Source organism: Marmota flaviventris, chromosome 9, assembly GCF_047511675.1.
Source record: "Marmota flaviventris isolate mMarFla1 chromosome 9, mMarFla1.hap1, whole genome shotgun sequence".
Taxonomy (NCBI): Eukaryota; Metazoa; Chordata; class Mammalia; order Rodentia; family Sciuridae; genus Marmota; species Marmota flaviventris.
In genome coordinates, this window is record NC_092506.1 from 18,766,667 (window position 1) to 18,838,755 (window position 72,089).

The following is a 72,089-nucleotide window of genomic DNA, read 5'->3' on the forward strand; positions in this document are numbered from 1 at the left end:
TCCAAAAAACTTAACATTAGAAAATACAAATAACCCAATTAATAAAAGGGTAAGAGAACAGACATTTCTCAAAAGAAGAAATAAAAATAGCCAACAAATACAAGAAAAAAATGCTCAACATCTCTCACAATCAAGGAAATGCAAATCAAAACCACACTGAGACTGCATCTCACTCCAGTCAGAATGGCAATTACCAAGAATGCAAATAATAATAAATGCTGGTGATGATGTGGGGGAAAAACTACATTCATACATTGTGGGTGAGACTTCAAATTAGTATAACCACTTTAGAAAACAGTATGAAGATTCCTTATAAAACTAAGAATGGAACTACCATATGACCCAGCTATCCCATTCTTTGGTATATATCCAAAAGAACTGAAATCAACATACTATAGTGATATGGCCACATAAATGTTTATAGCAGCACAATTCACAATAGACAAGTTATGGAACCAGTCTAGATGCCCATCAATAGGTGAATGGATAAAGAAAATGTGGTGTATATGCACAATTGAGTTTTATTCAGCCATAAAGAAGAATGAAATCATGGCATTTCTTGATAAATGGATGAAACTAGAGAAAATCAGGCCAAGTGAAATAAGCCACACTCAGAAAGTCAAGAGTGAAAGGTTTTCTCTCATATATGGAAGCTAGAGAAATATAGGGGAAAGAAGGGGAAATCAAATATTATAAAGATATAGGGAAGATCAGTGGAGTAGAAGAAGATCAAGAAAGAGGTAAGAGGGACAGGAATGAAATGGGAAATGAATTTAGCAAAATCATGTTATGTACATATATAAATATACCACTGGGAATTTTATCTTTATATAGAAAGCAACAATCAAAAATAAATAAATAAATAGAGAATCAATAGAGTAGAGGAAGGACAATAGAGGGAAAGAGGAAGAAGTGATGGAGAGAAGAGAGAATGGGGACTGAAAGATGTACATCAAATATATGTACGATTTTATAAAAATGAATCTACTATGTATAACTCTAATGCTCTAATTTGTATAAAAAAATCTATTCAGACACAGTGGTGCACACCTGTAATCCCAGCAGCTCAGAAGACTAAGGCAGGAGGATCACAAGTTCAAAGCCAGCCTCAGCAACTTAGTAAGGCCCTAAGCAACTCAGTGGAACCCTGTCTCAAAAATAAAAAAGGGCTTGGAATGTGACTTAGTGGTAAAGGGTCCCTGGGTTCAATCGCTGGTACAAAAAAAGGAAGGAAGGAAGGAAGGAAGGAAGGAAGGAATGGATGAATGAATCTAATAACTGATATTTACTGAGAACCTACTGAGTGCCAGGCACTGGGCTAAATACATTATCTCACAACAACCTTACAACAATGCTCCCAGGTGATGTATGTTACTACTGTCTCCATTTTACAACTGAGGGAACTGAGTTTCCAGGTCAAGTAATTTGCCCAGTGTTGTTCAACTAGAGAGAGGAAGATCTATAGTGCACTCGCACCAATACAACGGTTTTCAGATGATGGCCAGTATACTAGCTGCACAACCCAGTGCAGGCATTTGTCTCACACCAGAATAAACTTGATTCTTTCTTGGAGTGTTACAAAAGAGCATATATAAATAATGTTCATGTTTTATACTTAAGATGAGTCTCAATAAAAATAAAATATGGCTAAGACTTTTTTTTTCCATCTAAAAATGATTAGGACACGTACCTGCAGCCAAAGTCTTTTTTGGTGTATATACAAGATTACACTGTTTTTGTTATAGCGTCCTTCAGTGGCAAAAACTGGCTATTTCTAGAGCTATCTTTCCTCTCCATCCTGAGGGTAAATGTAACCATCTGTACAAACCATTTTCAGAATTTCAGAGGAGAGTATGAGAAATAAAAATGCTACAAAACACATATATTTTTGTTGGGAAATTCTGGGAAAGAAAAGATGCTCAATATTCCCCGGCAGAACATCCTAGGAGATGACATTTCCTTGCTCTTTTCTCTGGCATTGTTCTTTCTTGTCGTTCTCTAACATTCAGAAGCTGCTTTGTTTTGGCTCCTCTATGTAAACCCTTCCTGCCAACCTCAGCAAGTCTATGTATTTCTGCTATTCTGAGTCTTCTATGAACACTTTTCCAGGAGATTCAGGAATCAGAGCCAGTCTAAGTCTTTCTAATATAGAGCAGAAGCTCTCTTTACTTTCCTGTTATTAGCAAATGTCACTCTATTTGTTTTTTGCAACCAGAATAACAAAATAATTGTGGTGAAAACAGTGCTGGGACACCATCCTTTGGGATTTCACTTCCTTTGTACTCTCTGTGAACTTGTTCTTGACAGTGACACTATAATAGCCATTCACCACCCTCCAGTTGTTATTAATATACTCACAGTAGAACCTCCTGCCATTTTTCAAGTTTATTGATTGACCTGAAGCCCAGCTTTCTAATGTCAACCTCTCTCTCCCTTTCGGTATCATTCTCTTTCTCTCAAATCTTATTTTATCTTTACAATGTTGGGAAAGGCATTTGACAAGGATGTGAGTCGCTTAAGAACCAGTTGAATTTAATACAATTACTTATGACCATTTATTCACAAAGTTACTTTGAGCCTGAGACATCTATTATATTATTTATTTGTTCATTTATTTGTTTAACATGTTTTTGTTATTTTATCATGTCTATGTCTGATTTGTCTGGTTCTGACACTATGTATCTTCCAAGGCAAACATTTGAATGGACTCTGAGTTTGTAGCTAACAAAAGGATTTCTGCATTGTATTCTGTTTCAGCCATGGTATAAAGTTAAGAGTTAGGAGTATTAATTCTGACTTATCTATGAGTTTTAGAGCCTGCCTTTACAAAACAACTAAATCAATAATTAGTGTTTCCCAGCATCATTGTATTAGTTTGAACTAACATATGCAATGAACTTAGCTTATTTTCTCAGTAAATATTAGTTCAGTGAAATAAGATGATGTACAATTGATTCGGAAGGCAATGGTAGTCATTAAAGATTTTTGAGGAGGACACTGTTAAAATCAGAAGGCAATTAGTCTGGAAATGTCAGAAAAAGTATATCCACTGAAAATGAAGAGCAGGATTTGGGTTGTTGTTGGGGCATACATACAACTATTATGATCTGATGGCTGTCAAAAATAAGACTATTTTGAAAGATGGTTTAAATGCTGTAGGACTGTAATAAGGGACCAACAACAGTTAAATAACCCATACAAGCAGCTCTCAAATGAAGACTGGGTGAAGTGGAGCACTGGCGGATGGAGCCCAACTAGGCAATATGGTGGTATAGGAAGTAAGGCACCCGGGTGTTTTGTTAAAAAGCATGTGAAGCCTAAGAAGTCAAGAGGTGGCCAGACTGAGAAGAAGGGCAGACAAAAGTGAACAAAAGTGAATTTTAGAGATCAAAATGTTAATGATATACATCAGAAATGAAACATGTACCTAGAAAACAGGCACCCTTGTCTAGTGCTTTCAAATCACGTAAAAATCTCTTGTATTCCCTTTGATTCTTTAGAAACCCTAATCTAACTCTGGCTCCAGCTCATGTGAATCTCCTAACAAATCCATGTCTTCTGAGGACTCCTCTAAGTCAGCTTGGCCTGCACCGGAACCCTGTCAGCAAATCCTCAGGGTGTCAGGCCAGCAGTTTCCAGGCACAGGAGGGACCCCTCACTACTGTCACTTCAACACCACAGGCTCAGGCTCTAACCCCAAGGCCACCCCATCAGGCGAGGTAGGGGCAGAGTGGGATCTTAGGAGCCCCAGTTTCCTACCTACTCCCCCAGTTTGGCCTCAGTCATCTGCTTCCCTCCCCGATTGCTCTCCTCCTCATGAGCCTGCACACAGCACTTTTCACCTCTGCATTCCTGAAGGAGTAAATGACCGGGTTTAGAAGGGGCGTGAGCACCGTGTAAAACACGGCCACAATCTTGTCCGCAGGGAGGGTGACGCAGGGCCGCATGTAGACAAAGGAGCAGGGTATAAAAAAGAGGGCCACCACCGCCAGGTGAGAGGCGCAGGTGGAGAGGGCCTTGCGCCGCCCTTCGGCGGTGCGGCTGCTCAGCGAGCGCAGGATAACGGCGTAGGAGGCCAGCAGCACCGCGAAGCTCAGCACCGAGATGGAGCCGCCGTTGAGGATGATGAGCAGGCTGATGAGGACCGTGTCCGAGCAAGCCAGCTTCAGCACCGGGTGGACATCGCAGAAATAGTGGTCAATGACGTTGGGGCCGCAGAAGGGCAGCTGGAAAATGAGGAAGGTTTGCCCGAGAGAATGCAGCAAGCCCCCACCCCACGCCGCCGCCACCAGGAGGCCACAGGCTCGCGGGTGCATGATGGCCCTGTAGTGCAAGGGCTTGCAGATGGCCACGTAGCGGTCGTAGGCCATCACCGTCAGAAGAAAGATCTCAGTGCCGCCGAAGAAATGGAGGAAAAAGATCTGCGTGATGCAGCCCTTGAGGGAAATGACTTTCCTCCTGGTCAAGGTGTCAAAGATGAGCTTGGGAGCTGTGACAGAACAGTAGCAGATCTCCACCAAGGACAAATAGCTGAGGAAGAAATACATGGGCGAGGTGAGCCCTTTGCTGGCCACGATGGTCACCACGATGAGGCCATTGCCCAGCACGATGGCCGTGTACATGAGAAGGAACAAGGCAGAAATGACCTTCTGCACGTTCTGGTTCTGAGAAAATCCCAGGAAAAGGATTTCAGTCACGTTGCTTGTATCTGCCATGTTTTAAAGCGTAGGAGCTGACCGCCTGGAATCAGCAAAACTGTCCTCAGGCATTAGAAACATCCTTATCGGACCTGGACATCTGTGTCTTTCTGCTCCCTTTTGAGTTCCCTTTCTGCCCTGAGTTTCCCAGAGCATGGACTCCAGAAGACCAAATGGATAAAACAGCAATAATCTGCAGTTTGACACTATTCTCAGAATCCGATTTGACTTCGTTGTGAAGCTACACTGAAGTGTTTCCTCTGATCCAAGCACAGGCTTTAGCTGATTTCATCCTCAAACAAAAATCAGAGGACATTTTATAGATAAAGAAACAGAATCAGAGAGGTGCAGTCACTTGCCCAAGGTCACGTAGATCATATTCAAACTAAGATCCATATTCTTCAAAATGTAGATGCTTGCACTAGGTCTCCTGCTATGAAGAATGACTCATAGGGCTGGGGATGTGGCTTAGAGGTAGAGCCCTTGCCTAGCAGTATGAGGCACTCAGCACTGCATAAAAATAAATAAATAAAGGTATAAAAATATTTTTTAAAAGAATGACTTATACTAGCAGTTTCAGATCAGTCTTATCTTATTCCAGAACATGGTACCAATATTTTACCACAAGTGATAGAATTTCTCAGCAGCAATTACTCTCCAGCCTGTGAAACCAAAAAGGCTCCAGAGCTCATAAATGTTCAAACTAAATTATAAACTCTAAGTATAATTGATTATGAATTTATTCTGCCTTATGACCCTGTTCAGACCCCATGTGAGCACTAAGGTGCTCTTGCTGCAGGAGGCAGGTCTGACAACCCCCATTGCTGGTGCAAACTGATAGTGTCCCAGGATTCTGATTCGGGCATCTTACCAGCCCTTAGAACAGTTGACTGTGCTAAAACATGGGACTGAACATGCTAAGTGACTTTATGAGTTCCTTTATGCAACGTATCCAGAGTAATCAAGTGCATGGAGACAGAAAGTAGAGCAATGGAACCTTGCTTTCCAGGAGCTGGGGAGGGCAGAATGGGGAGTTGATGTCGAACATTTAACTTTCACTTTGGGGCAGCTCGGGGCTTGTGGATGGATGGTGGCATGTGTATGAAATTTTATATGTATAATACTATATATACATACAATATATAATACTATATATACATACAATATATAATACTATATATACATACAATATATAATACTATATATATATATATATATATATATATATATATGCAGTGCAAACAATATTATGTATACAATACTGTATGGTTTAAATTTCTTTTTGTTTTGTTTTGTTTCAGTGCTAGTAATGAAACTCAGGGCCTCAAGCACACTAGGTAAGACTCTACCACTGAGCTACACACCCGGCCCATGAATGTACTTTAATAACAATGAACTTTACACTTATAAATGGTTAAATGGTCAATTTTGTTATTTGTATTTGTCCACAACTTAAGTACTTAATTAATTAACAATTGAAACACCTTTGACATGTTACCACCTCACATCCTTCCCCCTCTCTATACCCACCTCCAAGGAGAGTAGCTGATGCTTGGAGACTTTGTCATATCCCCATACTTTTGGTTTCTTTCTTATGCCTGTTAGGGAGTCCAGCTAGTCTCCTAGGTTGCAGAATAATTGGGATTGAGAAATTCTGGGATTCAATGTACAAAATTCATTTCACACCATGTTATAAGGCAAGACTGATATGATGCTCTTTTTACATAACTACTTTAAGATACTCTGCAGAACTTACGAAAGGTGGCAGAAGCATTTACATTTTTTAAATACAGACCTTGATTCAAAAGAGCTATCTGACCTTGAACAAGTAATCAAACCTACTCAGCCTCCATTTCCTAATCTGTAAAAAGGGATAGTATGGTCCTCTCATTATTGTCCCCTTTCCCTATACCCCACTGCCATGCTCCTCTATGCACCCAGCTGAAGTGCTGGTGTTTCACACACAAGATGTTTATGCAGAAAGGCAGGAACCTTACATGAGAAGAACAGGTTTCATTCTCATGGGAAAAATGATTCTGAGTGAATATTTTCTGTGAACTTTAGCTTCAAAACAAATCATCTCTGTTTCTATAATTGCCTCTGATCTGGGGTAGCAATGAGACTTGTCCTCTGAGAGACTGTGAAAGAATCTCTTTAGTCTTCAGATTTTAAAAAATTTATTGTTTGTTTTTATTCAAGACTGTTAAAGGCTAACAGAGCAAGATTTATGTACAAGGTAATTATCAAATTGTCTTAAAAAGTTAAAAATTAAATGGATTTGGAATGGAAGGAAACTAACAAATGCTGATTCTGTAGATAGAAATTTAGAACAGTTGAGAGATTGTTTCATAAAGGGATCATCAGACCAGTCATGATTTTTTGCCTGTGGAGTCTAAAATAACTTTTAATTCTGACTTTTTAATTGATAGACCAAAACAAGAAATTCAGGGGAAAAAACAATGTGATTTTATGAGACAGCAAATTAATTCATAAGATTTCCATGTTTTTCCAAGGATGGCATTTAAGAAAACTTAAAATAGGGATGAACATAGAAGCTTAAGATCTGCTGACCTCATTAAACAACTTCCATGGAAATTTTCCAAAACTTTCAAATGAATCTAGTCCCTACCTTGTGGTTTCCCATTTGACTTTTCCTATCATAGGTACGGTGTACTATGAGGTTCTGAAAGATAAAACCGTCCCACTGGCTTTTTACAGCATTCCCTTTCCCCTGCTTTTTCTCTAGATATCATGTCATAGAGAAACAGAGGGCCCTCTCTTTTCCAGTTTCATCTACTGAGAAAACATAGACCATTAATTTTGGAAAGAAGCTCATGGACTCCTAAATTACAGAAGAGGAATCTGGGGCCTGAAATTCAGCAGCTGATTGGTAGAGACCTGGGAAGAAAATCAGTTTTCATTGCTCCTGTTCAACACTTGTTTCATTTCCCGTCTCATTTATTGACTCCTCTTCCTGGTGCTCATGCAAAACTGTGCCCAGAAGGGAGGGATGCCATGACGAGACAAGAGAACCACATATATAAAAAGGTAAAGCCAGGAGGAAGCATAAGATGATGATGATGATGATGCTGATAATAATAATAATAATAATAGTAACAAAATAACAATGCAGTCCAGCTTCCATTGCTCACTTGCCCCAGGTATAATTTCTATCCAGGCAACCTGTGCAGAGCTTAGAAATGCTGAAGAAGAGAGCATGTTTCTGGAGTCAACCAAACTGGGATGCCAAGGAAAAAACATCTTTGCAAGATTTTCCTTCAGAACTAGGGTGCTTACCTCTAGCACCTTGTCACCAAGTGTTAACTATTGTCTATATGTTTTACATGTATCAGTCAGGTCTCTCCAGTGAAAATGTAAGCTCTTGAAGGCTGTTGAAGTATCTCTTATATTCTTCAAAGCACTCGGCACAGATCTGGGAACACAGAGTAGATGTTAATGCATGTTTTATTGTGATGTCTCATTGTTCCATCTGCTACTCCAGCTATTTCAAAGCCAAAATGACTCTGAGGGTGTCCTATAAACAGTACAGACATGAAAGTTCACAGAGGAAGGGTATGTAGTCTCAAAAATAAGATATTTTTTTAAAAAATAATTCTCAGCATGTTCCAGGAGGATTGGTGAAATAATCTTACCTCGAATATGGTTTGTTACCTTGATTCTTAATCTGATTTTCCAGATCTTTTGTAGTCAGAAAATTGATTCACTTGCACCAACTCACCCTAAGAAAACAGGATTTTATTTAACTTATAATGTCCAAAGAAAAAGTTATCAAAGAAATAGAGTATGCTAGTGTTTACTGGTCTAAAATTTGGAAATCTTGGTTCAAGATTGTTCCTCAGCAAATTTTGGGCTTCTGCAAGGGCTAATCTCCATTCAGGCTCAACTAGAGCTAATACTTTTATTTCTCCCAAAGAAGGTGATGTAAGGATGTCTTAGGCAGGTCCCTTGAGTTTCTGAAAAGAATATTCCTGAAAATTTTGTTATTCAGATTTTGACTTAGAAAACTAGCTTTGCAAATTATTCTGTGCTGACCATGTTACCAGTAGCTGTGAGGAGAAGGACTGTAAAATCCATTCTAAGCCAAGGTAACTTTCTTGTCCTGACATTTAATCAGACGGGTTTCAACAATATGATACCAAAGTTCTGCCCATCAGAGGACAGTAAGTCTAAGAAAGTCTGCCCATGAAGGGAAGTATGTGAAGCAAGATTAACACCAACAGAAAGTGCCAATGTGCATAAAATACCTCACCTGAGGGTCTGCTCATCCTTGAAGAGGCCCAAGGATGGACTCAGAATCTGCTTCATCCATAAAAGGCACTGATAAGTGCTGACCTCCCCCATCCCCCACCTCCATGTGCCAACTCCAGCACTTAATGACTTTTTCACTAGGAGAATTATAAGGAAACAGGGTCAGTCTACCCTAAAACCCCCATGAAGAAGAGCTGGAAATGTTTGTTGGGCTAAGAAGCCTAAAACATTTAAGGTGTATGGAAAGGAACGCTGAGATCAGAGAATTGAATTCCCTGAAGTTTTCTAGCATCCTCCATCTGGGGAGTTTCTGGGAAAAGCAAAAATTTCCCAGTTGCTTCATTCAGAGGTAAAGGAACCTGTCTCTCTAATTAACCCAATTATAAAGATGAGACTTCTGCTTGCTCTCATGATTGGCCCCCTCCTGTTCTCAAGTAACTGGCAGAGGAGAATCCAACATCAAATCACCCACAGGTCCCTACCATAGACATCCTCAAGGGGCTCTTGGTCTTCTGCCCTTACACCTTATTGGACAGTAATGTCAGTGATTTCCGGTAAGACTGTAACCAAGTGGATCAGGACCACTTTCCACAGTTTCTTTGGACAGTCTGAAAAAAAGAATTCCAGACAAGCAATGACCTTCTAGTCTAAAAGGAACACTGACATATATGTTGGTAGCTGGATAAACCAGCTGTCATCTAATTCCTACTCTAAGGGTCTTCCAATTGGTCACTGTAAAATTATAAGCATTTTGCCACAGATTCTCAGCTCATGGTTTTCTTGTGCAGGGGCTTCAAGAAGTCTAGAGTCTAGAAGTCTAGAAGGCTAGAACTCCTAGCCATCATTTCCCAAGCAAAGAAAGATTATTACATCTTTTGACTATTCTAATCTGCTCTGCATAGCTATGCTGCTTCTCCAAAGTTGTATATCTTTGGTGAAATGAAGAAGGAAATATAGATGTACAGAAATATGAAGTATAGACATGGCATTTTGCTCCTATTCATACCCTACCAGAAACACTATGGAACTCAAATTCTGTCTTTAAAGCCCCGTCTGCACTATTCAATGAAATCTATTAAATCCTTCTGTACATCACCTTCACAAGCCCCTAATTTATTAGTTTCAAAATAAATAGCATTGTCTTCTGTCACAGTCACATCCTTTCCCAACTTCTCAGTAACACACCTCTGAAAGAGAAGAAAAAAAGTTGCAAAACTCACACCAATGAAAACAAATGAGAAGAATTTTTTTAAGACTGGCTAAATGGGATGAAGAATCAGAACAGATGGTCCATGCAGGCATTTCTACCAGCTTAAAGGAAAAGAGGAAAAGAGCTGTTTCATTTCACCTCTCGTCTCACCACACACACATTACACACACACACACACACACACATACACACACACAGTGGAATACTTAATAGAGACCAATTACTCTGCTAAACATGTTGCATGAAATTTTATGTACTCATCAAAGGAATCCATGAAATGATTACTAGTGCTGCCCTATTATGTAGATGAAGAAACTGAAGTATAAATTTATAATAAACTATTGAAGGTCACATACAGCAAGTGACAAAGATATAATTTAGAAGTCAGGAGTCTGATTCCAGAGCCTATGTTCTAAACCACAAATGACAGCTGACCAGTCCTTACTGATTTTTAAATAGACAGTGATTTTGCATACAGGATAGAATAAGTTTAAATTTTTCTTCTTTTGCATTCTCCTTTTTCTTCTTTTACTGATGGATGTACAGTTTTCTCAACAGCATTTATTATTCTTTTCCATTCTTTACTCTTAGCACCTGGTTAAAGTAAGTTCACCAAATATGCACAGATTTGTTTGTGGGACCTCAATTCTGTTCCATAAGTCTAATGTTGGTCTTTATTCCAATACCATGTTTTGGTTACTACAGCTTTGTGATTTTGAATTGAGAAAAAGTGAAACATCCAGCTTTGAAATATACACATGAATTCAGTTTCATTTCTGGAAATGTATCTCACAGATTAGCTGCAAGTGTTTAAATCAAGTTTATTTGCTTATAAGACTATTTGAAAATAATCCAAATATCTATTAGTAGACAACGTCTTAGGTAAATAATGATACACCCACTCAAAGAGTATCAGGAAATTATAAGAAAGAAATGGGGAAGTTTTTCTTGTGTTAAAATACAAAAATCTCCAATATGAACAAAACAATAAAGCAAATTTCACATCCATTCATAGTGTGTTATTATAAAAGGTGAAGATAAATGAGAAACTACATATTACATGTGCATTTTCTCTTAAAAAAAACTCTGAAAAAATATAGGAAACTGAGTAAAGAAAGGTAGGAAAAGGGAAGGAAGAATGGGGGAATGAAAGAAAGCAACTTTTTTCTTGTGTACCTTTTCATTTTGTTTATTTTTAAACCTTCTGAGTATGTTACTTTTCCACTAGTGAAATTAAAACTTTTAAGTAATTTTAAATAAAAATATGAACTTAACTGATGGCATAAGAATATAAATGCAAAAATAATGGAATAAATCAATACAAAAAAACTAATCGATTTTATTTCATAAAAATGTAAAGTTTAGAAACACTGAAAACTTGATAAGATTCAAAACCAATCAATCAAACATGAGAATATCCATCTTCACAAAAGTATCAAGGAAATGCAAATCACACAACAATAAGATTTCTCTCTAGTTTGCAAAACATTTTAATCTTTTACTGTTAAATGATTTGCCTTACCAAAAAAGAAAACTAGGGAAAAAACTGTTTTCCCTTAATCTAAATTTCCCAAATATTACTTTTTTTCCAGATTTGCATTATCACTCATTCTTTAAAATTAAAAGATATACAAAGAGATGAATAGAATTTCGCTCATAAAGTGGAGAAAAGAAGTAGGTCAGAGAATACAAAATTTTAGTTCTATAAGATAAATCAGTGTATTAATCGAAAGTACAGCATGGGAACTATATCTAACAATGTTATGTATATATTAAAATTTTGCTTAAAGAGTAGATTTTAGATACACTTACCACAAGAAAAAGCTAACTTTGTAAGGTGATGGATATGTTAATAGAGTTCACTATACATGATATATTTCACTATATATGTCCAAACAGCATGTATTCATCTTAAATATATGCAATAAAAATAACAAATAAAAAATATATTTTTCTAAAATTTTTGAAAGTTGCCAACATAATGCCCTTTTATTTCTAGATAAGGGATGAACAATTCCAAAAGCCAAGGACATTCTCTAATATAATCAAGAAATTATTTTCAAAATCAGCAAACTAATGTGTGTCCAATTATTTTATCTCATCTATAGTTTTTCCCACTAATGCCCTTCATTTCCCACTAACGCATTCAATTGGCATCAGTGTTAATCTGCAACAATTCTTTTATCTTTCTTTGTCTCCACACATTTGAAGAGTGAAAGGCAGTAATTTTTTCAGAATATTTTTTAATTCAGGTTTCCTTAATGATTTTTTCATGACTGAACTCAGGTTATGTGTTTTGGTAGGAATACCATAGTAATGATGCTGTGTGCCTCACGAGTACATTTTATCAGGAGGCACATGGCATCAATTTGGTTATTCCTGCTAACATTAACTCTGGGAAATGATGAGAAGGGACTATGACATTATATCTTTCCATTTTTAATTAATTACTATGTTGTTCAGAGATACTTTGAGCTTAATTAACCATGATTTCTTAATAAGCAAATAATTAATGGCAGAGTTGCCTTCTGTTAAAACTTTCATAAGATACGTGACTCAATTGAAGACTGTACGCCAAAAGTCTTTAGGATCTATAATACAGTAAATTTACCATAGGAAGCAAGTCTACAAGAAAGTCAGAAGTATAGGCAAATATCTCTATTCAAGAATATTTACCACAGTGCCATGAAAAATAGTTTAAAAAAATAGAAAAATTCTAAAATGGCTGGTTATATTTTTGGTACATCCATAAGGAAATATTTTATACACAATTAATATGAAAGTTTTAAAGATGAGCAAAAGATAATATACCACTAACACATCCAGATAACTTTCCCTGTACCTATTAAACCCCATCAGTTTGGACTCAGCATCATTCCAAACCCAAGGACCAGTACCAAGGCTCAGCCTCTATTTATCATCTATTTTCATTGTCCTGGTCCACAGCCTCTTCATGGCTTTCTTCACCTCAGCATTTCTCAGGGAGTAGATGACAGGGTTAAGGAGTGGGGTTATCACAGTGTAGAACACGGCTACCATCTTGTCTACAGGCAGAGTGGTAGATGGTCTCAGATAGATGAAGACACAAGGTGCAAAAAATAAGACAACCACAGTGATGTGGGACCCACAGGTGGAGAGGGCTTTGCGCCGCCCCTCAGAGCTCCGAGTTCTCAGATGAAGCAAGATAACCACATAGGACACCAAGAGGACCACAAAGCTGATCACAGACAGGGTTCCCCCATTAGCAACAATCAGAAGACCAATGAAGAAGGTGTCTGAGCAGGCCAGTTGGATCACGGGAAGCACATCACAGAAATAATGGTCAATCACGTTGGGACCACAGAAAGGCAGTTGGAAGATGAGAAGGATCTGGGAAAAAGAATGCACAAAGCCTCCCACCCAGGCCATAACCACCAGGACCATACACACCTGCTGGTTCATGATGGTGGTGTAGTTGAGGGGTTTGCAGATGGCCACATAGCGGTCATAGGCCATCACTGTGAGCACGAACATTTCGATGCCACCAAAGAAGTGCATGAAAAAGAGCTGTGTCATGCAGCCCCACCAAGATATGATTTTCCTTTCAGCCAGCAGATCTGAGATGAGTTTGGGGGCTATAGTGGAGGAGTAGCAGATCTCCACGAAGGATAGGTAGCTGAGGAAGAAGTACATGGGGGATCCCAGACTTCTGCTGGTCAGGACAGTGAGCACAATGAGGGAATTCCCCAGGATAATCGCCACATACAAGAGCAGAAAAATCACAAAGCAAACTCTCTGCACCTCCTGATTTGGAGACAGTCCCAGGAAAATGAATTCAGTCACGTTGTATGTATTAGCCATGAGATCACCACCAACAGGCAGCCATTTGGGTCTTGTGACCTAAAATTTATCCTGCAAAAAAAAAAAAAAAGGATGTAGAGTAATTGAGGGGTTTACAGATGGCCATGCCACCAAAAATGTTTATCAACTGGAAAGTAAAATCATTTTGTATACAGAGATTGGAGTGGTGGAAACAGAGCAGAGGAGGGGTGACCTTTTAAGAAGTCAGTAAATAACTTCATTAGACAATTTGGTGCAGAGGACAATGTGACTGTCCATGTAACATAACTTTCTATTGTCTTCAAATGTTTTAAATCATTGGGCACCTGTAACTTTACCAAATTGCTCTTCTCTGCTTGTTTCCCAAAATTGGTTTCCAAAACATTAACCTGTCCACATGCCCTTCAGAGGCTTCAGAAGAGATGTCCTTTGGGACTCAGCACCCGCAAAAGGACCACAAAACTTTGCCTGGGTTCTTATTTTGTCCTCCCCTCCTATTTCTTATCATCCATACTTGGTCACTGTGTCCGGTTTGCTTTCTAAGGACCCATTTAATCCATGAGCAATTCTCCTCTTTGAATACATTTTCATTTCTGCCAATCATATGGGTCCCGTGTCAACAAGTTTGCCACAGCCCTCCACCAATGCCCACTCATTCTGTGACTCATCCTTCTCTACATCATAGTCTTTCCACACCTTGTCATCCCCAAGATTACCCACTGATTGGCTTGAAGACTGTCCTGGTCCATATTGGACTTTGGCTGAGCCAGCTGTGGTCATCATGGTCTCATACATTAACAATCCAGAGTCCCTGAGCCTGGGAGCCAGACAACTTGCACTCATGCCACAGAAGGAGATTAAGGTGGTTAAAGACCACCAGGAGGCAGAGAGACTCACTGAAAGAACTTACAGAAACAAAAGGCAAGGTCCATACCTGAAGTCTTAGATCACTGGGCAAATCCAGGAAGACATTCATGGAAGAAAGCAATGCTGACAGTCTGGACTACTGGGTTCACATTCCAAGTTGTGCAGATAGTAACTATGTGATATACAGAAAGTTCTCTTATTTTTGTTGTTGTTTGTTTGTTTCTTTATGGTACATGCTAAGGAAGCACTATACCACTGATCTATATCCTCAGTCTTTTTATTTTTTTATTTTGAGACAGGGTCTCCCTAAGTTGCTCAGGTTAACCTCAAACTTGTGATACTTCTGACACAATACTCCTGAATAACAGATTACAGGCTTGAGCCACTAAGCCCAGCTATAGCTGTTTAAGTTCTCTGACACAGGAAGTTCAAAAGAGCATGCAGTTCATACCTACCCCACACATAGAAGTCCTGGATTCCACCCCAGCAGCATATTAAGTTGTCATCCTCTGTACTGCCTAGATCTGTCTAATACACAAGAAATCCATGTCCAAAGACTTCAGGCCCTCAGAACCATGTCCCTTTTCTAAGGATATTTCAGAATCACAGGACTTCACAATAGCTTATATTGTTTCACGTGGCCAACTGCCCCACTGTTGTCTAAGCCTCCTGAGGAGAGATTGTATCTTCTCACCACTGCATCTCCAATGCTTACTCCAGTGACGTCCATCTAATAGCACTCAGTGTCAGTGGGGTGACAGTGGGTATGTATCTTCCCTGGCCTTCTTAGCACAGTTTTTGTTATATTATAGGTTTTCAACCAGAATTGTAAGAACAAAGGTCCCCAAGGATCAAGACTATACCTTCTCTATTTCTGAATCCCAGAGCACTAACACCAGACCCACAAAAAAGAACTTTGCAAAACATTATGAGCCTCAGAGCCCCATTTCCTTTGCCTTAAAAGTGAAATCAATCATCACATACCTAAGAAGTTCATGTTCACAAAACAAAACTGACACCAGTGTTTCTGTTCTGAAGCCAGAGATTCAATTCCCTCCCTGAGAACAGCCTTGGGCTCATGCAAGTTGCCAGTTAGCCAAGGGAGAAGTATTAGGCCAATCGAGGACCAGGACTCCTGCTTGCCAGTGTCCCAAGAGAGGGGATCTACTACCCTTGCAGCCTTAGACTTTGGAATGTGGGAAACTGAGGCCCCAGAGTCTCAGATCCACCTGACTTAAAAACAAGAGCAAAAGATTTGCCCCTCAGGTGCTCCACAGAGAACTAAGAACCCTGGCAGCTCAGCCTTAAGTCCATGCTGCTTAAGGGACACCTAGGGGGAAGGCAGGATCAGGTGAGAGGAGGTCTCCAGGGATCTGTACCCTTCCCCCTTCCTAATCAGGCAGAAGGTCTCAGGGGAAGCAGGACCTACACAAGCTTAGTAGGAAAAAAAAAATAATTGGGAAATGTGAAAAAATTAAATTGTCCCAGAATTCACAGAGCACTCCCCTGCATGGAGTTGTTCACAAGGCAATGATCCCTCTCCTGCTCATCAGGAACTTGATCCTGGGGCTTGACATAAAATGAACAGTACTTAAGAGGGCGGATCCAAGGCTTAGGGAAACTGAAATAGCACATCTCAAAGCCTGTGGTGTAGAAGAGGAATAGATGGGTGGTTCCCAGCCAGGGGTGATTTACCCCAGAGGACACTGGGTAATGTGTGGAGCCATTGGCTGAGGTCCAAGCTGGCTGATGAGGGAGGGGCTGCTAACAGGAAGCAGGGAGAGCCCAGGGAGGCTGTGACATCCTACAAAGCACAGAACTATCCACATAACAGAGTATTACCCAGCCCAGTGTCCATAGGACTGCCCTGGAGATGCCCTACTTTAGCTGAAGCAGATTTACTCTGAATTCATAAGCATCGAAATGAGGTGTGGAGAACATGGGAATTCCTTACAGTGCTTTGACCACAACTGTGTGTGTTTTAAATTTAGTGTGATGGAATGTTTTAGAGATGCTATAAAATAACTTTATAAAATGAATGTTCTCCATGCAAGCTCTACTCACAAATGTCAACTCAGCCTTGACTAAAATGAAAGTTGAACAAAGTGCCCTATGTGTCAACTAATGATTAAGGAGAAATCCATGATGAGACATTTTAAGGTTTATGGAGATGTTTGACACGATTGTCCCTTACAAAGAAAAAAAAACACACACCGGGGAAAAATTTAGCAAGCTATTACATAAAAGCCTTACATGTTTATGCAAAACTTCTATGTATTCTGCAATAAGTCTCATGAAGTTGGGCTTTGATGAATTCTGTCAAAGTATTGTCTATATGCACAGTTTTGGCTTAATAAATCTTAATAAGATTGATTTTTAGTATGTAATTATGAGTGGTGTTTTTTTTTAAGGAAACTACTGTTTTAAAAATACTTGTGGTATAAAGCTGTGCTTGTTTACCTAAAACTGTAAATTGAGTTTGGAGGTTGATTTTATTTCCTATTCTGGTAAAGATTAACCCATTGACTACAAACTTTGCTATGATTTGATAGGTGATGTCCCCAAAAAAGCTTATGTCTGAGACTATGCAAGAATTGTTTAGAGGTGGAACAGTAGATTGCAAGAGTTGTAACCTAATCAATGGAATAATCCACTCACATGGATTAACTGGGCAATAACTGTAATCAGGTAGAGTGTGGCTGGAGAAGATTAGGTCATAGGGAACATCCCTTTGGGGTATGTATTTTGTCCATGATGAGAAGAACTCTCTCTGCTTCCTGGTGCCATGTCCTAAGCTTCTTTTCCTCCACTACATCTTTGGGCCAAGGCACTTGAGTCTGCCATCTGTGCACAGAGACCTCTCAAAGTGTGAGCACTAAACTTTATATCCACTAATAGTTGTTGTCAGGTCTTTTGGTCAAAGTGACAAAAACGCTGACTGAAACAACCTTGTTTTTCCAGTTCCAATTAGAGCCCACCAACCCTTTGTGCTTTAGAACTAAGAATATATTCATATACATCCTACCTGGGAAAAGTTATTTTGCATGAATAATAAATGAATGTCTATCAATTTATGCTTTTCTTTAAACAAAGTTGAATATAAGAAATGGTTGTAGCACCTTTATTTACCACACACAAATAATGAAATAAATATCTACCAACAAGAGAATTTTTTGGTGAGGAGGTGTGCTCATTCAGTGATTTATTATTTACTAAATCAAAAGAACTGGCTATTGGAACACACAACAGAGATGACTCTCAAAAACATTACACTGAGTGAATAAAGCCATAGAACAGGTAGTGAGCTGATTTGACTGAAGCCACTGTTTATCCAGTTGAATCACATTACAACCAAATGGACTCCAAGCTATATCACTGCCTGCATATCACCATATCACTGGCCATACCTCAGTGGCAGATAACCACTGTCTAGAAAAAGGCTTTTAAAATTATTTGGATGCAGATAGCAATGGTTAATAATGGTTGTCTTGCATTTTTGCTCCCCAGAGATATTTGCTCTAATAATACCTCCCTTGCTCATGAAATAAAGCTCCTACCATGGGCTTTCAGACATAAGAACCAGGCCAATGGGAGAAATCCATTCAATGAAGTAGAAAAGCTGCCCTGAAATTGCCCCAAGATCACACTGGTGAGGAGAATCAGCCAAAACATGGATTTTTGTTTCCAAGTGCCACAGTTCTTCCCCTACCACTACATGCTAACCCCAGAGGTGAAGTACATAAAGCCAAGATCACACTACTGATAGGTGACCAAGTGGAATTCCATTCCAGGTGATCGATCCCTAAATTCTAAACACTTTGTACTGCTGACTACTGGAGAAGGGTTGGAAAGAATACCAATCTAAACATACTATACTATACTGACCACCATGATAGGGCTTGTAATGATAGCATGGAGATAAAGTGAATCATTTAACATACAGGAAAAATACAAACAGGTGAACTTTTGCTCTGCTACATCACAGTTGACTAAAGTCAGATGGTGGTGGTGGTGGTGGTGGTGGTGTTTTGAAAAACACTAAACAGGAAAATGAAAACACAAAACAGGAAATACCGTGAACAGGGTGTTTTTAAAGTTATTTATATATTATACATATTAATCTTCTATCAGAAAAGTAGCTAGCAAAGATTTTCTCCCATTCTGTAAGTTCTTTCTTCTCATTCTTGTTTCCTTTGCTGTGCAGAAGATTCTTAATTTGATTTCATCCCATTTATTAACTCTTGGCATTATTTCCTGAACTTTAGGAGTCCTGTTGAGAAAGTCTTTGCCTGTGCCTATATGCTAGAGTTTTTACCCTACTCTTTCTTCTAGGAGTTACATATTTGTGGTCTAATTCCTACATCTTTAATCTATGTTAGTTCAGGGTGAGAAATAAGGGCTCAGTGCCATTCTTCTACATATATATAACCAGTTTTCCCAGCACCATTTGTTAAAAAGGCTGCCTTTCTCCAATACATGTTGTTGACACCTTTGTTAAGGATCAGATGACTGTAACTAACTCATCTGTGTATTTTCTATTCTGTACCATTAGTCTACGTATCTTTTTTATGCCATTACATACAATTGTTATAACAATAAGCCGTGTAGTATAATTTGAACTCTGACTGAGATGTCTTCAAACTTGCTATGGGGACTCAAAACTGCTTTGACTATTCTGTGTTTTTAATTCTTCCAAGTGAATCTTGAAGTTGTTTTTTCTAGTTCTGTGAAGAATATCATTGGAGTTTTCTTTCTTTTTTTATTTGTTGTTTTAGATACACGACATTAGAGTGTACATTGTCATATTGTACATACATGTAGCACAACCTGTTCCAGTTAGGATCTCATTCTTGTGGTTGTACATAATGTGTAATCATTGTTTCTAATGGGTATTGCATCAAAACTGCATGCCGGAGATACGGCTGCAGCAGAATAATCGGGGGGTGACAAATAACTTGTGTACGTTGATACAGCAGGAGTGGAAGCCTTTTATTGCAGGACAGGAGCAGTATTTATACATTCCACACAGCTTATCTAATTAGCATAAACTAGATACAGCAGTCAACCAATAAGGAATCTCCACACTTAATGGCTTACTTTTGTTACTTCTCAAACCACTCCCTCTGGCATTTTGCCAGGCACCATCCAGACTTGTTTACAAACTCTAACATTCCCCTGGCAAAATGCCAGGTGTTATTTTGACTTGTTTACAGACTCTAACAATTCCCCCTTTTGTTTAATTTAAATAACGACCACAGTGTTTTTTACATAAACACCACAAATAATCTGCTACGAGCAGAAGGGGAGTATACAAAATGTCACAATACCAAGCTAATTGATGGCTCCATGCAAGAAGCCCTTGGAAAAATTATACCAGCAATGACACCATTTGCAAAGATACCGAGTTACAATTTGTTGTAGATTACAGTTTGTTGTCTCAGTCCAGGTAAAGCAGTGTCTCAATAGATTAACTCACAGTCTAGGTAAATCACAGTCCAGGTAAGTTCTGCAGGCAGCTAGCTTAAATCACAGTCCAGGTAAGTTCTTCAGGCAGCTAGCCTAAGCTGTAGCAGCAGAAACAGCAACAGCTCCGAAGTCTTGTCCGTTTTTCAGCCGAAGTTTCATCCGGTTTTCAGCAACACTGGAAATTTTTCCATCCTCGTCCTCACCGGCACTGGGACGAAGGCAGGAACTCTTGCAAAGATGCTAAAGAAAATCCTGTAGCATTCCACTAAGAAAACAACCTTCTGAACAATTTAGTACATTATCTCAAGGATTTTACATTTGAAATAAGCCTTAAAGGTGCTCATTACTCATTAGCTTCCAGGTGTGGGAGAACCATTGTAGCTTAGTTATTGGCATTGAAAATGACCAAACATCAGGGACACCAGTAGCATCTTTTGCTGGCTGTAGCGTCCTGGGCAGCCCCAGATGGCCCTGGGGAGTGTCCCGGACTCAAACTGCTACTGGGCACAGGGAGCAAGAGCCTGTGAGACTGTGCCTCCAGGTCAGGTCTAGATTTGGGCTCGCGGCAGTGGAAGAGCCAGCTCCCCGGCCAGGAGGCGGGGAAGGGCCAGTTGTTGCCGCCTCTTGGAAAATCCTTGCTGCGCTGTGACCGGCTTGCACACTCGGCAGCCGCCTCTCCGCTTCACGCACCCTCCAGTAACGAAAAGTATTTAGTAATAGCCTTTTGCTGCAACTTTTTTCCTGATAATCCTTCTTCTTATGAACTTTCTTTTTCTTTCTGACTAGAGTTCCTGGGCTTCCATCAACACATGCCCTAACTATTCTTGGTTCCACTGGTGTGCCTTCTTCCCTTAGTAATTTACTTAACATCCCTTCCATATTTTCATCACAAAGACAATACAACATTTTAAGACAAAACAAGACACAAACATACTGTATCAATCTTCTCCATTTTCTCGAAATGGCCATTTTTCCTCTCACCCTATCTGCCTAGGGACGAGCAGATTTGCTCCCGTTCCTATCTATGGACGGGCAGCTTTTTTTTTTCGTTACTTACCCCCGAGTGTCCCGGGGCTCCCCGTACGGGCCACCATCTGCCGGAGATACGGCTGCAGCAGAATAATCGGGGGATGACAAATAACTTGTGTACGTTGATACAGCAGGAGTGGAAGCCGTTTATTGCAGGACAGGAGCAGTATTTATACATTCCACACAGCTTATCTAATTAGCATAAACTAGATACAGCAGTCAACCAATAAGGAATCTCCACACTTAATGGCTTGCTTTTGTTACTTCTCAAACCACTCCCTCTGGCATTTTGCCAGGCACCATCCAGACTTGTTTACGAACTCTAACATTCCCCTGGCAAAATGCCAGGTGTTATTTTGACTTGTTTACAGACTCTAACAACTGAATATTGTTTTTGGTAGTATGGCCATCTTAATAATATTAATTCTGCCTATCCATGAGCACAGGAGGTTTTTCCAATTCAATGGGAGGTTTTTTCATCTTCAGTGTTCTTCATTGTTCTATAGTTTTCTTTGTAGAGGTCATTCATCTCCTTGATAGATTTATTCGTGTGTGTGTGTGTGTGTGTGTGTGGAGAGAGAGAGAGAGAGAGAGAGAGAGAGAGAGAGAGAGAGAGAGAAGCTATTGTTAATAGTATTGTTTTCCTGATAATTTTCTGAGCAGATTCAATATTCATATATTGAAAAGCTACTGATTTTTGTTTCTTGATTTTGTTAGAAGGTTGTATATCATAGCCAAATTGGTTTTATCACATGAATGCAAGGATAGTTTAACATACACAAAACAATAAGCAATGCATCACATAAGTAGAATTAAAGACAAAATCACTTAGTCATCACAATAGATACAGAGAAAGCCTTTGACCAAATTCAGAACCCATTCGTGATAAAATATACTGAAGAAACCAGGGGTAGAAGGAACCTACCTACACATCATAAAAACTATATATAAAAGTCTCAAAGCCAACATCATAATAAATGGGGAAAAACTGAAAGCACTTTCTTTAAAATCTGGAAAAAGACAAGAATGTCCACTCTCACCACTCCTATTCAATATAGTACTAGAAATTCTGGTTGGAATAATTAAGCAGGAAAAAGAAATAAAAAGAATAAAAATAGGAAAGATAAAAGTCAAATTGTATTTCATTGCAGATGATATAACCCAATATAAAAAGATCCAAAAAGCTCTACCAAAAGACTGAACTAATAAACAAAATTTCCTTCATATTTCTAAGTGTATACATGACAAGATTCAGCTCAAGAGTGATGATTTAAAATACAGTTAGGTATTTGTCCTAAGCAAATGTACAGGAGGTCTGTAATCAGAGGAATACGCCAGGTTCCAAAATCTGCTGGGCATGTAGCTCAGAGGTAGAGTGTTGTCAAGCATGAGTGAGGTCCCAGTCGCAGAGTGGGTTCCATTGAGTGGCCTTAACTGACTGAATCACAAACAAAACAAAACAAGAGGACTGTATTAGTTACCTTTCCTTTGCTGTGACAAAATACCTAACATGAACAGGTTCTAGGGAGCTTATTTTGGTTCATGGTTTCATAGGTTTCGATTCATGGTCACTTAGTCACGTTGCTTTGGACCTGAGGCAGGAGTGCATGATTGAGGAAGCCTGTTCACCTCATGGCAACTGATAAATGTGAAAATTGCCATTAGGAAGTTTCAGGGAAAAAAGGAGAACTGTGGGATAGGAATATGATATATTTCTGACTGTTGTCTTTCTTAGAGCGGATTTTAATTAGTGTATGGTTTTCAAGAATGATAGTAACAAATATAAGAACTTAATGTTAGTGCTGAGTTAATTCTTCTTAGTAACCAAGACTCCCTGGTATCTTGGTGTAATGGTCCAAGAATAGAGGTCCGATAGTCTTGCTGAACCTTATGGAACTTGGTGGATCCTTGATATGCCGTAATAAATGGGTTTGGGTAACTGGAAACCAAAACCAAATGTAAATAAAAAGGAGATATTGTGACAATTTTTTTTGTAAGCTAAAATCATATTCTTGCTTTCTTCCTTTCATTCCTCCCTCCATTCATAGTTATTTTATACATTTATGGGGTACAGTGTGGTTGGTATTTGAATTCCTGTATACAATGTGTGATTTTGGGTAGTATGGCCATTTAATAATATTAATTCTGCCTATCCATGTGCCTATCCATTTAGCCTATCTACTGTGCCATAGAACAGAGTTATTTATTCTATCCACCTGCACTCCTAAACAGAGACAATTGCAACAAATGTTCTGTAGGTTCAAATCACCTTTTCTTCCCTCCTTTCCTCCTTCCTTCTCCCCTTCTTTCTTTCCTTCTACCTGTGCTCAACATCCCTTATGATAACAGCTTGTATTTCATATAAAAGTAAACCATACATAGGAATTATTAGGGCATATTGGGGCATAAGATTACAAATCTGATTATCTCTTACAATGTAGACAAGAGTATCATTATATTTTTCAATTTTTATGACTCTTGGCGCCTAGTACCATCGCCATGTGATTATGGTCACCAGAAAAGTTCCTGGAGCCTTTTTAGTTATTTTGACATGTTGGCACACAAGGTAGAATCGGGACCTCTCACAATGTCCAACATTGATAAACAAAAACAATATAAAAATGGCATAGATTGTATCTATCAATCAGGAAAGATGAAGTCAAATTTATTCATAAAAAGGAATTTTTTTAGCTTTTTTCAGAAGTAAAAATTACAAAACGTTAGACAATAATTACTGCCTTAATTAGTGCATGAAAGGGAGGGCTATGCTGTCCATGTGTTTGCATTCCAGAACCATGTCCCTTATTTTAACTGGCCATGGCACATTTATTTCTTTTAATGCTTCTTAATATTTCTTGTTGAAGGGATATGAGACTCTGGGTCTATGCTGTTGTTTCACCTATTGGGATCTCCAGGTCACCCTCTCACATCATTGTGAACAATTTAGAAAGTATCACAGAATTGGCCAATTTTGGAATTCCACAGAGTTGCACTGAGTTTGCATTGCATCCACCAACCTTTTCTGAGGATTGGGTGAAATGCATGCATCTTCCTTGGAAGAGTGATGCAGCATCCTGGGTGTGCTCGAGGCCTTGAAGATCTTTCCCTTTCTCCTGTAGACACTAGTTCTTGTAGGTGAGTAGTGGTTGTAAGGCCCCATGAAATCTTCATTTTCCTTGGAGTCTCTGCTAATCATACCCATGGATGGCCATTATTAATCCCTGAAAAAAATGCTGCTTGTTCTACCTAAAATGACTTCACCTTCCTTTTCCATATGCAAAATTCTATACATTTTTCAGTCTGTATTAGTCAACTTTCCACTGCTATGATCAAAGTGCCTGATAATGACTTAGAGGAGGAAATTTTATTTTGAGCTCATGGTTTCAGGGGTCTCAGTCTATGGTGAACTAACTCATTCCATTGTCCTGGGCCCAAGATGAGGCAGATCATCACGGCAGAAGGGCCTGGCAGAGAAAAATTGTTCCCCACATGGCAAACAGGAAGAGGAGAGAGAGACACATAGAAAAGAAGGAATCAGGGGCAAATATTATTCAGCCCACAGTGACTTATTTCTTCCAGCTACAACATATGTGCTTACAGTTGCCACCCATTAGTCCATTGAAATTATTAATCCATAAAATGTATTAATCCACTAATGAGGTTACCTCTTTCATAATCTAGTCATTTCACCTCTGAACATTGCTATATCATCTGTTACATCAATAGATTACTTAAGTAAATGAGAACATTTTCCTAGTGTCAATATAGAAAAAATCTCCAATATACACTGTTATGTCTATAAAGCAAATTTCATATCTCTTTATATAGCATGTTATTATTCATTCACATAAAAGGTAGAGATATAGAAACCACCTATTATACATGCATTTGCTCAAAGAAACTGTGAAAAAATATAGGAAACTAAGAAAAGTAGGACAAGGAAAGGAGGAATGGGAAAAAGAATGAAAAGAAACTTTTCACTTGTGTACCTGTTCATTTTGTTTATTCTTCAAACCTTATGAGTATATTACCTGGGCACTAATTAAATTAAAGAATTAAGTAATTTTAAGGTAAAATATGAATTTAATTAGTGGCATAGGATATTGTAAATGCAAAACTAATGGAATAAATAAATAAAATATAGAATTATACCTTATAAAACTGTAAGCTTATAAACATTGAAAATAAGACTCAAAACCAAAGATGAGAACACTTATCCCCACCAAAAAAAATCAAAGAATGCAAATTATACAATAATTTTTCCCCTAATTTGCAAAACATTTTACACTGTATCGTAAAATAATTTGACTTACAGAAATGTTGAAAGGTAGAAAGAATTCCTACTTCCCTTATTCCAAATTCCCCAAATATTAGTATTTTTCCATATTTTCATTATCCTTCATTCTCAACAAATAAAAATATACAGACAAAGGCATAGATAGAATATTTCTCATACAATAGAAATAGGGAGAAGTAGGTTAGAGAATACAAATTTGTAGCTCTAAAAGATAGGTCTCCAAAGCTAATGTAGAGCCTGGGAACTATATCCAACAATGTTATATTTTCTAATGAGAAATTGCTTAGAGTGAAAATTTTAGGTAAACTTATCACCAAAAAATGCTAACTATGGAAAGTGATGGATATGTTAATTCACTTCACAGTATACAAATCATTTCATTATGTATCTATATCAAACAGCATGTAGAAATCCTTAAATATATGCAATAAAAATAACAATATTTTTCTAAACTTTCTGAAAGCTACCAACAACATGCCCATTTATCTCTAGTTAATAAATGAATCATCCAACAGTCAAGGACATTTTCTGACATAGCAAAACATAAGTTTCAAAATCAGCAAATTAATATTTCTACAATTATAATGGCTCATTTACAGAGTTTTGCCCCAATATCATCCTTTAATACAGAATTCCACATTGCATTCAGTTGTCATCAGTGTTTAAACTGCAATAATTAAGCCTTTTCCTTCACATGTTAGAAGAGTGAAGAGCAGTAATGTTACAGAATTTTCCTTAATTCAGGTTTCCCTTATTCTCTTTTTTCTTGATTATACTCAGTTTTGTGGTCTTGGTAGAAATACTACAGTCATGATGCTTGTCTCACCAGTGAATCACATCAGGAGACATATGGCACTGACTTACGCCACTCCTAGTGATGTTAACCTTGGGAAATGGTGAAAAGGGGGCAGCGAAGTTTTATTTTTATCCACTTGAAATTAATAACTGTCTTGGTGGGAGATTCTTTTTTATTAATTAAAATGTTATTTCTGGATGAACAAATATTTAATGACAGAGTTGAATGTTGTAAAAAGCACTTTCAAAAGATAGCTGATTCAATTTAATGCTGTGCATCAAGTGTCTTTACGATCAATTACACAGTAAATTCACTACAATAAATGAGTCTAAAATAAAAGCAGCAATAGAAGTACGTATTCCTACTCAAGAATATTTACCACAATATCATGGAAGTAGTAAAAAAAATGAAAGACAATTTAAAATGGCTAGGTAGGTTATGGAATGTCCATAAGGAATTACAAACAATTAAAATGAAATTTTTGAAGATGGAGAAAAGATAGAATACCACTAATATATCCTGTGACCTTTCCTCCTACATAGTATGCCCATGCAGTTTGGATCCTAGTATCATTATAAACCCAAGGACCAGTACCAAGGCTCAGCCTCTATGTCCGACCTAGTTTCATTGTCCTGGTCCACAGCCTCTTCATGGCCTTCTTCACCTCAGCATTTCTCAGGGAGTAGATAACAGGGTTGAGGAGTGGGGTCACCACTGTGTAGAACACGGCTACCATCTTGTCTGCAGGCAGAGTGGTAGAAGGCCTCAGATAGATGAAGACACCGGGTACAAAGAACAACATGAGCATGGTGATGTGGGACCCACAGGTAGAGAGGGCTTTGCGCCGCCCCTCAGAGCTCCGAGTCCTCAGATGAAGCAATATGACCATATAGGATGTCAAAAGGACTGAAAGACTGATTACATTCAAGGTTCCCCCATTAGCAACAATCATCAAACCAATGAGGAAAGTGTCTGAGCAGGAAAGTTCAAGTAGGGGAAGAACATCACAGAAATAGTGGTCAATCACATTGGGACCACAGAAGGGCAGTTGGAAGATGAGAAGGACCTGGGCAAAGGAATGCACAAAGCCCCCCACCCATGCCATTCCCACCAGGACCATGCACACCTGCTGGTTCATGATGGTGGTGTAGTTGAGGGGCTTGCAGATGGCCACATAGCGGTCATAGGCCATCACTGTGAGCAGGAAAATCTCAGCGCCCCCAAAGAAGTGCAGGAAGAAAAGCTGTGTCATGCAGCCCCACCAAGGTATGGTTTTCCTCTCAGCCAGCAGATCTGAGATGAGTTTGGGGGCTATAGTGGAGGAGTAGCAGATCTCCACCAAGGACAGGTAGCTGAGGAAGAAGTACATGGGGGATCCCAGGCTTCTGCTGGTCAGGACAGTGAGCACAATGAGGGAATTCCCCAGGACAGTCGCCACATACAAGAGCAGAAAAATCACAAAGCAAACTCTCTGCATCTCCTGATTGGGAGACAGTCCTAAGAAAATAAACTCAGTCACATTGTATGTATTAGCCATGAGGTCACCATTAAGAGGAAGAAATTTGTGTGGTGTTACCTGAAATGATACAAAACAACAGACTTCTTCATGAAGTGGGTGAGTTACACAGAGACACTTGCCTGTGTCAGAGGCTTATGACCATGGTATTAAAAAGTGTGGAGGAGTTAGTAAAGTGTAGAAGGGAAGAGCATCCCAGGAATGGAGACAGCAACTGTAAATGCATCATACGTGGCTGGAATAAAGGAAAGAATAGCAACAAATAAAAGTGTAGAGAGAGACTATTACAGGTTAATAAAGAACTATTAAGATCATCATCATCATCACATCATGATCACCAAGGCTATCCTGCTCCATGCTGACTTTGTCCAAGCTATAGCTGAGGTCAACATGGTCTCATTCAGGAAGACCCCAGAGCTCCTGAGCCTGGGAGCCTGAGGACTTGCACTCACACCACAAAGATTCCTTTCTTTCTGGCTGGGGTTGTGGATCAGTGGTAGAGCGCTTATCTAGCATGCAAGAGGCAATGGGTTCAATCCCCAGCACCACCTAAAAATAAATAAATAAATAAATAAACAAAAACTAAAGGTATTGTGTCCATCTACAACTAAAAAAATATTTTAAAATAACATTATGGGGTTTATTCTACAAAATATAGGGATTCATCAAGTATATTTGTCACTTGGAAAGTAAAATCATTTTGTATTCAGAAGTTGAACTAGTGGAAACAGCAAAGGAGTGGTTAACCTATTAAAAGTCAGTAAGTCCCCTCATTGGACAATGTGGGGCAGACAGGGTGTTCCTGTGTCTATGTAATAGAGCTTTGCATATTTTTAATTATCCTTTAACTGGAACTTTCTTACATCATTCTTCTTTTTCTTGTTTCCTAAAATTGGTTTCCAAAACAGTGTTCTCAACCTGTCCACATGCCCTTCAGAGGCTTCAGAAGAGATGTCCTTTGGTGCACCTCCCTGGAATCAGTACCCCCAAGACAACCACAAGGCTTTCTCTGAATCCTTATTTCTGTCTCACCGCCTATTTCTTATCCTCTAAACTTGGTCTCTGTGTGACCTTATTGCTTTCTTAGGATCCATTCAGTACATACCCAATTTTCCTCTTTACCAGCATTTTCCATTTCTTCTAATCATTATGCATCCAGTGCCAACAAAGCTCCCCCATCTCCCAATTGTCCTGCTCCATGCTGGACTTTGTCCAAGCTAGCTGAAGTCAATGTGGTCTCATTCAGGGATACCCCAGATCTCCTGAGCCTGGGACTTGTACTCACGCCACAAGGCTACCTTTCTTTCTGCAGTGATTGAAGACAAACTAAGGTTGTTAAAGACCACCAGGAGGCAGAGGGGACTTACAGAGAGGACTTACAACTACAGAAACAAAGAGAAGGCAAGTTCCATCCCCAAGTTCATAGATCACTGGGGAATTCTGCCAAGTCATTCATGAAAAAAAACACTGCTAACATTCTGGACTCCTGGGTTCAAGCTAAGGTGTTTTTCAAATACTACCTGTGTGATATCTAGCAAGTTCCTTAGCCTCTCTGGACTCATGATCCAAACTGTAACATGCAAAATTATTCCTAGCTCAGAGGGAGACACCATGAATGCCAATCCCAGTGCGATTCCATGTTATAAAGTTGCCATCCTGTGTGCTGCTGTGAATTCCTCTCAGATAAAAATCCGTGCTATGAGATCAGAGGGTCTCATAGCCAGTGGTCCCCTTCCCCTCAGGACATTTGGCAATCACAGGACTTCACAATGGATTATATTGTTTTATATGCCCTCCTGCCCCGCTGCCATCTGAGCCTCCTGAAGAGAGACTGCATCTTCTCACCACTCCATCTCCACTGCTTGCTCCCGTGACCATCACCTAATAGCACTCAGTGAGTATCACTGGGGTGAGTGACAGTGGGCGGGTGTCTTTCCAGGCCTTCTTAGCGTGGTATTTGCTATATCATGTTTTCAGTAAGTATTGTAAGAACAAAGGTCCCGAAGGACCAAGACTACAGCTTCTCCATTCCTAAATCCTGGAGCCAGACACAAAGCTGCCACCAGCACCGGACCCACAGAAGAGAATGTTGAAAACCATCCTGAGCCTCAGGGCCCATTCTCTTTGCTTTAAAAGTGAAATCAATCTTCACACACTAAATAATCTCATGTTCACAAAACAAAACTGACACCAGTGACTTTTCTGTTCTCATCTCAGAACAGAGGTGCAAATTTCTGTTCTGAAGACAGAGATGCAGGTTCCTCCCTGAGAGCAACCTTGGGCTCATGCAAGCTGCCAGTCAGCCAACGGAGAAGCATTCGACCAATCTAGGAACCAGAACCCCTGTTTGCCAGGAGCTCCAAGACAGGGATCTGCCACCCCTACAGCCTTAGACTTGAGAATGTGGGAGACTGAAGCACCTGGGTCTCAAATTCCTCTGACTTAAAAACAAGAGCAAAGTAGACTCGCCTCCCCTGTGTTCCACGGAGAACTAAGAACCCTGGCAGCTCGGCCTTAGGTCCATACTGCATAAGGGACACCTCGGGGGAAGGCATGATCAGGTGAGAAGAGGGACCCAGGGGATCAGTACCCTTTCCCCTTCCTAATTAGGCAGAATATCTCAGGGGATGCAGGACCTCACAGGCTTTTAAGAAGGAAAAAAAAGGAACAGATGAGAAATGTAAACAAATTAACTTCACCCAGTGCTCAGAGGGCACTCACCTGCATGGCGCTGTTCACAGGGCAATGATCCCTCTCCTGCTCATCAGGAGCTTGATCCTGGGGCTTGATATAAAATAACAATACTCAATAGTGTGGGTCCAAGGCCTAGGGAAACTGAAATAGCACATCTCAAAGCCTGTGGTGTGGAAGAGGTATAGATGGGTGGTTCCCAGCCAGGGGTGTTATTACCCCAGAGGACACTGGGTAATGTGTGGAGCCATTGGCTGAGGTCCAAGCTGGCTGGTGAGGGAGGGGCTGCTCACATGAAGCTGGGAGAGCCCAGGGAAGCTGTGACATCCTGCAAGGCACAGAACTGTCCACATAGCAGAGAATTACCCAGCCCAGTGTCTATAGGACTGCCCAGGAGATGCCCCGCTATAGCTGAAGCAGATTTGCTCAGAATTCATAAGCATTGAAATTAAGTGTGGAGAACATAGGAATTCCTTACAGTGCTTTGACCACGCTTTTGTATGTTTTAAATTTAGTGTGATAGAATGTTTTAGAGATGGATTATATTGTTTTATATATAAAACAAGATAATATTTTATAAAATGAATATATGTTTGTAAAAAGAATGGGCTCTAGGCAAGCACTACTAACAAATATTTTCAATTCAGGCTTGACTATATTCAGAGTTGAATGGAGATGACATACATACGTTTCAACTACTAACTAAAGAGAAGACTATAATGAGACATTTTAAGATTTAAGTTCAACACAATATGTTTTGCACATATAAAGACTGAGTTAAACATTATTCTTTATAGAGAAAGAAACACAAGGAAGATAATTGGCACACAATTACATAAAAGTCTAAAATTATTGAAGAAAAATAATTACATAAAATGCTAAAATATTTAAGTAAAAATTTTAAGTGTGTATAATAAATCCTCATGAAGTTGAGTTTCTGTGAAAATCTTTCAACCAAAATATTTTCTATGCTGAAAGTTTGCTTCAATAACTCTACAGAAGTCAATTTTCAAATTTGTGTCTATGAATGTTTATTGGAGGAAACTACATTTTTAAAAGTATTTTGTGGTATAAAAGTGGACTTGTTCATATAAAACTTTAAATTACATTTGTCATAAGAAATTGACTTCATTTCCTAACTTAGTCAAGAGTAACCATTGATTTTGACAACACTAATCCTTTTCTTTTAGAATTAAGAATATATCCAGGCTAGAAGTGTAGTTCAGTGATCAAGCACTTGCCTAGCATGCACTATCTCTAGCATCATGATCAATAAATATATTCTTAAAAAAGAATTAGGAATGAATCCATATACATTCCTCCTTGTGAAAAGTTATTTAGAAAAAATAAGTAACTTTATATTTTTAAAGAAGAATAATTTTTTAAAAGTCTCCAGGAGGTTTTACTTCATCAACAAACAAACACTGAAATCAATCCAATATCCAACAGTGAATTTTATTTATTGTGGTGTCTTCATGCAATGAAATTCTACTTAATACAAAGAGCATTCATTGTAAGGCAGAAAGATAGGGAAGGATGCAGGAACTTCGGTTTGTGTAGAAGGGAGTGAGGGAAAGGGGTGGGGTTGTGGTGATGGGAAGGACAGTAGAATGAGACAGACATTAGTACCCTGTATACATGTATGATTACACTACTGGAGTGACTCTGCACCATGTACAGCCAGAAAAAAAAGGAGAACTTGTGCTCCATTTGTGTATAATATGTCAAAATGCATTCTACTGTCATATATAACTTATTAGAACAATTTTTTTAAAAAGAACAAATTATTGGAATCCAAAACACAGACAATTTCCAAAGACATTGTGTTGAATGAAGAAAAAAAAAGCCAAATACCAAAGCTTCCATTCATAAGTACATGGGAAGAGGCCAAATTAATTCATGATGATAGAACTTAAAGCTGGGGTTGGGGAAGGAAATACCTGCAAGAGCCAAAAGAAGTTTCTGGAATGATAAAATATCTACATCTCAGTTGGGATGCTCATTAGTTATCCAAAGATAAAAAAAAAAAAAAAAAAAAAAAAAAACATTGAATTGTACATTTAAGGTCTTTACTTTTCACTGGATATAGTTTTAAGTTAATTACAAAGTAAAAACTATCTGAGATAGAGAACTACAACAGAAGGAAATATCTGAATCAGAATAGTTGGATCTGGTCCCAGGCATGTGCCTGATTTATCTTGGAGCAGATCACAGGTGTTACCCAAGACTTGATGTTTTCTTTCCTGTATAATATTAGAACCCCTAAAGATTTATTGGAGCATGTGCCCACATGGAACGAAATAAAAATTATATTACCCAGGCTTCGTTATAACTTTGAAGGGATATAACTTATTTTGTCACTTCTTTTATAAGGATGGCAGGAACTTGGCTTTGAGAAACAAGCTCCAATAGCCGTCTGGGGCCATGAGGTGAACACTGGAAGGGAAGCTATTAAGGATGGAGAAACATGGTGAAGAGAATGTTTCTACCTTGAATTGTTTATTTTTTTTACTTCTCTCTTGTTTCAGATCCTGATCCTTGCAAGTAAAACGTATGTTTTATTTCTTGTTTCATTGACTTCACAGGATTTCTTCGAGACTCCAGTGAGGTAGTAGATGTGAAATGGATTTGGAATAATAATAACAAGGTATTATGCAAACATAAGGCATATCAATTACAATATTAACAAATCCAAATATGTCTTCCAGGTATATCCACACAGTTTGGAAAGTTGGTATTGTTTTACTGCAAGATAATGTGTGAAAACCTCTTTTTGTTGATATCTTAATTGTATCTCAATAAGAGAGTCCCCTCACTCCAAGGGACCGCACATCTGACTTAAACCCTTCCAAATGATGAAGACAAATGTTGACACAATCTTGACATTACTCATTCAGCAGCAATTGAGTATCTGTCATCTGTCAGTCATCGTGCCAACTGCAAAGTCACATGGAAAAGGGCACAGACACAAGAAGGGGTGAAGAAGTGAGGCTGAAACTCAATCTGACCCAGGTAAGTTTGGTTAACACTTGAGACATCATGCCCAGGTGGGATGTTCCTCTTCTATACTTGGAACTATACTATTCTTTGCTTGAGAAAATAAAACCAAGAGTGAAGAGAAATAGCACGGCAGTTGACTGATAATAAAACTCATCAAAAGAGACATAATACCATATATTTAATCCTTTTACAGTCACTGTTTCCAAGAAATTCAAAGATACACAAAAAGTTTCAAACTACATAAAATCTGCCCCCCAAATACATTGTTCATTATTGACCTCAACAAGACATAAGAACTACAAGTTTTATAAAGGGTTGATGGAAACATGTTTTGATAGATCAAAAGTTCAGGACATTACTCATGTGGTAATTCACCTACATTAGCAAATTGCAATGTGAGGAATGAAATTGCAGTGAATTGGCCCCAGACCTTAGGTACAGGAATACATATGCAAATAGGATCCATTCTCTGTCCTCAAGGACTCCAAGGGTAGTTTGTCCCTCATTTGAAATTCCCAGGCATTCACACCCCAGCTCTGCCTTCTATCCATCAGAGGGAGATGAAAACTGGGTCTGCTCTTAGGAAAACTGTGACATTAGGACAACCATCCTGCTCTTTGCCCTGAATTTCCAAGACAAGGTTACAGAATCATGGAAAATTTCGTTGCCTATCTCACGTTATCCAGTCATTCAGTGGTAGATTTGGATTTTATTCAGTCAATCTGGTGACACAGTCAAATCTTTAACTACCTTGCTATGCCCAGGTGCACCAATCTCCAAGAAACCATTTTACCAAACCTCCTATGGACAGCACTCCCTCCTTAAAGGCAGACCCTGAGATTGTTCTAATAGCAATGTACCCAGTCAGGGCAGAAACTCTGCCTCATCTAAGCCCATCACGTAATCCCAACATCATTTCCCAATGCTCTCTTTCCCAGCCTCCTTTGCATGTAGGGTGACCTCATGACCTCTTTCTGCTAAAAAAACAAAAACAAAAACAAAAAAAACTCAAATTTTGCTGAAACATTTCTCAGAATTATTTCTCAAAATAAGGAATGGGCCTTTCCCACTCTTCATATGAAGAAGATATGAAGCTTGAAGCAGCTGCCATTCTGCATCTTGCATCCTAGGATGACAATATAGAGAGCCGAGGAGGCACCAATCCATGTGCTGCAGTTATAGAATTAGGAAAACACCATCAAACCATTGATCTGCAAAGTTTTCCTTTAGAAAGCAAGACATGATTCTGTGGCTTAAACCAAGACTGGGTAAACTTTTTATATAACATAAGAAAATAAATATTTAGGGCTTTGCAGACTCTGCAATCTCTGTCACAGTTTCTGCTCAATTTTTCATATGAAGCATAGAAAAAGGTACAGCTTACCTATAAAATATGGGCATGGCTCTCATCCAATATCTGTACTATGGACATTAAAATGTGAATTTCACATAACTTTTATGAGTCAAAAAATCTTCTTATTCTTCTGATTATTTTTATCCATCATTAAAAATATAGAAGCACTTCTTAGGTCACAGTCCACACAAGAACAGGCAGTGAGATTGGTTTGATTGGAGACGCTCTTCACCAGATTGAACCAAATGCAGTCCTAGCTACAACACTGGCCTTCCCTCAGAGCCCAGATAACCACTGTCTAGAAAAGAAGAGTCTTTTAAAATTGTCTAGATTTGGATAATAATGGTTAGTAGCACTTTTCTTGACTTTCACTCACTCAGAGACATTTTCATTATAACAATACTACTCTTACTCATGAAATAAATTTCCTACCATAGAATTTCAGGCATGAGAACCAGGCTAATAGGAGGAAGTCACCAAATATGGTACAGAAGGCTTCCTGGAACCACCCCAAGATGACACTGGTAAGAAAAACCAGCTAAAACGTGGTCTTTGGTCTCCAAGTACCATAAACCTTCCCCCTACCACTACATGTTAACCTCAGAGGTGAAATGAATACAGCCAAGGTCACACTGCTGAGAGGTGACTTGGTGAAATTCCATTTCACGTGATCCATCTGTCAATTTTAAAGGCTTTGCACCGCTGACTATTGGAGAAAACACGGAAAGCATCCCAATGTGAACATAGTACCATATACTGATAGCTATGACAGGGTTTGAAATGGTACCATGGAGTTAAATTAAGTCATTAGAAATACAACAAAATGAAGAACAGGTGAACTTTTGCTCTACTCCTTCACGGTTGACTGAAATCAGATTGCACTTTTAGTCACCCTGTTTCATGTTTTCATTTTTATTCTATCCTCGAGTTCACTTTTTTGCCCCACAACTTCCTAATGGCATTTTTCACCTCTGCGTTTCTGAGTGTATAGATGATGGGGTTCAGCATGGGGGTGATGACCGTGTAGAACACGGCCACCAGTTTGTCCTCAGTGTAGGTGGAGGCGGGCCTCAAGTAGAGGAAGATGGCAGGTCCAAAAAACAAAATGACCACTGTGATGTGAGAGGCGCAGGTGGACAGGGCTTTGCGCCTCCCCTCTGCAGAGTGGTTCCTCAGGGTGAACAGGATGACGATGTAGGAGGACACCAAGAAAAGGAAGGAGAATACAGAGAACAATCCACTGTTGATGAACATAATAATGCCAACCACAAATGTGTCTGTACAGGCAATCTTAAATAAAGGATGAAGGTCACAGAAATAATGGTCAATCACATTGGGACCACAGAAGGGCAATGGGATGGTGATAAAAATCTGAATAATGGAGTGAAAAAAGCCCCCCAGCCAGGAACCAACCACCAGACGGTGGCACACAGGACGGCTCATGATTGCTGTGTAGTAAAGGGGTTTGCAGATGGCCACGTAGCGGTCATAGGCCATCACGGCAAGCAGGAGGATCTCAGTGACCCCAAAGAAGTGGAAGAAGAAGATCTGGGCCAGACAGCCCTTCAGAGAGATGGTTTTGACCTTGGCAAGTAAGTCAGTGATGAATTTAGGGACCACAGTAGAGGAGTAACAGATCTCCACCAGGGACAGGTAGCTAAGGAAGAAGTACATGGGGGAGTGTAGACTCTTACTGATATTGACTGTCACAACAATGAGGCCATTGCCCACCACAGTGGCCAGGTACACGGGGAGAAACAACACAAAGCACACTCTCTGCACCTCTGGGTCCCGGAAAAGGCCAGTGATGATTAACTCAGTCACATTGTTTGAACCGGCCATGGGTTCAGTTCAGGTGTGCTGGATACCAGATACTGAGGGACCTGCAATAAAGCATACAGTGGTTGTATCACTTTAGAGGGTGAAAACCAGTTTACAGTATGCTTATTACTCAATAATTCATTTAGCCAACGTGTAATCATTTAACATTAAATTTTAGCAATCTAACACTAACTCATTTTAATTATTTTACTTTTATTATTAGAAAATGAAGGCTCAGAAAATCATTATTTAGCCATGACCACATAGAAAATGGTGAATTCTGGGACTTAGAACCACTCTTTCTTTTATTTGAATTTTCTAATTCACCACAAGATAATTCAGAATTTTATGAGCCACTCAGGTGAATAGCCTGTATTTTTACTACCTGCATTGCATTTTGATAGCTCTCTCCTAATGGGAAATCCCCTTTGCACATACCATTACTCCTGTGTTCCTTATTTATTTTATCTGTGCCTCAGGAACTTACTTCTCACTGACAGCCCTCGCTTTCCCAAAATCCTCTCTGCAGTCTCCTTTCCTCCATCATACCAGTCTTCAATTCATGCAGATTGATGTTCTTCACCAATCTCACAGCTTCAGAGAGCATGTCTCCATGACAAATGCTCACACACTCTGGGGAGAGTTGAATTCACTAGTCTTCCTCCATCATTCCACCATTTCACACCTTCCACCACACAAACTACCAAAAGATCCTACACTCTAATAGCATGTCCTCTGAGAACTTGCTATGGCTAGCAGTTGCAGGTGTGGTTCTAGGTTGGTTAGTCACTAGAAAGGAATACAATAACAGGAGTGAGGATGTCTCTCTAAGTTTCTTCTCTGGTGCAAATACTGTGAAGTTCTTACAAAACTAAACACCTACCAGATTACACAGAAGAAATGTATACCACAATACATACCTCAGGATAAAAATATCATGTAACCCAAAACAATATACTCCACATGAAGGTGCCCCAGTTGAAGTTTTAATCATATCTGATCTATATTAATAGGAAAAACATGAAAAATTTGATTCCCTACTATAAAACTTATCCCTCTATTTCCCCTCTATTTTCTTTTTTTCAGACAAACTATGCTTTTATTCAATAAGATAAAATACTTTATGCTATTTTATACTTTATCAAAACACAGCTTAATTTTCTTTTGTATATAGGATTTTTTTTCATGAATTACTATTGTTTATTTCATAGATTTTTTATTAATTTTAAAAAATTTATGTATGACATCAGAATGCATTACAATCCTTATTACACATATAGAGCACAATTTTTCATATCTCTGGCTGTATACAAAGTATGTTCACACCAATTCATGTCTTCATACATGTACTTTGGATAATGATGACCATCACATTCCACCATCCTTGCTAACCCCATGCCCCCTCCCTTCCCCTCCCACCCCTCTGCCCTATCTAGAGTTAGTCTATTCCTACCATGCTCCCCCTCCCTACTCCACTATATGCTACAAAGACACAGCCACACCAATGTTTATAGCAGCACAATTCACAGTAGTTAAATTGTAGAACCAACCTAGATGCCCTTCACTAGATGAATGAATTAAAAAATGTACTGTCGATTACATAAGAGAATTATTCATGAAAAAGTAAAAATAAGATATACTGTTTAAAAGAGGATGCTAGAACAACTGTTAAACTATTTGGGGGAAAATTAAATTTGATTACCAGACTTTCACTCCCATTAAAATTAATTCTCAATTAAAGAATTAGAAATAAAAATACAAATATTTAAAGAACACAAAGCAGAATTGGTGATCATGATGGAAGTCTGATATAAATGATAGTAGATAGTATTTGAATATACACAAAAAAATAAAAACTTTTGAATGAAAAGCAAAAAAACATAAACAAAAACATTACTCAAATGATAAAATCAGAAAAAATGCAAAAATACGTATGATAAATCTCAAGAGCCTTCTATTTTTAAATCTTTCATATCTCTAAGATGTTCATGCATTCCAAAGGAAAATGAGCAAAGATAATAATTTTTGAGAAACCCACAAAGACTAAAAGATCAATATACATATGAAAGAATGTTCAGCTTCACGAATAATCAAATAAATGCCCAAAAAACATAACAAATGATAAGTAAACGGTGATCTGTGGAAAATTAGAATAAGATAACAAGCATGGGTTAGGGTTGGTGTTAGCCTCATATTCTATGGCAGAAGTAAAGATCAGTAAAAGCATTCTGAACAGCAAACCTGATAGTGTGTATCAAATATTAATGCTCTTTCTACCTCCAATAACATATCCCAGGAGGAACTGGTTGAGTATACAAGTGTTGGAGGCATAGGTGTGTGGGACATCTCAGACCGACTTAGGGTGCATATTTTTTCCAAATCACATTCAGAAGTGTTGCCAAGGTAGCCTGAAATCAGCTGAGCTGGGAATATATATGCACATTGAAAATATATGCACATTGAAAATCAGCAAACACTACAAAAGAGGAACTAATTCTTAAGAAAAGCCCATGGTTAAACTGTTTTAGTCAACATTTTCATTGCTATTACCAAATGCCAGACAAGAACAACTTAGAGGAGAGGAAGTTTATTTTGGCTCACAGTTTCAGAGGTTTTGTCCATGGTTGGTCAACTCCATAGCTCTGGCCCAGGACTGAGGCAAAACATCATGATAGAAGAATGCAACAGAGGAAAGCAGCTCAGGACATGGTAATCAAGAAGAAGAGTGAGGATCAACTCATGAGGGACAAAATATAAATCCCCAAATCATTCCGCCCCACCCCATGACCTACTTCCTCCAGCCACACCTGCCTACAGCTACTACTACCCAGTTAATCCCTGAATCATTTGGAATCTCATCTAATTGTTTACCTTTGAACATTCTTGCATCATCTCAAACATGAGTTTTTGGGAGACATCTCATATCTAAACCATAACATTCCACCCTGGCCCTAAAAAACTCATGCCCATGTCACACGACAGAATATATAGTAGGTTAACCGTTCCATTATTACCCAAAATTCCAAGTCCAAAGTCTCCGGAAGGACTCAAGACAAACTCATGGATATTTTCCCCTGTAAAGATCAAAAGCAAGTCACATATATCCAACATTTAATGGAACAGAGGAAACATTGCCATGGACAAGGGAGAAATAAGGGCATAGAAAGAAGGGATGGGACCAAAGCAAGACCAAAATTCAGCTGAGTCCTGTAGCCCTAAGACCAGCATCTAGGGCACATAGCATTGTGTTGTTCTCTCCAAAGGGCTTGTGTAGCTCCTCCCCTATGACCTTGTTGGTTGCAGCCCACATGGTCTCTTGCTTGTCTCATTCCTGTTTGAATCCTGCAGCTTTGTTCCACACTACTGGTACCCCTTAATCTCAGGGTTCTCTACATGGTAGCCTTGGATTCCTTCTCACATCCTCACAATCACATTCTTGGGGCCTACCTGCAGAGATTTCAACTCTGCTACACTTTTCCCGTCCTCCCAGGCCTTCCTTAGAAATATCAGTGGAAGCCTTCATGACCCCCTTACTCCAGCACCCTGAATTGCTGCAGATCCAGGACCACATGGTTGGTGTCAAGGTCTGCCACCATCTCAAACAGTAGCCAGTTCTCCTGGGATCATCGTTGCAGCAGCCTCTAAGTGTCTGGGTGACTGAGCACAGTGAGGCAACTTCATAGCCACCCTGGGCAAGCAGTGTGCCCCTGTGGTCTTTTCTCAGAGGAATTACTACTTTTATACCCTTGAACCTGGTATGGGTGTCCTCTTGCCAATTCCTGAGATGTCCCCAAGTCACCATTCCTACTGTTTGTGTGGAAAGTACTTAGCACTTATTAAGTAATTCTATTGTCTTTAACAACCACAACTACCTCAGCTCAAGCGTTATTTACACTATTCTGGCAAAACTGCAAGTTTTTAAAATATTTCTGCTTTGCTTTCTTCTCCTGATTATCACAGGAACCTCAGCTAAAAGCCACCAGCAATATCCATAGCACTACCTGAATGCTGTGCTTCCTTGAAATTTCCTCCACCAATTGTTACCTTTAAATTTAGCCTCATAGAAAGTCTCAAGATATGGGACAATATAGACAATTTCTTTGTCAGAATGTAACATGAACGGCTCTAGTCCACTTTCCAATAGAGTCCTCCTTCTCCCAAATCTCATAAACCAGTCTTTAGTGTTCATAGTCCTTTTGGCATTCTGGTCTTTTGAGCTTCCACCAGAATCACCCATTCAACTCTGCCTACAACATTCTAAAACTTTCCTGACTTGTATCTTTAACTTTTCGAAATTCATCCCTCAAACCAAAAACAAAGGTTTCTGATCCATGTGGCCAGGTTAGTGACAGCATTGACTGAAATCTTGGTAACAATTTATCTTTTCAGCTTTTGAATTGCTATGACCAATTGCTATCTGAAAAGAACAACTTAGAGGAGCTAAAGTTTTCTTTGGCTCAGAGTTTCCAAGGTTTGGTCCATGGTTGGTCAACTCCATAGCTCTGGGTCCAGGGTAAGGCAGAACATCACAGGGGAAGGATACAGCAAAAGAAAGAAGCTCAGTACATGGCAACCAGGAAGAGAAGAGAGGGCTCTGCTCACTGGAGACAAAACAAAAGCCTCAAAGTCACACCCCCACTCTATGTCTTATTTCCTCCAGACACACCTATCTGCCTACACCTACCATTAAATTACTCCATGGATTAATGCCACTGACATTTACCAGTATATCACTTGGTAAAAGGTCATGGAAGAACTTTTTTTTTCCACTCCTGATGTCTCCTTGCATGTGAAGGGAGTTACAAAACCAACATTCCCAGTCCCACCCTGCCACAGGTGAGGTAGAGTCAGTTTGGAAAGAGACCTTAGGCACAGGTGGGCCCTTCCACTTTCCTCCTTCTCTTACATGAAATGCAGCAGGAACACACTTTCTACTCCGCCTCAAGGGAAATCGCTCTCTGTTTGGGGTACAGTTTGGATCCTCTGTTGGGTGGGTCCAGTGATGCCATGATGGGGTGTGCATGTTTACCTGATTCTAGGATGAGTTTTAAGAAGGTCCCTTGTAACAGATGTAATCTACCATTTCAATAATTATCTTATCAGTAACAAAGGCAATATTTCTCTCAAATGACGCATTTGCAAATTAGCTCAACATTCATACATGGAAGAGATGCATTAAATTTCTCAAACGCATCAAAACGAGGTCTCTCTTAATTGGTTTAAAGCAGAGAAACAAATTTAAGCAATATGAATATATATTAAAGGTGTAATAGGATTTTCTGTCTACCCATAAAGGAGTTATAGCTATTTCATTTTTTAGACAGAATGTCTGCTACAGGGGAAATAAGAGGAGTGGCACCTGGTAGAAGAAAAGGAAATCAGACATTCATGGAAACAGAAAGAAATTTTTTAACCAAGAGCTAATGGTTTGTGAAAAGATCATTTCAGCAGAATAATTACATTGAAACCCATGGCCAATACAAGCAGCACTGTTCATCATTATTGTGTGCTCTGACCACTAAGGGCAGTGATGGGATACCAGGCACCCAAAATCACTATGAATAGCTCATCTACTTGGAAAATCAAGTCAGTGAATGAGTATAATTCGTGAGATCCTTAGAAATCACCTTTCAACTCATCCTCACGCACAAGCCCAGGGAAAGGGCAGACAGAAATTAGGGTTACAGCTGATGGGACTAAGTGGTGAGGTCACAAAGATCAACAGGCAAGTGTGACTTGGAAGATACTTGGATGACTCTGTTGTGCTCCAGCTGCCCAGCCTTGTAGCTTCTACATCAGTTATGATTTGTGCCTTCCATTCATTTCCACCATCCAACTGGCCATTTCATCCCATTAATTTAACCACTGCACCACCATCCCTGGGTGCCCTTTGTCCCCATTCCTACTGCCATCCCCTTTCTCACAGTCAGCTATGCCTAAATTGCCAAAGCCTTAGTCTCCAGATGGGCCCTCTCCATCCATCCCACACACTCCACCTGGAAAATTGTCACCCACACTGTTCTTTCTCCTAATCACTCTGCAACTTAAGAATCACCAGGGAAGCCCTGAATTACTCACTTTTAATGACTTTCACATTCTGAGCCATCTCAAAAATTCACCCTTTTACCCACTCAACCTCAACTCCCTTCCATTCAAGTCAGGGTCCTCTCCCCAGCCCACAAGACCACCCTGCCCATTCCCACCACAGAGCCTCCCTTCACCAGAAATGCCCTCTCCTTATCCCTTCAAATCCTGCCAGTCTTGCAAGCCCAGAATACTCCAGTGTGCTTAGTGAGGCTCACCATAACCACTCCAATGCATATGAATCTTCTCTAAGCAAACTGGGAAAAACACTTTAGTCATTTTCCTTAACTATGAATCTGATCATGTGACTTTTTTGCATAAAACCTAACAACACTTCCTTGTTGCCCACAGCAGGGTGTTCAAGCTCTTCATTTGAACTGACCATGATCTTCCTTTGCAAGCTATTATCCCTCCTCAGAAGAACACTATGCAGCTATTTCCTACCCCAGGATGCCCTCTCTTCCTTCTTTCTGGATTGCATAAAGAACCTCACCACATAAAGTTCCCTCTTTGTGTTCATGTCATACTTTATCATATTCTTTTTAAACAAGTAATAGATTGTTTTGTGATTGCAGTTTCTGTGTCTTCATTTTGTACTAAGAAACATATTATTCTACTATTCAAAATTTTTAATATTATTCTTAAATCTTTCATTTTTATTTGCAGTTTTGATTGGTAGCAACAACTATCATTTCCATAGTATTTACTGTACACTACATATTTATACATGCTCTGTATGCATTAATTCACTCAAGTTTCATAGAAAACCTATAAGATGCATATAATTATTTTCCCTCCTATATTTTTCTCATGAGAAAACAGAGATAGATAGAGAGTAAACTTAAAAGCCAAGATTCCGTGCTTTTTAAAGATAATGCTATATCATTTGCAGGAATAGGGCACATAACTACCACAGCAGTGAGGAGTTTAAATGAAATATAACCGAATGTTAGAAGCCAGAAGTACCTTTATTTGCCTACATAAACACACCTTAACTGAGCATAAGCTCAATCTTTTTTGGCCCATTAGAGCAATTAAGTAAATGTGCCTTAAACCAATCTGAAAATTACTCAGAGATAAAAGGAAAATCATAAACAGTTCAGGTTTCTCTAGGCTTCATTCCCTAGAAGAGAAATAACTGCTAGCCTTCCTCTTTGAAAGCTACCTTTTCCTTTTCCATCACATCTTTCCTATGTTCATTCCTCTGTCTGCTACCCCTCATTCCCATTTACCTGCTCCCACCATGTCTCCAACTTAGTGGTGAGAAATGTTTCCTTTCCCCCCAACAATGCTGCCTCACTCAGAAACCAGGGAGTGGAAAGGTGATCAGCACATATAGAAGCCACAACCAACACACCAGTGAGTAGAATATATGTCAGGTGACCTTCTGTGCATCACAGCAGAGCATAATAACAGGATGCAGACAACACCTAGAGAAAGACAGGAGAGCCTTGATGCACCCTTATGACTGACCCAAGTGAAATAGTGGAACCTCTACCTCAATCACAGCTCTCCCTTGTAAGTGCTAAATAATGCCTCACAGAACCTAACAATGTAATGGGCTTTCGAAAGCATCAAGATTTATGCTATGCATATTTTACTAAAATAAAAATTACCAACTTAATTTATTTTCCCCTGTCCCACCCAAGATCATCACACCTGACCCCCTCATTTCACACATGAACTACCACAGGTCGAAGAACAAATTTAAGCTACCCAATATTCTACAGCTGTTTAGAAATCTTGCACGTTCAATACTAAATACATAAATACATACTAAATACACTTCTGTTCACATAACCTACCTTCAGGTCAACAGAGCTGGTGTGGCTTTGTTCTGCCTTGGAAAAAGGAATTAGACCAGATGGATCTTAAAATATAGTCAAGTGTCTCCAATTCATCATGAAGTTAGCACTCCTCTGGAATAGACCATTTCTTAAGGACCTGTTCTGGTTTGGGAAAACTTAAATAGGAAGGAGCATTGGATCTCTCCCTGAAAATTCTAACACTTCAGCCAATAAGTTCTCTGGGCTAACCTTACCAACCAGTAGATTTCTCATTGAGGAACCCAGTAGACAAAGTCTCAGTTAAACCACTCTAAGAGCAGTGCTGAAATGAGTTTACAGAGGTATTCCCTTCTCTTCATAGATGAAGTGAGAGAGGCTAAGAGGTTTTGTCTTCCCAAAACCACACTCCAGTCATTTTCCAACTAAGGCTGTCTTCTAATGGTACTGGGTGGCAGTTGCTACTGCAATTGAAGGGTAGGATTCGTCCCCAAGGACAAGCCACCCATGGTCCTGAGAGCTTTTGAAAAATAAAGAAATGATGTAAGATGATAACAAAGAAAGAAATAATCAAAACTAATCTATGTCAGGGTTAATATTAGGGTTTATAATTTTTAAGAAACAAACAAAAGCTATAGGAATGGCAAAACCAGAGGTCTTGAGATCCTGTTTTGAGGTAGAAATCCTACCCACCCACATAAAGTCCAAAGGTTGTGATTAAATGGTGAGAGCTTTGAACTATTATAATAAATTAAGTCACATGCTATAACCAAGGGACCAACTCCCCTGCTGAATTTCTTTTCTCTACAGTGAAACTTTGCCAAATTACCTATGACTTCAGGAAAGGCTCAACTGTTTCAATTACTTGGTAAAATTAACATAATTTTTATGCTCAATGACAAAGAATTAAAAGAAAAATATTGAAATTAGGACAGAAACAGGCTTTTGGCCCAGACTTGCCTACTGAAAATAAATGCAATAATAATAACAATGAGAAAGACGGTCCCTGGACACTGGTTCTGGTTCAGTAGTTGACTATCTGACTTTAGCCATGATGTTTCACTGCCACCACCCCCCCATTTCTCACTCCCTGCTGTTTCTACTTCTATATAAAATGACTGCATTTGCCTAGATTACCTTCCTATTCTCACATTCCTGTCCTAACATTCATATATTTATGCATAATATTCATGTATAAAATTACCCAGCTCTCTGTGTCTCCATCTCTCTATAGATGATAGCAGTCATAAGCGTGCAATATTTTTATTATAATAATTATTGGGACACATTAATTGTACAAAATAATGAGAATCATTGTGACAATTTCATATACATATATAACATACTGTGATTGTATCCATCCTCCCAATTTTCCTCTCCTCCTTCCTCCCAGTTCCCCTTCTCTTCCTCAATAGCTCACCTTCTAGGAGAACCGTAGAGTAGAGCAGGGGATTGGGGGAGGGAGGTAGGAAGGGAAAAGGAAGGTACGGGGGAATGAAATTCTTCAAATTATCTGCATGGATAAACATGTCACAATGAATCCCACTGGTATAAACAAGTGTAATGCACCAAAAAAAAAATTTTTAATACTTCCCCTTCTCTTTCATGTCATCCCTCTTTAAATTTCTTTTCTAAATTCCACATTTGAGAGAAAACATATGATACTTGTCTTCCCAAGTCAGCTTCATTTCACTTAAAGTGAAGATCTCCAGTTCCATACGTTTTTCTATAAATAACATCATTCTTTTTATGACTGAATAATACTCGTGTGTGTGTGTGTGTGTGTGTGTGTGTTGTGTGTCATATCCATTCATCTGCTGGTGAGCATATAAGATGATTCCATAATGTGGCTATCGTGACTTGTGCCATGACAAATGTGGGAATGCAGATTTGATTATTGCATGTTGACTATGATTCCTTTAGATATATATTCATGAAAGTTATGTCTAAATTATAAGGTGGATCAATTTTTAGTTGTTTGAGGAACTTCCATTCTGTCTTTCATAGCAACTGCATTCCCACCAACAGTGGGAACAGGATTCCTTTTCCCCAAAATACTTGCCAGGATTTGTGCATAGTTTTCTTAATTTGATGTAATCCCATCTCTCAATTCTTACTATTATTTCCTGAGGCATTGCAGTCATGCTCAGGAACTTGTTGCCTATATCTTAAGGTGTTTCACCCTTACTTTCTTGCTAGTTGTTTTAAATTTTAGGTCTTATTTTAAGGTTTTTGGTCTATTCTGAGTTGATTTTTGCACAGGGTAAGATGGAAGTCTAACCGTAATCTTCTATCAGAGAATATTTGGAAACTTCCTCTGGAAGAGATGTCACTCACTCATTCAAAAATACCATTTAGTCTTACCACATACAAAGCACTGTCCTAGGTGCTGAAGATTTGGCAATGAAAAAACAAAGTCCCTATACTTATGGGATTTATCACCTTCATATTCCCTCTAGGACATAAGGGAGGTAGAAGGGAAGCAAGCAAAACATAAATAAAGCGTTAAGGCAACTCAGCAATAAGGCCTCTGAAGGAAATAAAACAAATTAAAGATGACAGGAAATGCTGGGGAATGTTATTTTATAGAGAGGTAGTAAGGAAAAGCCATCTGGTTTGAGAAGCTCTGGTTGCTGTCCTGACCTGAATTAAAGGAAGTAGGAAGCATAAAGAAACCAGTGAGGAGACATCAAAATACTCCAGTAAAGAGATGATTGTAACGAGGACCTGGATGGTAATGATGAAGCTTTTAGAAAGGAGTCAAATTTTGGACACATTCAAGGTAGAACTAACAAGATTTATTGGTGTTTTGGCTGAAAGATGAAAATAGAAAATCAAGGATCCTGCCAACATTTTAAATCATCCAATCAGATCAGAGCTGCCACTTCCTGATGTGAGAATAACTTTTTTTTTAAGTGGAGAGAAGGGAAGACCAGAAGTTTGATTCAGGATAAGTTCGATGAACTTGCATTTTAAATTTCTAGCTAAGTTGTTGACTGGAGAGTCAAGTATCTGAATCAAAGTTCAAGGATGAGGTCCAAGCTATAGCCACAAGTTTGAGAGTCATCAACTCCATAATGTCATTGAAAATCACAACACTCAGTGGGTTGTGTTTAAAAACTCAGAGATGGAGCAGTGATGAGAACAAAGCTCTGAGCTCATTGATGCTACGAAGGTGGAAAATGGAAAGGAACCCGCCAAGGACCAAGGAATGGCCAGTAGGAAAACAACCAAGAGACACAGGTTTCATGGGAAATAAGGGAAGCTATTGTTTCAAGGAGGGAATAGTTAGATGCATCTAATGCTGCAAAAGGTCATTCCAGGAAGTCGTTAAACATGAGGCAGGAATTCACAAGGACCTCAAGTCCATTCCTGAAGCAAGGGTGGAGACAGAAAGGGGGAGAGCTGACTGGTGAAGGCCCATGGCTGCTGCTGGTGTCCCTTCTCTCCAACCACCCTGGCACCTGGTGTGGAGAATGGGTGACCATATGAGGGTGGATTAGAAGAGCTGGTTAGTGAAAGGCAGTCAGCTTCAGCACCACCAGGACACTAGGACAACTCTGAGTGACAGCTACAAGTTTGAAGCAGAGGTAAACACTTGAAAGCCTGTAGACTTCTGCTGTCCAGATTGGTAACCACTAATCATATGTGGCTATTTAAATCTAAGTTAATTAAAATTCAGTAAAGAAAAATTAATATTTTTCAATGACAGTCCACATATTTCAAGTGTTCAGTTGCCACATGGCCCAGGCTACTGTGATGCATCAGAAAGCAGAATTTTTCTCTAGAATGTAAGCTCATGAAGGGACTTTCTCTGTCTTGTGTGCCATTGTGTCCCTAGCACTTAGAACACAGCCTGGCACATAGTACACATTCAATTAGTCATGTTGAATGCATTATTAAATTTATCTAATACCCCTGGAATGAGAGACTGATTAAATTGTGTTATGAGACACTGTGACGGCACCAAGCCATTACAAATCATGTCTATGACAAAGTTTTCTTCACATAGTAAATTGCTGTAAAGTGCCTGAGATCACATGCAATCCTTACATCCATTCTCCCCTTTCTCCTTAGGAACAAAGAAACCTGATATTTAGCCGAACAGAATTCCACACAGAATCAAAGATTATCCTTTCCAGTCTGCCTTGTAATTAAGGATGGCCATCTGACTCATTTTTGTCAAGTAGGATGAAAGCAAAGGTGCTATGTGGCACATTGAGAGAATCTCCTAAAGTGAAAGTGATCAGTTCTTTCCTTCTGCAATATAAATAAAATTCCAGAGCCAGGTTGTTCCACGTGGTGTTCAATGACCACATGTGGCTATTTAAACTTATTAGGTTAAATGAAATGAAAAAGTAATTTCTCTGTTCACATTGCAAGTGCTCACTAGCCACTCCCTCACTGGCCAGCAGAGATATGAAACATCTCCCTCAGGGCTGCACTTTCTACCTATGGACTTTGTAATTCTATCCATTAACTTGCTTTGCTTTTCTGGGAAGTCCAACCTAAACCTACACAGATGAAAATAACTAATGGAAAAAGAATACACTATTGCATATGAAGAGTAGATAACTACCTTCTACAAATTTCGTTAAAAAGATTACACTATTTTTAAAGGTAAATTTTTAATTAGAGATTTACAGTAAAACTTTATTTCTTAAGACTAATATTTATCAACATATTTTTAGGTTTCAATAGATTATTTGTTAATAATAAAAGTAATGATGACTAAAGCCAAAAGAAATATTTTAAAGGTATGCATTGTGTGCAATATAATAACATTATTGGTTTAACCTAGCATTATAGTCACAGGAAAATTTTAAAGCTAAATTTACATATATATTATTTCAGAGTATCATGATAGGGTGGTCAATAAGAGATTTTTCAAGCATAACATTATATTACTTTGGGACAGCATTCTGTGGGAGAAATGAAATGAAAATACTTGTTCAAGGACAAAAAGCCATAAAAAATTCCTGTTATTTTTAATGAGTAATTATGGAACTTAAATTGTTATAGTATTTTTATTTCATTAGGACTTTTAAAGGAGTGATGCAACATTTTATTTTTAAATCATCAATATTTATAACATGCCAGAAGTGGCATCTTTTTAAAAAGTGTAAGTTTTTAATGATGTTACAAAATCAGCATTTGTGTGCTCTTGAATGCAGAGTGGGATAGACTACTGTGACTTGAGAAGAGAAGTTTAAATATTTCACATTCACACTGTTCTCTAAAATACTGGAAAATGCTTTCTTCAATTTCTGCACTTTTTCAAGTGAGACAGCAACAACGTGAATAATTAGCTCTCAATAGACCCACCTCATCTCAACCCTCAGTAGGCGAGGTAATCCCTGAGCATTTTCATAGTTCAGTTACAGTAAGATTTATCAGCCTGTGCAATTTCAAATGACTCAAGAGTTCATTGACAACATTCTGTCTCTCTCACTGGGGAAACCAAACCACTCAGGAGTAAGCAACCCCTATCATGGCCTGTATTCTCAAATCCTAGCCTGATTTAAACAAGCAAGGTGTCCAGAGAGGAGCATAGTACCTTTACAAAAGTTTTAAAACACACATAAAAGGGTATAAAATGTATTTAACATAAAAGATAAGGAGGAGGCTAAACTACAATCAATATCCACCTACAAATATTAATTGAATGCCCTTATGTGCCAAGTACTGGGTTAGGCACTAAGAAAGCAACTAAGCAACAGAGAATGTTTACCCCAAAATCCTCAAAATACAATGATTTAACTGCCAACAAGTCCTCGAAAGCCTTGGTGATGGGAATCAACACCTATTCTGGTCTTTCTGCAGGACAGAAAGACCTGTGTGTGGATAAGAATAGAGTGAGCACACAAAATAAAATTAATGGTAATGATCCTAGAGATTTATATTAACTTCGAGCCATGTTCTCGTGTACCATTTTGTTTCCCAAAATCTTTATGTGTGCGTTATCTGATTTAAAATTTAGAATAATCTTGTGAAGTTCATGCTAGTGTAAGGCTCATTAAATTTAGTCAAAAAGGGTGTTCACAGAAATTCACAAGCTTGGATTTTGGATTGTGGCTGACAGGCAATTGGAACAGCCTAAGAAATTTCAAAAACTGAGCTCTCAAAATTTAACTTAGATTAAGATCTTTGACACATTCTCAAAAGCTTACATACAAATGGCTAATAAATATATCAAAAATGCTAAATATTGCTAGTCATCAGGAAATGCAGGTCAAAACTACACTGAGACACTATCTCACCCCAGTTAGAATGACTGGGTTAATGAAAAAGAAATGCCGACGAGGATGTGAAGAAAAAGAAAAAGTAATTCTTACAAATAATTGCTGGGAATGGAAATTAGTACAGCCACTATCGAAAACAATAGGGAGACTCTTCAAAAACCTAAAAATAGAACTACCATACAATCTGCTATCCCATTCCTGGGCATAAAGCCAAAGGAAATTAAATCAATATGCAAAAGAGATTCCTGCATACCCATGTTTCTTGTGGCACTACTCACAATAGCTAAGATATAGGATCAGCCTGTGAGACCATCAATGGATGAGTGATAAAGAAAATGTGATATTTATATAACATATATATATATAAACCAGTTATATATTTTATATATCACATTTATATATTTATAGATTATATTTATATATCACATTTATATATATTGTGTAATATATATATGATACATGTATATACATAATGTATTTGTTATCTGTGTGTGTTATTTTCCCTTTTTTTTTTGTATGTCCATTTTTTTATACATGACAGTAGAATGTATTTTGACATATTATACATATATGGGAAAAAACTTCCCTTTCTTCTGGTTGTACATGATGTGGAATTACACTGGTTGGTTGTGTATTCAAATATGAACATATATGAACAGAGGAAAGTAATCTCCAATTCATTCTACTAATTTTCCTACTCCCACTTCCCCTCCCTTCCTTTCCTTCCCCCTTGTCTAGTCCAAAGTATTTTTATTTTTCCCTATCCCCCATATTGAGAGTTAGTATCCACATGTCAGAAAGAACATTCATCCAGCCTTTGTTTTTTTTTTTTTGGATTGGTTTATTTCATTTAGCATGATAGTCCCCATTGATCCATTTACCAGCAAATGTCATAATTTCATTTTTCTTTGAGGCTGAGTAATATTCCATTGTGTATACAAAACACATTTTCTTTATCCATTCATCTATTAAAGGGCACATAGGCTGGTTCCATAGTTAAGCTATTGTGAATTGAGCTGCTATAAACATTGATGTGGCAGTGTCACTATAGTATGCTGATTTTAAGTCCTTTGGGTACATACCTAGAAGTGGGATAACTGGTTCAATGGTGGTTTCATTCCAACTTTTCTGAGGAATCTCCATTTTGCCTTCCAGAGTGGTTGCACCAACTTGTAGTCCCACCAGCAATGTATGAGTGTACCCTTTTCCCCACATCCTCACCAACATATATTGTTGCTTTTATTATTGAAAAATTGCCATTCTGACTAGAATGAGATGAAATATCAGTATAGTTTTAATTTGCATTTCTCTAACCATTTTGAACATTTTTATATATTTATTGACTGATCGTATTTCTTTTTCTGTGAGTGCCTGTTCAATTCCTTTGCTCATTTATTAATTGGGTTAAAAAAATAAAATATTTTGGAATCAACCTAATAAAAGAGGTGAAAGAACTCTACAATGAACACTACAGAACACTAAAGAAATAAATTGAAAAAGACCTTAGAAGATGGAAAGATCTCCCATGGTCTTAGATAGGCAGAATTAATGTTGTCAAAATGGCCATACTATCAAAAGCACTATACAGATTTAATGCAATTCCCACTAAAACTCTAATGATTTTCTTCCCAGAAATAGAAAAAGCACTCATGAAATTTATTTGGAAAAATAAGAGACCCAGAATAGCCAAAGCAATCCTTGGTAAGAAAAGTGAAGCAGAATGCATCACAATACCAGAGCTTACACTGTATTACAGAACTGTAGTTACAAAAACTGCATGGTATTGGCACCAAAATAGACATGTGGACCAATGTTACAGAATAAAATACACAGAGACAAATCCACATAAATACAGTTATCTCATACTAGAAAGAGGTACCAAAAACATACGATGGAAAACAAGACAGCCTCTTTAACAAATGGTGCTGGGAAAACTGGAAATCCATATGTAGCAAAATAAAATTAAACCTGTATCTCTCACCATTCACAAAACTCAATTCAAATTGGATCAAGGACCTAGGAATTAGACCAGAGATATCATGTTGGCTTAGGAATCAGCTTCCTTAATGAGATTCTTAAAGTGCAAGAAGTAAAATCAAGAATCAACAAATGGGATAGAATTAAACTAAAAAGCTTCTTCATGACAAAGGAAACAATCAAGAATGTGAAGTGGGAGAAAAACTTTGCCATATGCATCTCAAATAGAGCATTTATCTCCAGGATATATAAAGAACTCAAAAAACTTAACACCAGGAAAACAAATAACCCAATGAATAAATGGGTAAAGTTAGTCAGCTTTTAATGGCCATGACTAAAATACCTGGCCAGAACAATTTAAAGAAGGAAAAGTTTATTCGGGCTCAAAGTTTCAGAGGTTCAGTTCATAGTGACTTGACTCCATCCCTCTGGGCCAAAGGTGAAGCAGAACATCGTGGCACAGTGGAGGACAGCTGCTCACCTCATGGTAATTAGGAAGTGGGGCAGTGTCCAAGGACAAAATATAAACCCCAAAGGCACCTAGTGACCTACTTCCTCCAACTATGCCCATCTGCCAATTATCACCACACAGTTCAGTAGTCCTTTCAAAATGTTAACCCATCTACTGGATTAATCCACTTATTAAGTTATAGCTCTCATAATCTAACCATTTCACCTCTAAACATTCCTGCATTGTCTCACGCATAAGCTTTTGGAGAACATCTCTTATCCAAATGGTAACAATAGAATAGCAATCAGATTTAAAGAAGAATGAAATTCTATTACGTGCAGAAAAAAAAAAAAAAAAAAAAAACATGGAACTGGAGACCATGTGTTAAAGCACTATAAGACAGGCAAAGAAAGACAAATATCATGAATTCTTCTCAAATGTGGAAACAAAATATATAATGAAAAAAAGTCACCTTGAAAGTAGAATAGTGATCACTAGGGACAGGAAAGCAAGTTGGGAAAAGGGGGAAGGAGAATGGATACTATATGATCAGTGTGTTTTATATGCACATATGGAAATTTCACAGTGAATCCCATTAATATATACACATCAAACTGTGTTAAAAATCATTTTTAAAAAATTAACATGAAGAGATGTGCTGCTCATCTTGAAAGTGTTCAAGAAGAATCTATGAGATTAAATTAACAAGGATCACATATGGGCCTCAAAGACTGTGCTCAACAAGTTCTTATGAAGCACCAACAATGGGAACAATACTTAGAGCTGTGAAAAGGAGAGGCCTGCCCCCAAGCTTACAGTCTAATGAGAGAGATACAGTATATTTAATCAATAGGGCAAGGTGTCATATAAATATAAAATGACAGTAGAAGGGAGACATAATTCCACCCAAGGACAAGGGAGGTGGCACAGGTCTTAGAAAGCTGGTGACTTTAACCTGGTCTTAAAGATGCATAGGGGATTCCCCATGGAAAAGGGAGGCCCAGTCATTCCATGCATATCCTCAGGGATTAACAATGGACATCCATGGACAAGGATGAATGGAGACAAGGGAAATGAAGGTTTCCTGCTGCCTTTAAAACCTCTACTCACCTCCAAGTTCAACCTGCACTGACAGGAGGAAGGGAAACCCCTAAGGCACACCACGATGCTCTCTCCCTCTGTAAGAGCTCCTGCCTGCCTTGTTGCAACTCATCTTCAAGGAAAGGTGCAAGGATCCAGGGAAAATTCAGTGCAACTTGTGTGACTCCAAAACCAAGAGGGACCAGTTTTGTGATAATCTCTAAATTGTCCATAATGTTAAGAGACAGTGTGGTGACATGGAGATTCTGAGAAGTTAAATAACAACATAGACTGTCTCAGCTCCCTTCACCAAGAAGCAGCAATGGTCACCAAAAGAATGGTATTGACAAGGTCACTTACAATAAGGGACAGAGGTCTGGAGTACAAACATGTGTGGACATAATTGCCACCCACCTGTCATTCTTCAAGTTAGGGAAAAAAGCATTTTCTCACATTCTATATTTTTACATCCGGATGAGACTAAATATGATGTTCTTTTGTGAAAACATTTGACTTCATATTTTCCTAATGACAGGTATAATCTATGTCACTTTAATATTACATTTGTTTATCAATGTTGGACACTGTGAGAGGACCAATGACTATCTTTTGTGCCGACAAGACCCTGAACTGATTGCTCTGGGGACTTTTCTGGTAACCTTGTTCAGACAGTCTATGGTACCAGATTCCAAAAGTCAATCAGACAAATAGAAAAATTCAAAGTTTTAGGTTTTTTTAAATATTTATTTGTAGGTGTAAATGGACATAACACAATGCCTTTATTTTTATGTGGTGCTGAGAATCAAACCCAGGTCCCGCCCGTGCTAGGCGAGCACTCTACCACTGAGCCACAATCCCAGCCTTAGTTTTCAAAAGCACATTTTTCCACATGAAAAATAAAATTAGTAACCTCATACCCAAATAAACCCAATAATTTCTCACGTAGTTTCAGTTTTCTAATGATGTATAGGTGACTGTCACATAGGAGATTAAAGAAACAGGGAAGAAAAGAAGAACAAGTAATTTTAACCTATAAATCATTTTCACAAAGGTGCTTTTGGACAGGAGGGATAACTCTTAATGATTAAAAACACAGTAAAATAACTAGGAGTAACAACAATTAATTAATTATTTTAAATTATGTAGCACAAAGAATATTGAATTTTCCCAGTACGAAGAGATACTAAGTGTCTTAGGTGATGGGCATGCCAATTTTCCTGATCTGATCATTACACCATATATTCATTTGTTGAGATCTCACCCTGTAGCCCATAATTGTGTACAATAACTAGGTGTCAGTGAAAACTACAAATGTGTTTTTTAAATGTATTCTTTGTGGTTGCACTTGATTTGAGTCTTCATATTACCAAAACCAAGATATCATTGGAAATCATGGAGCCAACCAAATGTCATAAGATTCAATGGAACACCTTGGATTCCAGGGAGACTTTTTGTTAAGAAAATTCATAGCAGCAGCCGATGAGGTCTTTACATTGATTCCAGCCATTATTAAATATCTGACAAAAGGCAAAATCCATTTCAACAAGAAAATGCTTTTTTTTTAACCCTATCTCCATCCTTCAGTTTTCTTTTCATTCCATCCCTGAGTTCTCCCTTCTGGCCCACAGCTTCCTCATGGCGATTTTCACCTCTGTGTTTCTGAGTGTGTAGATGATGGGGTTCAGCATGGGGGTGATGACCGTGTAGAACACAGCCACCAGTTTGTCCCCAGTGAAGGTGGACGAGGGCCGCATATAGAGGAAGATGGCAGGTCCAAAAAACAAGATAACCACTGTGATGTGAGAGGCGCAGGTGGATAGGGCTTTGCACCTCCCCTCTGCAGAGCGGTTCCTCAGGGTGAACAGGATGACGATGTAGGAGGACACCAAAATGAGGAAAGAGCACAGGGCAATTAATCCACTATTGGCCAATACAGTCACCCCCTCCACAAAGGTGTCCTTGCAGGCTAGCTTGAATAAGGGACGGAGGTCACAGAAATAGTGGTCCATCACATTGGGACCACAGAAGGGCAGTGGAATGGTGATGAGAACCTGAATTATGGAGTGAATGAAGCCCCCCAGCCAGGAACCAGCCACCAGCATGTGACACAGTTGACGACTCATAATGTTCATGTAATGAAGAGGCTTGCAGATGGCCACGTAGCGGTCATAAGCCATCACCACAAGCAGGAGGATCTCAGTGACCCCAAAGAAGTGGAAGAAGAAGATCTGGGCCAGACAGCCCTTCAGGGAGATGGTTTTGACCTTGGCAAGTAAGTCAGTGATGAATTTAGGGACCACAGTAGAGGAGTAACAGATCTCCACCAGGGACAGGTAGCCAAGGAAGAAGTACATGGGGGAGCGCAGACTCTTACTGACACTGACCGTCGCAACAATGAGGCCATTGCCCACCACAGTGGCCAGGTACACGGGGAGAAACAACACAAAGCACACTCTCTGCACCTCTGGATCCCGGAAAAGTCCAGTGATGATTAACTCAGTCACGTTATTTGCACAGGCCATGTAGACTCCATTCAGGTGTGCTAACACGGTATAACAGGAGATCTACAATAAAGCAAACAATGATCATAACATAAACCCACCTCATTGAAACCATTTTGGAGAGCTAAAACAGCTAATATGAAAACATCTGCTGATCCAATAGACATGTTCAGCATTAAATATTAGCAATCTAAAATTTTATATTGTTTTTATTTAATTTTTGCTATTAGAAAAGGAAAGTTCAGAGAAGTGATTAGTTTACCAAGATCACAAAGAAAGTTTTGAATTCTGAGACTCAAAACCAATATCTCTGACTTCAAGTCCAGGAATCTTTCTAAATCGCCACAGAATATTCTGAATTTGAGAGCCACTCAAATTATAGCCTATATTTCTATCATCTATATTTTCTTCTGATAGCTCGTCCTCTGGGAGAATTCCTTGGACTTACTTCTATATTCCTGTTTCCTTCCTTTATGCCTCAAGGAATAACTTAGCCATTTTCCATAGTTATCCTTGAATACCACAGACTGGGAAATTCATGAAAAATAGAAGCTAATTAGCTCACAATTCTATAGTCTGGAAAGTCCAAAAGCATGGCCAGGTCTCTGGCCTTCCCCATGGGTCATGGCATGGTGGACGGCATCTGGAAGTGAGCAAAGCAAGCACACCAGGAACTCCCTTTTACAGCAGTTCTAGACCCTCAAGAATCTATTAACCCACTAACACATGAACGGATTAAGCCATTCCATGAAGTAAAAGCCCTTATGCCTCAATAACACCCAAAGGTCTCACCTCCAAACACCCTCAAAATATGACTTTGAGGATTCAATTTGTAGCTCATGATTTCCAGAGGACCCAGATAACAACAGCATGGAATTCTCACTTAAAGGCATTTTCTCCTTTCCAAAGGCCCTAGTCGTCTTCTTTCCACATTCACACCAGTCCTCCATTCACCCAGGTCAGACTCCTTCTCAGTCTTGCGATTTGAATGAGCATGTTTCTAAGAAAAATTCTCTGACACTCTGGGGAGACTTCAACTGATGAGTTTTTCTACATCAGTTCACTATTATTTTCACCAAACTACTGAGATGCTGATATTAAAGATCTTGTCCTCAGAGAGTGTGTTATAACTGGCCAGATATGTATAATTGTTCCAGATGGGTGGTCAGCAGTAAAGAATCTGATAACAAGAGTTGGGATTTCTTTCTAAGTTACTCTCTGGAACAAATACTCCTTCATATCTGAACACCCACCAGATTGCACAACAGCAACATAGATTACAAAAAGATACCTCAGGCTGACAATATCATGTCACTCAAAACAATGTCTCTACATGAAGGTGCCCCAGTTGGAATTTTTGTAACACAAAAGATCCACGTGAAATAAGGAAGAAAAAATATAAACACTTTAATTCCTTAATGTGAAAATTATTCCTATTGTTTCCTCCTTGTATTTGATTGCATAGTAAAGTTTTTCTAAATACACTTTAGAAGATCTGAAAATGTACCCCAGACAGCAAAGAAGAGAATCAACACAGAACACAAAAATCAAGATGCAACAGATAGAAACAAATCAGTGTATGTCACAGCCCTTAGGTGAGGACACATGCTGAGGTCTTGGATTCAGTAAAGTCCTTGAACCCTAAGGAGCTAAGAAATAAGTGTTCTGACACCAGAGAATTCACAGAGAAAGAGATGGCAACATCCCAGAGACTCAGAGAGAATGCTTGGTCCTTGACTTTGTAAACCATAATTCAGTCCATTGTGCACTTGGGTGCCAGGAAAAGCATCTCTTTCATTTAACACTTAGGGGTAAAAAATATTATTAAATAATATTAATTAATTGATATTAATTACATATAATTAATATTATTAAATAACATAAACCAGAATTTGTGAATACAGTTATAATTTGGAGGTAGTAAAGCCTTCAGAACACTGGCATGAATATTAGAATTGGACTACATAAAATAAAAATTTTGAGCAAAAGAAATAAAAAACATTTTAAAAGTCATTATTCAAATTATACAATGAAGAAAAAAGGTGTATGAAAAGGCTTAGTGACCCCAATGTTAAAAAAAAATAGTATAAATAGACAAAATATATATGCATCCCAGTAGAATATGAAAAAGTTATAAACAGACAATACACAAAAGCAAAAGAAAAAAGATCAATACACATATGAAAGGACATTAGTGTAGCTAATAATCAAATAAGTGTTCATAAATCATAGTAAATACTATTTTAAAATGTAAGTAAAGAACTGGTCCTTGGAGAGTCAGCGAGGGAAAGACAGCAAGGGTTAGGACAAGGGTTAGGGTTCCTCTCTTATTCTGGTGTGGAAGTGAAGATGGGTACAAGCAACGATGGTGGACGGTGCACATTCGGGGCACACACCCTTTCTACCTCCAGTCACCTGTTCCAGGGAGGTACTGGGTAAGTCCACAAGTGTCAGGGGCAGTAACACCAAGGGACCAGCTGAGACTTTGGATGAATCCTTTTTCCCAACTCCCCCATGGAGTGGTGTCTCCTTAGCAGTCTGAAATCAGCTGTGTGGGAATATTTATTCACACATTGGAAATCAGCGAAACTAACCTAATAAAAAGCTATTTCTTAAGAACAAGTTGGTAAACATTTACCAGCACTCCCCTGGTAGAGGCTGAGGGGGAGCATTTCTTCCCATCCTGAGGTCTCCTTGTCTGGAGGGCACTACAGAAACAATGCTCCCAGCCAGGCCCGGCCAAAGGGGAGGCTGCAGGAGGCATGGGACACACAGAGGGGATCCCCTCTCCTCCTTCTCTTGGAAGAAGCGAGCAGAGAACACACTTTATGCTCTGCCTTAGGGGGATCCTCCATCTCTGTGGGGTACAAGGTCCTCTGTTGATGGGTCTGAGGCTGCCGTGACTGGGTGTGGACATTTGCCTAATTCTGGATCAAGTATTACTGAAGTTACTTGCAACAGATATATTCTACCATCCCATTATCATCTTTAACAGTAACAAAGGCAATGGTTTCTTCACAATGAAATGACTTATTTCTGAATAATTCAACACTGATATAAGGAAGAAATGCATTAAACTTCTCAAATACACCAAACTGATATTATCGGCTGCCAAGCGGTGCAGACTTGTTGCAGTTCTGAGGTCAAATCTGCGCCTTGTCCGTGCCTCATTCCCCACATCCAGCCATCGCATCCCATTAATTGAACCTGTACACCAGATCCCTGCATGCCCTGTTTTCCCTGTTCACACTGTCAGCGAATGCCTCTGGGTCTCCAGATGCACCTGCTCCATCCACCATCTGCATTCAGAAAATTGCTTCTTTCCTCAGACCACTCTACTTCTTAGGAATAGCCAGGACAGGACCACCCTGAATTCCTCTAACTTGCTATCAGTTACTTTCATGATCTGAGCCACCTGGAGAATCCACCCTCTTACCCATGAAATTTCAACTCCCTTCTGTTCAGGTCAGGGGCCTCTCCCCATCCCACAGGCCCACCCTGCTCATTCTCACCAGAAAGCCCCTCTCTGTGTCTCTATCTATCTTCCAAGACCAATTCCAGTCCAATATGATCAATAAAGCTTTCCTTAATTAATCCATCCTATACATATTCTCTGAGCATTGGAAAATAATTTAGACGTTTTTCTTAAAAACACATCTGATTATAGTTCTTATCTTCGTGCAGTCCACCTGCATTCCCCAGTGCCCACAGCATAAATTCTAATATGCTTAGCGTGGAGTTCAAGGTCCTTCTTGAACTGTCTGTGGCCTACCCTTGCACTCTTATTGTCCCTCTCCAAATGAACACTACATAGCAATTTCCTAACCCCAGATGCCCCTTTTCTCTCCTCTATGGAGTATTCCTTCTTTCTGGATTGCAGGAAGAACCTCACCACTACAGGAATGAAGTTCTGTTTCTGTGTTGCTATGAAACATCATCATTTTCTTTCATAGCAATTAACAGAAGGTTTGTGATTATAGCTTCTGTATCTCTATCTTCTACTAAGAAATATGCCATTATAGTTTTTGGAATGTTTAAAGTTTTCCTTAAATTATTTTATTACTTGCATTTGGTAGAATTAGTAAGCACTATTATTTCAACAGCATTTACTTTATGCCACATACTTTATAAGTGCTATATATATATTCATTCATTCATTCAGTTTTCACAGCAAACCTGTAAAGTGGTTCTAACAAGTAGAACCACTTGTTAAGGCCCTTTCTTAACTTCAAGGAAGTAGATACACAGAAAAGTGAATTAACTTGCCTAGGGTTTCTTAGCAGTGATTCCAATCTTCCCAATCCCAGATCCTGTGCTTCTTACCCAATACCATACACCACTAGCAGGAACATGATATAATCATAGAATACATAGTCAAGATTGAAGATTAATTAACTATGGACTTCTGTTAGAAGTCATAGGTGTATTTATCAGCCTAACACAAACATACCTTTTATCTGAGTTTGAACTCCTTCCATTTTGGACTCATTTGAGAAATGAAGGTAAATATACCAAAGCTCCCTGAGACATCACTCAGAGATCAGGGGAGAACTGTGTAAGACCAGTGTTTCCTGGCCTCATCCACAGAGGAGAAGTACCTGAAAGCCCTCCTTTTTGAAAACTTACTTTTCCTTGGCTGTCACCTTTGGGTTGGTTTTTTTTTTCTTTGTTTTGCTTTGTTTTTGTGTTTATTCCTCTCTCCTAACTCCACACACACTTTCCCAGCACATTTCCCAATTAGCTGTTAAGAAATACCTCTCTTTCCTCCACAATACTGCCTCGCCTAGGAGCTTGGAAGGCAAAGATAATCAGCGCAGTCCAGCACAAATCAGCGATGGAGCCTGTAGGCGGTGCCTCAGGTAATCTGCTGGTCTTTGGGCCACCACATAATGATAGAATACAAAGAACGGCAACAGAGAGCTTGATGTGCTGAAGTTCCTGGCCTCGGGGTGAAGTCATGGAGTGACAGCCTCCCCCTCCCGCTTGGCAACCCCCAAATGGTACTTCACAGAATCCCAAAATTGTAAAGCACTTTAAAATTCACCAAATTACATGTTGTGTCTATTTTACCATAATAAATATTATCAGTTTAGTTCATCCTTCCCCCCAAATATCAACTAACCTAACCACCTCATTTTACGAGTGAACTCTTTACAGCTCTAAGAAAAAAAATAAAGTTGCCCAATATCCCGCAGCTATTCAAACACTGTGTACCTCACTCCTAATCACGTCACCTACCTTCAGGTCAGTGGAGCTAGTGTGGCTTTGTTCTGCCTCAGAACAAGGGATTGGACAGTGGATTTCAAATACACTCAGCGTGAAGTAAGCCACCTGGATGGAACAGACTATGACTTGGGGATCTATTCTGGTTTGGGAAAACGGGGATGGGAAGGAACATTGGATCCTTCCCTGAAAACCCTGGTTCTTGAGCAGATCATTACCATTCTAGCAGATTTCTCTTTGAAGCCCCTCAGTGGACAAAGGCAGATCACACTCAGCTAAGCCACTGTGAGAGTAGTGATGAAAGAGTATAGAAAATACTACCTAACTCCTTCCCTTCACAGATGAGGCAGCAAAGACGGTGCCAGGGTAAGTGGCTTCTGAAAACCACAGTCTAGTTATTTCCCAGGTTACTAACTCAGAAATCAGTGCTCTTTTAACAACATTAGGCTGTCTTCTGAAAGTACTAGGAGGTGGTGTTGCAGATCAAGGATAGGATTCATCCCCAAGGACAAGCCATCAATGGTGTTGGGAGCTTTGACAAAAAACAGAGTTGATGATGCCTGAGATAAATTACAAAGAAAGGAAAACTCAGGGGATCTGTATCAGGGTTAATATTTGGATTTATAAATTTTAAGGAATAAACAAAAGCCATAGGAAGAGCAAATCAGAGATTATAAGATCCTGTATTGATGCAGAACTCCCGCCACCCACTTAGAGTCCAAGGATTGTGTTTAAATGTGAGATCTTTAAAATATTTATAATTAAGGCAAATACTATCATCAGGAGAACAACTTCCCTACGGAATTTCTTTTGTCTAGGGTAAAACTTTGCTGAATAAATTATGACTTGAGGAAAGTTTCAAAATCTATTTCATTTACTGTAATGACACGTCCGTAAGGTTTTGTTCCCAATAATGAAGACAGAAAAAAGGGAGAAAGTTGTCAGTAAAACATAAAGATAGCTTCTGGCCCAGACTGGCTTTCTAAAGAAAGAAAAGGAAGACCCCAGCTCTGGCTGAGTCATTGGTTAACCATCCACCTGTAGCCACGCCATTTCACCACCACCCCTTACTCCTCACACTCCTCTGCTTCCTGTTCTGTACACAATGGCAGAATTCGTCAGGATTATCTTCATTATGCCTTCTAGTTCTCACCCTTACGTATTCAGGTATCAGATTATTATCTGAAATCATTTAGTCTCTCCATGCCTCTTTCTTGTCAGTGGTCACAATCATGGAATACGGTGACAACGTCCCCTGAAAGAGATGACTCCTGTCCATTCACTCACAAATTCACTCCCTCATCAAACAGTATTGAGTTCAATGAAGCAAAAAGCACTGCTCTGAGTATTTAAGATCTGTCAATGAACAACACGTCTCTGGGCCTCTGAAGGTCACGACCTTTGCATCCCCTCTAGGACATAAAGGAGAGAGAGATAATAAACATACAACTGGATACGCAACTCAGATAGGAACGAGTCCTGTAGAAAAAATAAAACACATGAAAGACGACAGGAAATGCTAGAGGGTATTATTTTATATAACAAAGTAAGAAAAGGCCATCTGATGCCAGGATTTCTGCCTACTATCTTAAAAGGAATGAAACCAGTTAGGAGACATCACAATACTCAAGTCAAGAGATGACTGTGACCTGGACAAAATCCAGGTAACAATGGAGATTTTAGGAAATGGTTGGATTCTGGGCATATTTGAAGGCACAACTTGCAAGCTTTGCTCCTGATTTGAATGAGAGAATAGGAAGAAAGAAGAAAATCAAGGCTACTTCTGAAGTATCAGACTTGGTCGGTCAGACCTAGTTCCTATTGCCTGAGAGGGGAATTGCTGGGGGAAGGCAAGGGAGCTAGAAAGATCAGAAGTTCCGTCTGGCTCAACTCAAAGTGGATCAAGGACCTAGGTATTAGACCAGAAGCCCCACACACACTGGAAGAAAGTAAGCTCAACACTCCAACATGTCAGCTTAGGAACCAACTTCCTCAAGAGAACTTCTAAGAAGTAAAAATCAAGAATCAACAAATGGGATGGTGTCAAACTAAACAGCTTCTTTACAGCAAAGAAAACAATCAAGAGTGTAAAGAGAGAGCCTACAGAATGGGGGAAAATCTTTGCCACCTGCACCTCACATACGGTATTAATCTCCAAGATATATAAACAACTTTAAAAACTTAACACCAAAACCACAAATTACCCAATCAATAAATAGGCAAAGGAACTGAACAGGCACTTCACACAAAAAGAAAATGAATGGTCAACAAATATGTGAAAAAAAATATTCAACTTCTCTAGCAATTAGAGAAATGAAAATTAAAACTACCCTGAGAGTCCATCTCACTCCAGTCAGAATGGCAATTACCAAGAATACAAGTAATGACAAATGTTGGTGACAATGTGGGGAAAAGGGTACACTCACACATTGCTGGTAGGACTGCAGATTGGTGCAGCCATTCTGCAAACCAGTATGGAGATTCCTCAAAAAACTAGGAATGGAACCACAGTTTGACCCAATTATATCACTTCTCAGTGTATACCCAAAGGAGTTAAAAATCAGCATATTACACTGACCAGCCACATCAATGTTTATAGCAGCTCAATTCACAATAGCCAAGTTATGGAACCAACTTAGGTGTCCTTCAACAGATGAATGGATAAAGAAAATGTGACGCATATATACAATGGAATATTACTCAGCCATAAAGAAGAATGACTTTATGACATTTGCCAATGAATGGATGGATCTACAAACTATCATACTGAGTAAAATAAGCCAATCCCCAAAATACAAAGATTGAATTTTCTTTCTGATGTATGAATGCTAACCCACAACAAGGGGGTGGGAATAGAAGTTCAGTGGATTAGACAAAGGGGAATGAAGGAAGGAAAAGGAGGATAGGAATAGAAAAGATAGTGGAATGGAATGAAATGGACATAATTTTTCTGTGTACAAACATGAACACATCACAGTGAATCTCAACATCATGTACATCCACAAGACTGGGATCCTAATTAGAATAAGATATATTACATGTTTGTATAAATATATCAAAATAGATTCTACTGTTGTGAATAACTAAAAATAACAACAACAACAAAAAAAGTTCAGTCTGGGCATGATAATTGAAGTTGCATGTCAAAATTCCCAGACCACATGTGTGAGTTGAAAGAGTTAGTAAGGGCCTGAATAGAAGCACTCAGCCATACAGTCATCAGGGTCCTAGGACAGGAGCAGTCTGACCCTGAATGACAGCTGCCAGTTTGAAGCAGAGGTCAACACTTGAAAGCCTATCGACTTCTGATGCCCATATCAGTAGCCACTAATAATATATTTAATTAAATTTATTTAATCATAATTTAATTAAAATTTAGCAAGTAAAATTTCCACTTTTCAGTGACACTAGACATATTTCAAGGTCTCAAAGCTGCATGGCTCCAGCTCCCAAGTATTAGTATAGCTAAAGAGCATTTCCCTCTTCAGAAAAATGTCTGTTAGACATTGACCTAGACCACAGCAGCCTCAGAAAGCAGAATTTTGCCTGGGATGTAAGCTCCATGAAGGGACCTTCTCTGTCTTGTGTGCCATTGTGATGCTAGCACTTCAAACAAACCCTGTCACATAGTACATGTTCAATTAGTCATGTTGAATACTTTGTTAAAAGAACCTCATGGTCCTTAAGGCGGGGGTGGGAGGTTAATTAACTAAGCTATGTTTATTAGATGTTGTGATAGTGATACTGTAACAGGGGTTCACTTGATGCTTTGACTATATACCTTGTGGCTTTGAAACTTACATGTTGTTGTTTTTTTTTTTTTTTTCTTTTTTCAAATCTTCTCCTCCCTGATCTTCTTTTTCCTGATCTTCTCCTTCCTGGTCTCTCCTCCCTAATCTCATTTTCTCTGAATCACCTCTATAAAAGCAGTGCTGTTCCTGATGATGGGCAGAATCATAGCCTTTGGGACAGGAGTCCCCTGTGATTCTCCTTTACTAGCAAAGCAATAAACCGTCTTTTTTCCTTTTTTCTCAAAACCGTGTCCTTGTTATCGGATTGGCATGGGGACAAGGACGGAACTTTTGGTAACAATATCTGTCTTAGAAATCAGGATCAGGTCCTTGTTCTCCTGGTTTTGAAGACTAAATACCCAAGAAACACCGAGGCAAGCACAGAAAAGTTTTATTTAAAGAACAGAAACAGACTCCTGGGGGTGGGGGAGACCCAGAGCAGGTGTCCCCGGGAGGGGGTGTGTCTTGCCCTTTTATAGATTTTAGGTTTCCTTTCTTGTCACGCCCCTTCTTCACTTATCTCGTCTACAAGACCAAAAGGTGCCACACCTGCCCAGAAGGCAGGGAAGAGCGGCCTCGGCAGTACTCATTACCAACCCCTTGCGTTGGGTGGAGCAATTCCCTGGAGGTGCAGGTAACCTTGTTAACAGGATGCAAGGAGGGAGAAGTGCTCTGGAGGTATTAGCATTTTATTTCCTTTTGAGTTAGGCTCCATCTTCCAGGCCCAATCATCCATTATCTATGCTGAATATCTGTCTTTTGCCCAGGCCTCAATATTATCAAGCCATTACAAGTTATGAAAAATATTTCAGTAGATGGTTAATTGTGCAAAGTGCTTAAGACTACATACCAACCCTTATATCTGTTCTTTATACCTCTTTAGAGAAGCAATCCAGCAGAGCACAATGGCACACGCCTGTAATCCCATTGACTTGGGGACTGAGACAGGAAGATCACAAGTTCCAGACCATCCAGGGCAATTTAGCAAGGTCCTAAGCAACTTTGTGAGACCCTGTCTCAAAAAAATAGAGGGGCTGGGGATGTGGCTCAGTAGTAAAGAACCTCTGGGTTCAATACCCAGTAATAAAAAAATAAGTCTAGAGAAGAAATCTAACTTGTAACTGAACATAATTGCACACAGATTCAACTATTAAACATTTCAGCCAGCCTTGCAATTATGGTGGTCACATGGCTAACTGTTATCAAATAAGATGACAAAGTTCTGTGTGGCATATTTGAGAATCTCCTAAAAACCCAACTACTCAGTTTTGCCTCCTCCATTCTTTCTTCCTGCCTTCTGCAATATAAACAAACCGCTAGGGCTGTGTGGCGCCCTATGGCATCCGCTAACATAAACCTGCTAAAATTGGATGAAACTAAAATGCAGTTCCTCAGTCTCATCTTGCAGGTGCTCACTAGCCACTCCCATGTTGGACGGCACAGTAGAGAACATCTTCATCCATGCTGCAATTTCTACCTCTGTGCCTGTGCACCCGTCACTTGCTCATTCTTCAGTTACGTGTAATCCAAGCTATATCTAACAGGATACAAGCAATTAATGGGGAAAAATACAAAATTGTATATGCAGAGTAGTTTGCTACATTTTATTTTTTTGTAAAGGATTATTGTATATCAATTTCCAAATAAACATTTAGTAGGGTGACAAAATCAATAATTAAAGGCACTCAAATGCTAAATGGCATTTATCAATATCAATATTTCAGTAACTTAGACAATGTTTGTCTTTTTTTCTTTTATTAGTGTATTATAGTTCAACATTACAATTGGGTTCATTTTGAGAAAATTATACATGCACAGGAATGGAAGGAGACCCTCAGGGTTATACAAAATTACATACAAGAGGAAGTGAGGGGAAAGGGAAAAATAATACAAGGGGGAGAAATGAATGACAGTAGAGGGGGTAGAGAGAGAAGAGGGGAGGGGAGAGGAGGGGAGGGGGGATAGTAGAGGATAGGAAAGGCAGCAGAATACAACAGACACTAGTATGGCAACATGTAAATCAATGGATGTGTAACTGATGTGATTCTGCAATCTGTATACGGGGTAAAAATGGGAGTTCATAACCCACTTGAATCAAAGTGTGAAATATGATATATCAAGAACTATGTAATGTTTTGAACAACCAACAATAAAAAATTAAAAAATTAAATAAAATAAAATAAAACCTCTATTCACCTACAAGTTCAACCTGCACTAATAGAAGGAAGGGAAACCCCTAAGGCTTACAGTGAACCAGGGGTGCTCTCTCCCTCTGCAAGAGCTCCTGCTGATCTTATTGCAACTGATCTTCAAGGAAAGGTGCATGGATCCAGGGAAAATTCAGTGCAACTTGTGTGACTCCAAAGCCAAGAGGGGCCATTTTTGTGATAAAATGTCCAGAATGGTAAGGGACAGTGTGGTGACATGGAGATTCTGAGAAGTGAAATAACAACTTAGACCCAGACTGTCTCATCTCCCTTCACCAAGAAGTAGCAATGATCACCAAAAGAATGGTATTGACATAGTCACTTACAATAAGGGACAGAGGTCTAGAGTACAAACATGCATGGACATCATTGCCCTCCCCATTCATTCTTTAATTTAGGGCAATAAGCATTTTCTAACATTCTAATTTTTACATCTGGATGAGACTAAAAATGATGTTCTTTTGTGAAAACATTTGATTTCAACTTTCCCTAATAGTAGGTAGAAATTATGCCATTTTGATACTATTTTATCAAGTGTGAAAATTGTGACCAAAAGACATCTTTTGTGCCAACATGTCACAAGAATTTAAATTGCGGCAGGGATTTTTTTTTGGTAATCATGATCAGACAGTCTCTAGTAGTAGATACAGAGACAAACAGAAGAATAGAAAAAATTGAAATACACGACTTGTCCACATTGGAAGAGAAAATTGGATCGGTAACCTCATACCCAAACATTACCTGAAAATTCCTGTGGTTGGTTGGCTTCCCTGGGCATTAATCCCAGGAGCTGAGCTATATCCCCAGATCTTTGAGACAGGGGCTTGCTAAGCTGCTAAGGGTCTCACTAAATTGTAAGGCATGCCTTGCACTTGCAATTCTCCTACCTCAACCTCCAGAGTTGCTGATATTATAGGAATGTGCCACTGTGCCCATCTCATTTTTTAAAAGAAACCTAGGTAAGTATCTTGCAGAATACTAAATAGGGAAGAAAAGAGAAAGAAAGAAAGAAAAAGAAAGAAAGAGAGGAAGGGAGGAAGGGAGGAAGGGAGAAGGAAGGAAGGAAGGAAGAGAGGGAGGGAAGGAGGGAAGGAAAGAAAGGAGGAGGAAGGGAGGGAAGGGCAAATAGGAAAAGGGAGAGGAAGAAAGAGGAGAGTGATCTTAATCTACAAAAATGTTTGCTAAATTATGCTCCCCTGTAGAAAGGAATGCCTCTTAATGTTTAAAAGCACAGTAGAATAACTATGAATCACAACAATTAACTATTTCAATAAAGCTAGTAGAAAGGATGTTGGTTTTTTCCCAGATCAGAGATGCCAACTGTCTCAGGTGATGGCCCTGCCAACTACCCTGTTCTGATCTGATCATTACACCATGTATACATGTGTAGAAGCATCACACTGAACCCCACAACTGTACCATAGTTGTACAATAACTAGGTGTCAACAAATAAACAAATATATGTTATTCTAAAAATGTTTTTTGCATTTCTACTTTTCACCTTGAAATCATCCAAAAATCCATGGTATTGTGGGAAAACATCGAGGCAATCCAATTCCATGAGATTCAGTGAGAAAATCAGACCTCTTTCTTTGGACACCACACCAGGATACCTGGGAGTCTCTGGTTATAAGGAATACCACAGCAGCAGTAGCATTAGGTACACAGGTTTGTCGCCTGCAGTGTTGAATATTTAATGAAAACAAAACCCATTTCACCATGTCCGTACTCCTTCGGCATTCTTAATTCTCCATTCACTACATCCCTGAGTTCTTTTGGCCCCACAGCTTCCTCATGGCAGTTTTTACCTCTGCATTTCTGAGTGTGTAGATGATGGGGTTCAGCATGGGGGTGATGACCGTGTAGAACACGGCCACCAGTTTGTCCACAGTGAAGGTGGATGAGGGCCGCATATAAAGGAAGATGGCAGGTCCAAAAAACAAGGTGACCACTGTGATGTGAGAGGCGCAGGTGGACAGGGCTTTGCGTCTCCCCTCTGCAGAGTGGTTCCTCAGGTTGAATAGGATGACGATGTAGGAGGACACCAAGATGATAAGGGAGAAGACGGAGATTAATCCACTGTTGGCCAACACAACGATCCCCTCCACAAAGGTGTCCTTGCAGGCTAGCTTGAATAAAGGCTGCAGGTCACAGAAATAGTGGTCCATCACATTGGAACTGCAGAAGGGCAGTGGGACAGTGACAAGAACCTGCATCATGGAGTGAATGAAGCCCCCCAGCCAGGAACCAGCCACCAGCATGTGACACAGTTGACGACTCATAATGTTCATGTAATGAAGAGGCTTGCAGATGGCCACGTAGCGATCATAAGCCATCACCACAAGCAGGAGGATCTCAGTGACCCCAAAGAAGTGGAAGAAGAAGATCTGGGCCAGACAGCCCTTCAGGGAGATGGTTTTGACCTTGGCAAGTAAGTCAGTGATGCATTTAGGGACCACAGTAGAGGAGTAACAGATCTCCACCAGGGACAGGTAGCCAAGGAAGAAGTACATGGGGGAGCGCAGACTCTTACTGACACTGACTGTCACAACAATGAGGCCATTGCCCACTATGGTGGCCAGGTACATGGGGAGAAACAACACAAAGCACGCTCTTTGCACCTCTGGATCCTTGAAAAGTCCTGTGATAATTAACTCAGTCACATTGTTTGTACTGGCCATGTAGATTCAATTCAGATTTGCTGGATGCCAGAAAGTGGAAAATCTGAAATAAAACAAAGATTATAACATAAACCCACCTCATTTATACCACTTTAGAGAGTGTAAGCCACTTATTACTCAATCATTCACTTAGTGAATACCTACTAACATTGTTAAATATAAGCATTTTAACTCTTTATATTATCTTGAATTCATTTAATTTTATTATTAGAAAATTAAGATTTAGAAAATAGACATTTGCTCAAGATCACACAGAACACTGTAATTCGAAGACTCAAAACGAGTCTTTCTGACTTTCAATCCAGGACTCTTTCTAAATCACCACCAGAAATTCTGAATTTGAGAGCCATTCAAGTTAACAGCCTATACTTGTATTATCTATATGGTATTTTTAAAAATATTTTTTAGTTGTTAATGGACTTTTATTTTCACTTATTTGTATGTGGTGTTGAGAATCAAACCCAGTGCCTGACGCATGCTGGGCAAGCACTCTACCACTGAGCCCCAACCCCAGCCCTCTATATGGCATTTTGATCAGTCTTTCTCTTATGAAATCTCCTAGACAGACATCTGCTTCCATATTCCTTGTTTTCTTCCTCAATGCCTCAGGGAATAACTGAGCCATTTTCCATGGTTATCCCTGAATACCACGGATGGGAGAATTATAAATAATAGAGGGTAATAGGAATTAGACCAGAAAAGCTGCAACTGCTAGAATAAAATGTAGGCCCAACACCCCAACATAGTGACACAGGAACTGACTTCCTTTAACAGGACTCCTGCAGTGCAAGACATAGAACCAAAATCAATAAGCAAACTGGCATCAAATCAAGAAGTTTCTGCACAGCAAAGGAAATAATTAAGAGCATGAAGAGAGAGCCTATGGAATGGGAGAAGATCTTTGCCACCTCCTCCTTAGATAGGGCACTAATATCCAGAATATGTAAAGAACTCAAAATGCTTAAACACCAAATAATAATAATAACAATCCAACAACAAATGGGCAAAAGAACTAAGCAGACACTTCTCAAAATATATGTATACAAATGGCCAAAAAATACGTGAAAAGAAAAGTTCAACCTCTCTAGCAACCAAAGATGCAAATCAAAGCTACAGTAAGATTTTATCTCACGAACTAGTCTGAATGGCAGTTATCAAGAATACAAATAATGTTGAGGATGTGGAGAAAATATACACTCATACATTGTTGGTCGGACTGCAAATTAGTGCAACAGA

The 72,089-nt window shown here is 39.1% G+C and overlaps 6 protein-coding genes across 6 annotated transcripts; all 6 read right to left on the reverse strand.

Moving 5' to 3' along the window:
• Positions 1-3,782: 3,782 nt before the first annotated feature.
• Positions 3,783-4,715, reverse strand: LOC114093537 (olfactory receptor 4X1). Its single transcript, XM_027936330.2, has one exon. The coding sequence runs from the start codon at positions 4,713-4,715 to the stop codon at positions 3,783-3,785; it is 933 nt and encodes a 310-aa protein (XP_027792131.1).
• Positions 4,716-13,086: 8,371 nt separating this feature from the next.
• LOC114093707 (olfactory receptor 4X2-like) lies at positions 13,087-14,016 on the reverse strand. Its single transcript, XM_027936589.1, has one exon. It carries the CDS (start codon positions 14,014-14,016, stop codon positions 13,087-13,089), a length of 930 nt encoding a protein of 309 aa, XP_027792390.1.
• Positions 14,017-27,057: 13,041 nt separating this feature from the next.
• LOC114093751 (olfactory receptor 4X2-like) lies at positions 27,058-27,987 on the reverse strand. Its single transcript, XM_027936647.2, has one exon. It carries the CDS (start codon positions 27,985-27,987, stop codon positions 27,058-27,060), a length of 930 nt encoding a protein of 309 aa, XP_027792448.2.
• Positions 27,988-35,923: 7,936 nt separating this feature from the next.
• LOC114093725 (olfactory receptor 4B1-like) lies at positions 35,924-36,853 on the reverse strand. Its single transcript, XM_027936620.2, has one exon. It carries the CDS (start codon positions 36,851-36,853, stop codon positions 35,924-35,926), a length of 930 nt encoding a protein of 309 aa, XP_027792421.2.
• A 19,189-nt stretch (positions 36,854-56,042) lies between these two features.
• On the reverse strand, positions 56,043-56,972 carry LOC114093732 (olfactory receptor 4B1-like). Its single transcript, XM_027936626.2, has one exon. The coding sequence runs from the start codon at positions 56,970-56,972 to the stop codon at positions 56,043-56,045; it is 930 nt and encodes a 309-aa protein (XP_027792427.2).
• Positions 56,973-69,929: 12,957 nt separating this feature from the next.
• On the reverse strand, positions 69,930-70,853 carry LOC114093747 (olfactory receptor 4B1-like). Its single transcript, XM_027936643.2, has one exon. It carries the CDS (start codon positions 70,851-70,853, stop codon positions 69,930-69,932), a length of 924 nt encoding a protein of 307 aa, XP_027792444.2.
• Between the last annotated feature and the right edge of the window lie 1,236 nt (positions 70,854-72,089).

What these genes read in the sequence shown, in the direction of transcription:
- LOC114093537 (XM_027936330.2), bottom strand. Translation starts at nt 4,715, where the DNA reads ATGGCAGATACAAGCAACGTGACTGAAATCCTTTTCCTGGGATTTTCT.
- LOC114093707 (XM_027936589.1), bottom strand. Translation starts at nt 14,016, where the DNA reads ATGGCTAATACATACAACGTGACTGAATTCATTTTCCTGGGACTGTCT.
- LOC114093751 (XM_027936647.2), bottom strand. Translation starts at nt 27,987, where the DNA reads ATGGCTAATACATACAATGTGACTGAGTTTATTTTCTTAGGACTGTCT.
- LOC114093725 (XM_027936620.2), bottom strand. Translation starts at nt 36,853, where the DNA reads ATGGCCGGTTCAAACAATGTGACTGAGTTAATCATCACTGGCCTTTTC.
- LOC114093732 (XM_027936626.2), bottom strand. Translation starts at nt 56,972, where the DNA reads ATGGCCTGTGCAAATAACGTGACTGAGTTAATCATCACTGGACTTTTC.
- LOC114093747 (XM_027936643.2), bottom strand. Translation starts at nt 70,853, where the DNA reads ATGGCCAGTACAAACAATGTGACTGAGTTAATTATCACAGGACTTTTC.